This window comes from Bombina bombina, chromosome 1 (genome assembly GCF_027579735.1).
Source record: "Bombina bombina isolate aBomBom1 chromosome 1, aBomBom1.pri, whole genome shotgun sequence".
NCBI lineage: Eukaryota > Metazoa > Chordata > Amphibia > Anura > Bombinatoridae > Bombina > Bombina bombina.
The window spans coordinates 1,581,606,407-1,581,678,495 of NC_069499.1; positions in this window are offsets into that span (position 1 = coordinate 1,581,606,407).

A 72,089-nucleotide genomic window follows, 5' to 3' on the forward strand; every position below is an offset into this window, starting at 1 on the left:
TTATACTTATTAATTCCTAATCTGCCACCCCCTAATGTCGCCGCCACCTACATTATACTTATTAATTCCTAATCTGCCGCCCCCCAATGTCGCCGCCACCCACCTACACTTTCTTAACCCCTAATCTGCCGCACTCAATGTCGCCGCCACCTACCTACATTTATTAATACGGGTAGTGAGGAGAAAGGAGCACCAGTAGGCAGGATGCAGTTAAAAAAACCTTTATTGAAGAGTTTGAAAATTCTTCCTTTAAAAACAGGGAAAACAAACAAGTAGCATGGTGGGTGGTGAGGATAACACTCAAAGGACTGTCCGCTGACGCGTTTCAGCCTAAATGGCCGTAATCGTAGCTATAGCCCATAATCACATAAACATAGTAACATAGTAACATAGTAACATAGTAGATAAGGTTGAAAAAAAGACTGAAGTCCATCGAGTTCAACCTATACAAATCTAAAATACTTACAAAAAGCTCCAATTAAGCTTAAATAACCCCATTAAAATGTGACCCATTTAATACTAGCAATCATATCCATGAATTTTGTTTGAATACAGAATCTTATCCAGACTATTTTTAAATGTATCTATGGTATTGGCATTCACTACCTCCTTTGGTAATGAGTTCCACAATTTTATTGCTCTCACAGTGAAAAAACGTTTCCGTTGCAGGAGATTAAATCTCCTTTCCTCCAACCTTAAATTATGACCTCTTGTCAGAAACAATTTTCTTGGAATAAACAGAGCTTCTGCCATCTCTGTATATGGGCCTTGAATATATTTATATAAAGTAATCATGTCACCTCTCAAGCGACTTTTTTCTGAAGAAAACAGACCCAGTTTGGCTAGCCTCTCCTCATAGGTTAATTTCTCCAATCCCCTTATTAGCTTTGTGGCCCTTCTCTGAACTTTTTCTAGTTCTGCAATATCTTTTTTAGAAATTGGTCCCCAGAACTGCACTCCAAACTCAAGGTGAGGTCTTACCAGGGCTTTATATAATGACAGAATTATGCTTTCCTCCCTTGAATCAATGCCTCTTTTAATACATATGTGTATGTGTATCTCAGCGCCGACTAAACCTTATATGCCCGGAGTGGTGGTACCTAGCTGCCACCTAGGGTAAATCTAGTAAGAATGTTGTATCCAGGCGCCAACAATGGAGGCTAAGGTTAAAATATCAATGTTTATTCTAGACAATGTTAAAAATGATTAAAATGTATTAAAACACTTTAAACAAAAGATACAGGTTAAAATCTAGTTAGAAACGCAAGGATCCTCGCTAAAATATGTTAAAAACAATAAGGTCAAAAACAATAATCTATAATCTTACACTTTACAATCTTACACTTTCTACAGGGTAATTATATAAACAAATTTCAACAACTTCCAACAATAATGTTTGTGAGTGAGAGCTTGCGCTCCATACTGTGGATATGGACTTCGTCCAAGTGATAATAGGTGTGCTTAAAAAATGAGCAAAAAATAAGCAAAAAATAAGCAAAAAATATCTCAGTCTTGTGAAAAATAAAACATCAGTCCTGTGAACAAATTAAATGTCAATCCTGTGAAGAAGAAAATCCTGTGAAGGAATAACTGTGAGATGAGAGTCAATCCTGTTGAAAAACTCCACTCCTGTGTAGATAACAATCAATTCTTGTGTGAAAGATATCCAAAACAACGTGATATGTGTTGCAAACAGAAAAATAATAAAAAATATAAGAAAAATATAAGAAAAAATGTAAGAAAAAATGCTCTTTAGAGACTGAGCTCTAAGCAAAAATAAAAATAGTGATCTAAGCAAAAATAAAGGTAGTGGTCTTTGGGGACTGAGCCCCAAGCAAAAAATGGAGACAGTACACTAAGAGTAACAAACAAATGCTGCCCAACGATAAAAAACCTGTGGAGAAAAAATAATAACAATGTGTAGAAAATTCTTCAAATATACCCTCCTAGTGGAATAGAGCTTACCAGGTCTACGATAAAGGCCTAGGCAAGGCCGAAACGCGTAGACCTGGTAAGCTCTATTCCACTAGGAGGGTATATTTGAAGAATTTTCTACACATTGTTATTATTTTTTCTCCACAGGTTTTTTATCGTTGGGCAGCATTTGTTTGTTACTCTTAGTGTACTGTCTCCATTTTTTGCTTGGGGCTCAGTCCCCAAAGACCACTACCTTTATTTTTGCTTAGATCACTATTTTTATTTTTGCTTAGAGCTCAGTCTCTAAAGAGCATTTTTTCTTACATTTTTTCTTATATTTTTCTTATATTTTTTATTATTTTTCTGTTTGCAACACATATCACGTTGTTTTGGATATCTTTCACACAAGAATTGATTGTTATCTACACAGGAGTGGAGTTTTTCAACAGGATTGACTCTCATTTCACAGTTATTCCTTCACAGGATTTTCTTCTTCACAGGATTTTCTTCTTCACAGGATTTTCTTCTTCACAGGATTTTCTTCTTCACAGGATTGACATTTAATTTGTTCACAGGACTGATGTTTTATTTTTCACAAGACTGAGATATTTTTTGCTTATTTTTTGCTTATTTTTTGCTCATTTTTTAAGCACACCTATTATCACTTGGACAAAGTCCATATCCACAGTGTGGAGCGCAAGCTCTCACTCACAAACATTATTGTTGGAAGTTGTTGAAATTTGTTTATATAATTACCCTGTAGAAAGTGTAAGATTGTAAAGTGTAAGATTATAGATTATTGTTTTTGACCTTATTGTTTTTAACATATTTTAGCGAGGATCCTTGCGTTTCTAACTAGATTTTAACCTGTATCTTTTGTTTAAAGTGTTTTAATACATTTTAATCATTTTTAACATTGTCTAGAATAAACATTGATATTTTAACCTTAGCCTCTTTTAATACATGCTAGTATCTTATTAGCCTTTGAAGCCGCTGCCCTGCATTGTGCACCCATCTTTAGCTTGTTATCTATTACTACTCCCAAATCCCTTTCCTCCTGTGTTTGGCTAAGTCTTGTCCCATTTAAAAAATACGTAGCCTGCTTATTTTTACTTCCAAAATGTAGAACCTTGCATTTTTCCGTATTAAATCTCATTTTCCATTCACTTGCCCATAGTTCTAATTTTAGCAAATCCCTTTGTAAAGACAGTTCGTCCTGCTCTGACCTTATGACCTTACTTAACTTAGTATCATCTGCAAAAATAGAGATGTCGCTATTTAATCCTTGCTCCAAGTCATTTATAAAAATATTAAAAAGAACAGGGCCCAGTACTGATCCCTGGGGGACGCCACTGATTACCTTTGTCCAATCTGAGTATGATCCATTTACTGCTACTCGTTGCTCCCTATCTTTTATCCAGTTATTTATCCATGAGCTAACATTTTCAGCTATTCCCAGTCCCTTAATTTTGTGCATTAATCTCTCATGTGGCACTGTATCAAATGCCTTTGCAAAATCTAAGTATATCACATCCACTGATTCCCCTTTATCTATATTTTCACTTACTTCCTCGTAGAATCTAATTAGATTAGTTTGACATGATCTATTTCTCCTAAAGCCATGCTGATTAGAACTCATAATCTTGTTTACACGAATATGCTCATCAATATAATCCCTTATAATCCCTTCAAATATCTTCCCCACTATTGATGTCAGACTAACTGGTCTATAGCTTCCTGGATCATCCCTGCTTCCCTTTTTGAAGAGTGGCACCACATCAGCTTTACGCCAATCCTGGGGTACTATGCCTGAAGATAATGAGTCTTGAAAAATTAAGAGTAAAGGTTTGTCTATAACAGTGCTAAATTCCCTTAACACCCTTGGGTGTATTCCATCTGTGCCTGGAGTTTTATTTACCTTAATATTTTCCAGTTTTTTCCTGATATCCTCTAAACAAAACCCAGTTAGTGGTATGGACTGGCATGTTCTATTATGTTCAAAAGTATCATTCAATGGTTCTTCTCTTGTGTATACTGAAGAAAAAAACTGGTTTAGTACCTCAGTCTCCCTGTCATTATTTATCATGCTACCCTCCACGCATTTTAATGTACCTATATTATCCTTCTTAGATTTTTTGCTATTTATGTACTTAAAGAACCTTTTAGGGTTAGACTTAGAATCCTTAGCAATTAATTTTTCATTTTCAATTTTGGCTAATTTGATTGCTTTTTTGCATGCTTTGTTACATTCCTTATAAATATTGTATGCTGAGTCTGTACTATTTTCTTTTAATAATTAAATGCCCTACGTTTTTTCCTAATTTCTCTTAACACATTTTTATTTAGCCATAACGGCTTTGTTTTTTTATTTTTACTTTTATAACCATATGGTATGTGTTGATATGTATATTTATTTAACACATTTTTAAATATTATCCATTTATTCTCTGTATTTTTATTAGAAAATACATTGTCCCAATTTATATTATTTAATGATTTCCTTAAATCGTTGAATTTTGCTTTCTTGAAATTAAAAGTCTTAGTTAAGCCTTTAAAACACTGCATTTGAAAATAGATTTCAAATGTGACCATGTTATGATCACTGTTACCCAAATGTTCTTTAACTTCTATGTTTGATATTATATCTGTATTGTTTGATAGCACTAAATCCAATATAGCTTTACTCCTAGTTGGCTCCTCTATTAATTGTGACAAGAAGTTATCCCTGAGAACATTTAAAAATCTATCCCCCTTAGCTGAATTACTAGTTTCATTGGCCCAGTTTATATCAGGGTAGTTAAAATCTCCCATAATTACAGCACTGTTATTAGCAGCCTTACCTATTTGGATAAGTAGTTGAGTTTCCTCCGAGTCACTAATGTTGGGAGGCTTGTAGCATGTTCCTAGTAATATTTTTTTAGGATTTTTCCCCCCACTCTTTATTTCAACCCACAGGGTCTCTACATTGTCACTTGTATCATAAATATCTTCCCTTATTGTAGGTTTAAGGTTAGGTTTAATATACATGCAGATTCCTCCACCCCTTTTATTATTCCTGTCCCTCCTAAATAATGTATACCCCTCTAAGTTAACTGCCCAGTCATGTGAATCATCCCACCAAGTTTCAGTTATACTGATAACATCATAGTCCTCTTCTGCAACTAAGAGCGTCAGCTCCCCCATTTTACCTGTCATGCTTCTTGCATTTGTTGTCATACATTTAATTTTCATGTGCTTTTTGCTGCTACTCAGTGTGCTTTCCTCTATATTTTCTAATGTGACATTTCTTAAGTCATCCCTTCCTTGAGATATTAAGGGATTGTCATATTCACAGACTGATCTCTCTGTTCTATTTTGTTCTAACTGACCCTCCCCCCCCTTTGCCTAGTTTAAAAGGTTCTCTAAACGTGCTACCATCCTTTCCCCCCAACACACCTGCACCCATGTCATTCAGGTGCAATCCATCCTTACTGTACAAATTGTACCCTAGTGAAAAATCAGCCCAGTGTTCTAAAAAGTCAAACCCCTCATTTTTACACCATGTCTTTAGCCATGAATTAACAGACCTTAACTCCTTCTGCCTTACTGAATTAGCACACGGCACTGGTAATATCTCAGAAAATATTACTTTGGAGGTCCTTGCTTTAAGCTTGCTACCTAACTCCCTGAAGTCATTTTTTAGGACTCTCCATCTCCCACCGATTCCTTCATTAGTACCAATATGCACCATGACTGCAGGATCAGACCCACATCCCTCTAACAATCTATCAATACGCTCCACAATATGCCTAACACGAGCCCCTGGAAGACAGCAAACTGTTCTATGTAAAGGGTCTGGATGACAAATTACCCTATCAACCTTCCTAATAATAGAGTCTCCTACCACCAATATCTGCCTCTGGCCCTGACTTGTATGCCCCTCTTCCATGACTGAAGGACTGCCCACCATAGTATGCTCCTCTTCCACAGCTAAAGGACTGTTCACTATACTAGGCAACACAGCCCTCTCTTACACTGCCACCCCTGAACTGATATCCCCAACATCTTCACTTAATCTGGCAAATCTATTGGGGTGTACCAGCTCAGAACTGGCCTGTCTCTTCCGCTTACCTTTACTTCGCCCTCTGACTGTGACCCAGCTACATCCTGGAGTCTCCTCATCTGAATCCTCCCCATTCCCACTGCTGGAACCATTAACAACCAGCTCAGTCCTATCCATTTCCCTTTCAAGTGTCTGAATTTCATGTAGTGTTGCAATTTGTTCCTCCAGATCCCCAATACGAGTTTCTAAAGAGACAATATGCTCACACTTGCCACAAACATATAATCCCAGAAGCGGCTGCTCCAGTGATGCAAACATGTTGCAAGCTGTACACTGAATGAGATTCTCACACATTCTTAATAAAAGGTTTAACTTAAAAGTATAAAATATATTTCCCCTTGGTTACCCCAAAACCTTGTTTGCCTAACTACCTTGGTTAGCTAACTATAATACTTAAACAGACAATCTTACTTTAACAGAGAAAAAATACAGCAACCCTTAAAGAGCAAGCTCCCAGAGTAAATGTGCTAAATTTATAATCTAGCTAGGCCCAAACAGCTGAAAAAAATCACACCCCTAATTACCCACACAGGAAAAAAGGAAAAAAAAAAAATTTAGATACAAACCAAATACTTAAACAGACAATCTTACTTTAACAGAGAATCAATACAGCAACCCTTAAAGAGCAAGCTCCCAGAGTAAATGTGCTAAATTTATAATCTAGCTAGGCCCAAACAGCTGAAAAAAATCCCACCCCTAATTACCCACACAGGAAAAAAGAAAAAAAAAAATTTAGATACAAACCAACAGTTATTTTGTTTTATAAAATGCAACCCTTGCAAAGCAAAATATTTATGAATTAGCTTTGTTAGCTAACTATAATACTTAAACAGACAATCTTACTTTAACAGAGAATCAATACAGCAACCCTTAAAGAGCAAGCTCCCAGAGTAAATGTGCTAAATTTATAATCTAGCTAGGCCCAAACAGCTGAAAAAAATCCCACCCCTAATTACCCACACAGGAAAAAAGAAAAAAAAATTTAGATACAAACCAACAGTTATTTTGTTTTATAAAATGCAACCCTTGCAAAGCAAAATATTTATGAATTAGCTTTGTTAGCTAACTATAATACTTAAACAGACAATCTTACTTTAACAGAGAATCAATACAGCAACCCTTAAAGAGCAAGCTCCCAGAGTAAATGTGCTAAATTTATAATCTAGCTAGGCCCAAACAGCTGAAAAAAATCCCACCCCTAATTACCCACACAGGAAAAAAGAAAAAAAAAAATTTAGATACAAACCAACAGTTATTTTGTTTTATAAAATGCAACCCTTGCAAAGCAAAATATTTATGAATTAGTTTTGTTAGCTAACATCCTGGAGTCTCCTCATCTGAATCCTCCCCATTCCCACTGCTGGAACCATTAACAACCAGCTCAGTCCTATCCATTTCCCTTTCAAGTGTCTGAATTTCATGTAGTGTTGCAATTTGTTCCTCCAGATCCCCAATACGAGTTTCTAAAGAGACAATATGCTCACACTTGCCACAAACATATAATCCCAGAAGCGGCTGCTCCAGTGATGCAAACATGTTGCAAGCTGTACACTGAATGAGATTCTCACACATTCTTAATAAAAGGTTTAACTTAAAAGTATAAAATATATTTCCCCTTGGTTACCCCAAAACCTTGTTTGCCTAACTACCTTGGTTAGCTAACTATAATACTTAAACAGACAATCTTACTTTAACAGAGAAAAAATACAGCAACCCTTAAAGAGCAAGCTCCCAGAGTAAATGTGCTAAATTTATAATCTAGCTAGGCCCAAACAGCTGAAAAAAATCCCACCCCTAATTACCCACACAGGAAAGAAAAAAAAAAAAAAAAATTTAGATACAAACCAACAGTTATTTTGTTTTATAAAATGCAACCCTTGCAAAGCAAAATATCTATGAATTAGCTTTGTTAGCTAACTATAATACTTAAACAGACAATCTTACTTTAACAGAGAATCAATACAGCAACCCTTAAAGAGCAAGCTCCCAGAGTAAATGTGCTAAATTTATAATCTAGCTAGGCCCAAACAGCTGAAAAAAATCCCACCCCTAATTACCCACACAGGAAAAAAGAAAAAAATTTTTTTAGATACAAACCAACAGTTATTTTGTTTTATAAAATGCAACCCTTGCAAAGCAAAATATTTATGAATTAGCTTTGTTAGCTAACTATAATACTTAAACAGACAATCTTACTTTAACAGAGAATCAATACAGCAACCCTTAAAGAGCAAGCTCCCAGAGTAAATGTGCTAAATTTATAATCTAGCTAGGCCCAAACAGCTGAAAAAAATCCCACCCCTAATTACCCACACAGGAAAAAAGAAAAAAAAAAAAAATTTTTAGATACAAACCAACAGTTATTTTGTTTTATAAAATGCAACCCTTGCAAAGCAAAATATTTATGAATTAGCTTTGTTAGCTAACTATAATACTTAAACAGACAATCTTACTTTAACAGAGAATCAATACAGCAACCCTTAACGAGCAAGCTCCCAGAGTAAATGTGCTAAATTTTTAATCTAGCTAGGCCCAAACAGCTGAAAAAAATCCCACCCCTAATTACCCACACAGGAAAAAAAAAAAAAAAAAAAAATTTAGATACAAACCAACAGTTATTTTGTTTTATAACATGCAAACCTTGCAAAGCAAAATATTTATGAATTAGCTTTGTTAGCTAACTATAATACTTAAACAGACAATCTTACTTTAACAGAGAATCAATACAGCAACCCTTAAAGAGCAAGCTCCCAGAGTAAATGTGCTAAATTTATAATCTAGCTAGGCCCAAACAGCTGAAAAAAATCCCACCCCTAATTACCCACACAGGAAAAAAGAAAAAAAATTTTTTAGATACAAACCAACAGTTATTTTGTTTTATAAAATGCAACCCTTGCAAAGCAAAATATTTATGAATTAGTTTTGTTAGCTAACTATAATACTTAAACAGACAATCTTACTTTAACAGAGAATCAATACAGCAACCCTTAAAGAGCAAGCTCCCAGAGTAAATGTGCTAAATTTATAATCTAGCTAGGCCCAAACAGCTGAAAAAAATCCCACCCCTAATTACCCACACAGGAAAGAAAAAAAAAAAAAAAAAATTAGATACAAACCAACAGTTATTTTGTTTTATAAAATGCAACCCTTGCAAAGCAAAATATTTATGAATTAGCTTTGTTAGCTAACTATAATACTTAAACAGACAAACCTTTATATACACCTCTGTGCAAAGCTAAAAATAAAACCCACCCAATAAACCCTTAATAAAACACTAACCCCCGAAGATCCACTTACAGTTTTTGAAGACTCAACATCCATCCTTTTTTTTGTAATTTAGGTAATTGCATCAGCCAATAGGATTTTTTCACCTTTAATTCCGATTGGCTGATAGAATTCTATCAGCCAATCGGAATTCAAGGGACGCCATCTTGGATGACGTCACTTAAAGGAAAATTAATTCGGGTAGAAGACTTCGTTGGATGAGGATGCTCCATGCCAGATGTCTTGAAGATGGACCCGCTCTGTGCCGGATGAATGAAGATAGAAGATGCCGTCTGGATGAAGACTTCTGTCCATCTGGAGGACCACTTCTGCCGGCCTGGATGAAGACTTCTCCCAGCTTTGTTGAGGACTTCTTGCCGCTTCGCTGAGGACTTCTCCCAACTTCGTTGAGGATGGATGTCCGGTCTTCAAAACTGTAAGTGGATCTTCGGGGGTTAGTGTTAGTTTTTTTTAAGAGTTTATTGGGTGGGTTTTAGATTAGGGTTTGGGCAATAGAAAAAGAGCTAAATGCCCTTTTAAGGGCAATTCCCATCCAAATGCCCTTTTCAGGGCAATGGGGAGCTTAGATTTTTTTAGTTAGGGTTTTATTTGGGGGGTTAGTTTTGTGGGTGGTGGGTTTTACTGTTGGGGGGGTGTTTGTATTTTTTTTACAGGTAAAAGAGCTGATTTCTTTGGGGCAATGCCCCGCAAAAGGCCCTTTTAAGCGCTCTTAGTAGTTTATTGTAGGCTAGGGTTTTTTTTTTGGGGGGGGGGCTTTTTTATTTTGATAGGGCTATTAGATTAGGTGTAATTAGTTTAAATATCTGATAATTTCTTTTTTATTTTGTGTAATTTAGTTGTTTTTTTTGTAATTTAGGTATTTGTATTTAATTTAGGTAGTTTATTTAATTGTAGTGTTAGGTGTTAGTGTAACTCCGGTTAGGTTTTATTTTACAGGTAAATTTGTATTTATTTTAGCTAGGTAGCTAGTAAATAGTTAATACATATTTACAAACTAGTCTAGCTAGTTAAAATAAATACAAACTTGCCTGTAAAATAAAAATAAACCCTAAGCTAGCTACAATGTAACTATTAGTTATATTGTAGCTAACTTAGGGTTTATTTTATAGATAAGTATATAGTTTTAAATAGGAATAATTTAGGTAATGATAGGAATTTTTATATAGATTTATTTTAATTATATTTAAGTTTGGGGGTGTTAGGGTTAGACTTAGGTTTAAGGGTTAATAACTTTAGTATAGTGGCGGCGACGTTGGGGGCAGCAGATTAGGAGTTAATAACTGTAATGTAGGTTGCAGCAATGTTAGGGACAGCAGATTAGGGGTTAATAATATTTAACTAGTGTTTGCGAGGCGGGAGTGCGACGGTTTAGGGGTTAATATGTTTATTATAGTGGCGGCAATGTCCGGAGCGGCAGATTAGGGGTAAATCAGTATAATGCAGGTGTCGGCGATGTCAGGGGCAGCAGATTAGGGGTTAATAAGTGTAAGATTAGAGGTGTTTAGACTCGGGGTTCATGTTAGGGTGTTAGGTATAAACATAAATTTCGTTTCCCCATAGGAATCAATAGGGCTGCGTTACGGAGCTTTACGCTGCTTTTTTGCAGGTGTTAGGCTTTTTTTCAGCCGGCTCTCCCCATTGATGTTTATGGGGAAATCGTGCACGAGCACGTAGAACCAGCTCACCGCTGCCTTAAGCAGCGCTGGTATTGAAGTGCAGTATGAAGCTCATTTTTGGTCTACACTCACTTCTTGCCTGTTAACGCCGGGTTTATGAAAACCTGCAATACCAGCGCTGTAGGTAAGTGAGCGGTGACAATAACGTGCAAGTTAATACCGCACCCCTCATACCGCAAAACTTGTAATCTAGCCGTAAGATAGCTACAATGTAACTATTAGTTATATTGTAGCTAGCTTAGGGTTTATTTTACAGGTAAGTATTTAGTTTTAAATAGGAATTATTTAGTTAATGATAGGAATTTTTTATTAGATTTATTTTAATTATATTAAAGTTAGTGGGTGTTAGGGTTAGACTTAGGGTTAGGTTTAGGGGTTTATAACTTTAGTATAGTGGTGGCGACATTGGGGGCGGCAGATTAGGGGTTAATAACAGTAATATTTAACTAGTGTTTAGGATGCAGGAGTGCGGCGGTTTAGGTGTTAATATGTTTAATATAGTGGTGGCGATGTCCAGAGCGGCAGATTAGAGGTTAATAATTTTATTTTAATGTTGGCGATGTGGGAGGGCCTCGGTTTAGTGGTTAATAGGTTGTTTAAGGGTGTTAGTGTACTTTGTGACACTAGTTATGAGTAGTATGGTACAGCTTTGTAGCGTAAAACCCATAACTACTGACTTTCAGTTTACATTATGGATCTTGTAGTTATAGGCTGTACCGCTTACTTTTTGGCCTCCCAGGCAGACTCGTAATACCGGCGCTATGGAAGTCCCATTGAGAAAAGGACTTTTTGAAATCTGCGGTAGTTACGCTGCGTTACGGCCAAAAAAGTGTGCGGTACAGAAATACCTGCAAGAGTAGTAATACCAGCGGTAGTGAAAAAGAGCCATAAAGCTGTCTTTTCACCCATACCGCAAAACTCGTAATCTAGCCGAGTGTTAGTTATACATGAAATACAAAATAACAAATTTAAAAACACTATATATCCTTGCTAAAGTATCTGATCAGTTTAAGATTATATAAACATATTAGGATTAATAAAGTAACAGTTCAAATTTTAATGGATAAATGGAAGACGCAAGGAAAGTAAATGTTGTAGTGTAAATGATTTATAATATATATTAAAATAATATATTGCCTTACTGCTCATCTGTCGCTTCAGGAAAGACTTATGTTCTTGCGACCTCTTAGATTGTTCATTTTATTGATGGTTTCTTTTATTTCAGCTTCCCTAGAAGAGTGTAAGGTCTACAGGTCATCGCATGGTGGTGTTGGCGACTCCGGCACTCCCCTACGCGCCCAAAGGTATATATTACACATCAGAAAAGCGGACACCCCAGACATGCCTTGTCAGGACCCTGCGGTAAGAGAAATAGAACACCACACTTTAGCACAGTACTCGTACACCAGAGACACATATGGCACATAGACCAATACTGATAACCTCCCAAAATGCTAAAGGTTTAAACTCTCCCATGAAGAGGTCAGTCGCCCTACAATGGTTCACCAAGCAAAGAAGCTCTATCGCATTCATACAAGAAACACACTTCTCCAGACTCAAGGAACCCAAATTTCAAAATAGAAACTTCCCTCTTTGCTTTCTTAATTCCAATGATAAGAAAAAGAACGGAGTAGGGATTCTTATACACCACTCTCTCCCTTTCAAATTGCTACACACTAAACAAGACACAGAGGGCAGGATACTCATTCTAGTAGGCCTTATATACAACAGACCTGTTACTCTGGTCAATATATATGCCCCCAGCACAAATAGGACTAGATTCTATAACAAATTAAAAACCATGGTACAAGAGATAAACAGGGGTTGCCTTATCTTAGGAGGAGACTTAAATGCCACCTTAAATCCTGCCATAGACACAACATCAAATAACACCAAAATCTCACCAAGACCCCCACACTCCATCTTTAAGTGCATTAGGCATCTATGCCTGGTCGACACTTGGAGATTGCAACATCCGTTACAGCGGAACTTTTCTTTCTACTCTCACCCGTGGGCAATGTACTCTAGGATAGACCATCTCTACATAGATCAGTCTCACCTCTCCCTACTGCACGACTCAGACATTATCCCGACGACCTGGTCCGATCATTCTCTGATAACAATGGAGTTAAATTGGCCAGACTCACCTACTCTCCCATTTATATGGAGACTAGACACGTATCTCCTGCACCACCCTCCAACCACACAAAAATTAAGGACGACTTTAACGGACTACTTCAACACTAACGCGATACCAGAAACCCACCCTCTTTTCGTGTGGGAGGCTCATAAGACAGTATTCAGGGGCGAGTGTATCAAACATAGAGCATACCTCAAAAAACAGTATGATACTCAACTAAACTCCTTGACAACGGAACTACATACGCTAGAACTCAGACATAAACAGAGACCACAAGATAGAGACACTCTTAGCAAACTGACGAACATCAGGAAAGAGCTTAATGCATTACTTTTCTCTGAAGCCCAGAGGAAAACTTTACGACTCAGAAAGAAATACCTTTATGAAGGAAACCGACCAGGCAGGTTACTAGCCAACTCACTCAAGGACAGAGCTTACATGACACACATTCATAGCCTTAAGACCCCCCAAGGAGAAACTATCCAGGACAGTAAAGAAATAGCTGCACACTTTAGGGATTTTTACAAACAGCTATATAATCTTGAGACCAATACCACCCCAAAGCATACACAACAGATGATAAATTATATCCAATCGACCAACCTTACCAAACTAACACAAGCACAAACATTAGATCTAGAAAAGCCCATTACATTGACAGAAATTCTGAACGTCATCAAGGACCTCCCCACAGGGAAAAGCCCAGGACCAGACGGCTTAACCAACCTATATTACAAGACTTACAGAGAGATCCTAGCTTCACATTTGTTAAATCACTTTACGGCCCTTGACGAAAGAAGTAACCTTACAAAAGACTCTTTAGCAGCACACATCACAGTAATTTTGAAGCCAGACAAATCAAGCGATGAACCGGCTAACTACAGACCAATCTCACTTTTAAACGTCGACATAAAGATTCTAGGGAAAATTATAGCAAACCGCCTAAACTCAGTTCTCACCGACATTATTCACACTGACCAAGTAGGCTTCGTACCTGGCCGAGAGGCTAGAGATAATACCCTTAGAGCCTTAACACTAATAGAATTCTCAAAATATCAAACATCGAATCAGTACTTATAGCTATAGACGCTGAAAAAGCATTCGACCGAACTAATTGGCAATTTTTAAAATTACTCTTAAAAAATGTATGATTCGGCCCCAAAATCATAAATAGAATATTCAGCCTATACTCCCACCCAAATGCTAAAGTAAAAGTCAACAAAATTCTATCAGATGCCTTTCCAATTCAGAATGGCACACGTCAGGGATGTCCACTATCCCCGATCCTCTTCATCTTAATGATGGAAGTGTTTGCATCGCGAGTACGCATGAACCAACACATTAAAGGAATAGAGATTGACCAACAAAATTACAAAATAGCATTGTACGCAGACGACGTGTTATTCACAGTCTCATCCCCATCCTCGTCCATACCAGCAATCATGTCTGAGTTGGACGAGTTTGGAACATACACCAGCTTTCTGGTCAATAAACAGAAATCTGAGATCCTGAACATTAACTTGTCTGACACCAAATTTAAAGCCCTATCATCGGTCTGCCCACTACAACTTAAATCAGACACAATCAAATATTTAGGGATCCATCTCTCACCGAATCAGACAACCCTATTTGACAAAAATTATAACACACTCTTACTTAACACACAGCGGGACCTTAAAACATGGACGAACAAACCAATTTCCTGGTGGGGCAGGATCCAAGCCATAAAAATGACGACACTGCCTAGGATCCTCTATATGTTACAAGCTCTCCCGCTACACCTCCCGCTCTCATACCTAAATAAGGTCCAGAAAACCCTTAACACATTTGTGTGGAATAAGTGTAGACCAAGAATCAATAAAAACACGATGTACAGATCCAACCTAAATGGTGGGCTAGGCCTACCTAAGATTGAGGAATATTACCAAGCAGTTACGCTACAAAGGATCCTGGACTGGCACAAAACGCATGAACACAAAGCATGGGTTACAATAGACTCGCATATCCTAAAAGCCCCCCAGGTCCACGCTCTCTGTTGGGTATCTAAAGACCTTAGACCCCCCCAATGCACTTACCTTGAAATTCATAAACAGCTCTTCAGATGCTGGGATCATATAATAGCCACTAAACATCACATATCCACATACAGATCACCCTTATTCCCAGTTGTCCTAAATGCAGAAATGGTAGGGGGCCTAGACAAGGGATTCCAAAGACTAATTGAGTGGGACTACACCATCCCCCTATTCAAATTTACGGAAGCAGGGAAATTATTAGAAAGAGATAAACTAACGGATATAGCTGAAGGGAGATTTTCCAAATGGCTAAAATACGCCCAATTACACCATTATATACACACATCTCCTTACAAAACGGATCTTCTGAGGAGACCCACAGCCTTTGAACATCTCTGCCTCACTGGGATAATCCCAAGAGGGACACTCTCCTTATCACGTAGGATCCTCATAAGCACCACTTCAGACACATTACCATCATTCACTGCCAAGTGGACCACAGATCTTGCAATAAACCTAGACATAGAAGATTGGAATAAAATATTCCGATCAGTTAAAAAATCCTCCTCTTCTACATCGATACTAGAATTAAACTTTAAAATACTCCTTCGATGGTACCTCACCCCATCGAGGATAGCTAATATATACCCCGGCACCTCAGGCTTATGCTGGAGAGGCTGTGGAGCACTTGGCAGTGTCGTACATATGTGGTGGCATTGCCCTAAAATACGTCCTCTGTGGGATGCAGTTGAAACCTACTATAAACAATGCATCACAGCCAACTTTAAATTAACACCGAGGCTAGCCCTGTTGAATGATTTACCAAAGATACCATGTCGCCTGAAGACGCTGGTCCTACAAATAGGCCTTAACAGTGCTAGAAAACTGATAGCTAAACATTGGAAAAAAACCTAACACACTAAGCAAACCTATGTGGGCAGAGGAGGTTGAGGAACAGAAACCAAACACAAACCATCCTAGACGCCAGTTTCTTATGGCAAGAATACCTTTGAGACAATTCATCATTATCCCTTAAACTACAAACCTTACTATCAGCTACCGGATAATCTTGCCAGGGAATGACAAACACACTAGAGGTCGGGGAGTGCCGGACCGCCAGGACGGCCCATGACATTTGCCTCAGGTGAGCGATGTGTTTCTCTCTTCTTTATCAATGTTGATGAGGGAACGGCAGGAAACTTTCTTAAGTTATATTTTTGTTATTATATTTGTTTTTACTTGTTAGATTGTTATTTTTGTTATGATCAACTCACATACTCAAGCACTATGCAGCAAGAGCCTAATATGCCTTTCACCTACAGACTTTACCAGATATTTGAACTATTTCTCAGACTATGAACGCCTTAAAAGAAAAGACAAATCCAACCCACAACATATCTGTTTGTAACACTGCATTGCCTTTTGGATGTTGAATTTTGCTTGATGTACAATTTGTAAAAATAACAAATAAAAAAATAAATAAAAAAAAAATAAAAAAAATAATATATTGCCAGGTATTGTACTACCTCTGAAAGAGGTACAAATCCACTTTATTTACGTCAGTCCAGTTACCAACTGATACTTTAAGGTTTAATTAGTATAAACATTTACGTTATAGTTAAACTGATACAGGCAAGATAAGCACATAGAGCAAATCCTGATCAAACAGAATAGCTAATAAATGTGTATATAAGCTTGCCATTTTAATCATAATATATATCATAACCCCGAGGGGGGAGGGAATATTGTATGCTTTCTAATATGAGTAGAAATAAATATAATCAAATATACCTTGCTGTAAGGATAAATTAAACAACCATCAAGGGGACAAAACCAAGTAAATACATTTTAAAATTATAATAATAAACCCCAAATGGATATTGGCAACTGGATTAGCAATGTATTTATATTCCACTAGATGTACAAGAAAAAATTTTGTATTTCTCAGAAATAAAATAGTATACGTATGTAGTTTGCTCAATATTGCAAATCTAGCCCCAATATCCAATGGGATTAGGAGGATGAGGAATATCTGGATGGAGAAATAAGCTCTCAAGGTAAATATTGAAAGGGCTCTCATTTGCCCTGGTAGAGATCTTCCTCTCTCCCATTGTGTGTGTCTTTAGCTTGTAGGTGAGAGAATCTATTATTACCATGGTAATATTTCTCCCTCCAATTGTCTCCCTCATTGGTGTGGTATGAGTTCCCTTGGTTACAGTGATCAGATTGTCTATTTGGTCTCCATGGGCTATATGTATTTTTCTCCTGGCCATTGGAGTATCATCTATTTTCTTTGTGTCTATAGTGAGGGAAAGGTGCCCTTCTCCTCTGAGGACAGTACATATGAGATGAGCTGTTATTCCACTGGGAGTAATGGAAATATTGTCTGCTCTGGGGTGTGTACTGAGAGTATCCCTTATTATTCTGGTACCTATTATTAGGTGTATTGAATGAATGGTATTGGGGTCTCTCATCCCACATCTCCCCTGAACTATCAAAGTGTTCCGCCCTATATGGGACATTGTTTCTACCTCTATTTTCGTCTCTTTAGTTTATATTGCTCTGATTAGAGTCATACCTTGTCTGGTAATTAGAGCTATATTCTCTGTTGTAATGTATGTGTCTCTTATAACCTCTCCTAGGTGAAAATCTAGGGTTATGTTGTTTATAGGTGACCTTTGTCCAATTGTCATCATTATCCAATTGTCTGTCTACATTCGGACAATGTGTAGTGACCATGTTTTCATTTTGTTGATGATCGTCATTCAAAAAAGGCTCCCACAATAGGTAGTAGAATTATTCACTATGAACATGGTTTGAAAAGAAAGGCTTTTTTGATGTGGAAAACATCTCTGTAATGTGTGTCAACACTGTATAGTGGGAGCTTTTAATTCCACTACCACAGGCAATAATTATAAAATAAATTACAGGTTAGATTGCTGTTCCCGATATGTCATCTATTTGATTACATGCCAAATCTGCAACCAACAATACACAGGGTGTACTAGTAGGTTTTTAAAAGATAGAATTTGTGAACACCTAACTTCTCTTGAATGGGATCCGCCAAAAAAAACCCATAGCAAAACATTTCTTTAAACATGGGGATACAGTCAATAATAAAAAAGTACTTACATTTTGGGCAATCAATTTTGTACCCCAAAACACTAGAGGAGGTGACAGATTTAGAAGTCTACAGGACAGAGAAGCCCAGTGAATATTCAAACTTAGCACAAAAGAACCTAAAGGCATTGTAACTTATCCCAGCCTGATATCACTGTCCCTTTAAGACTGCCTTCCCTGCTTCTGACAATCATGCTGGTTTGGGCAGTATTTGCATTCAACTTTCCTGCCTAATTAATCATTCATGCACCTGATTCCCTCAGCCTCTTTTTAAGTCTTCTCAGGCCTAATGTGCATTGCATTAGCTTTAAAGTTGTGTTCCAGAACAACAGAGGTTTGTGACTGTTCCTGCATGGATTTTACCAACTTATTCAAGCTACAGCCTTTCCTTTTACCTATGCTTAAAATCATCTAATTGCAAGTATCCATATAAATCCATTTTGTTTCCTGGACACTGCTACTTAACAAACTCTGAACTTTATTATAAATTACAAGTATGCATTTGGTTATCATCACTCTCTAATTACTACAACAGCATCTTACTCAGAACTTTATAACTATTCTCTGCTACAAGTTGTCATAGCTGAAATATCCTCCTCCATATATGTTAATATATTCAGAACTCTGCATCTATTTGTTCAGTTAAAAGCTTTCATGTGATTCTACATTATATGCACAAACATTAATTAATGCCTTAAACTTGAAACTTGTCTATCACCTGTGCTGCTCTGCTTAATTCTGACATACAGCTCTATATAACTTTATGTACTGTGAACCTGCAACAAACCTTAGTTTGCATCTATGAGTCAATCTTCTTCCAGTTTACTCTGAAGCCTGAACATTCCACATTGCTATATTTTTCTCTCATTGAATCCTGCAGCTACTCCTATTAACTAACTATAAGTCACAGTGAAGCCAGAATATATTGTATACAAATGTTGCACTCTCCATGAATTCTACAATAACTTCTAGCAACTATGAATCACAGAATATCATCTATCCACGTCCAGGATACTCTTCCCTGGGTCAGGGGTCGTTGTCTCCAAATCCCTACCACTGCCCCGAGGGTCTGTGTCCTGAGCGCATGTACACTGGAACATGACAGAAAGTTAATGTCTAAAAAAGGGTTCCGCAGTGGTAGCGGATGTACAGACCCATGAAGGAAAATAAAAAATTACAACCTATCTGACACCCAAGCTATTCCTAAAGGAAAAACAGAAGATTTTCATACTTTTAAAAATTTAATGACACAGTACTCCCATTCTAGACTATCCTCTACTCATGTTCATGGTTACCATTTTGGTGAAATTGATCCTGAATCTGACTATGAAAATGAAGAGAATGTATCCATAGATTCAGCAGAAAAAAATCAGATTTTTAAAGATTTAAAGAGACAGAACCACTTTTCTAGAATTTCATCTATTCTTCATGTTTGTGATTTCTATTTTGGTGAAACTGATTCTGAGTCTGACTATGTAACTGAAGAGAATGTATTCATAGATTCAGCAGACAAAATTCAGATCTTTAAAGATTTAAAGAGACAGGACTACTGTTCCAGAATACCATCTACTCCTCCTGTTTGTGATTCCCATCCTGGTGATACTGACTCTGAGTCTGAATATGTCAACGAGGAGGATGACTTCACAGATCCAGCTGAACTTGCATTAGACTGGTATGTGCGCAACTTTAATTCGCCACAAACTCAGACAAAACCTCAACCTATTGGCTATAATGACATCCTTGGTAGCTATATTTACTATATAGATGATACACAGCTCCCATCATGAAACCTCTCATGAAAATACTGATCTTCCTATTTCTAATATTACCATGGATTCTGTAGATTGGACAGATTCAGAGCTGGAAGAAGAGACATCTGGTTTACAGACTGCTGTTTGGAGAAATGGTCCCTTTAACTACTATGCTGATTTATTACTTCAGAATTATGCATCCAGTGATGAAGAGGATTTCTGTTCTCAACCTGATATAAGGTACTCCAGGCCACAGTGGCACCACCCTAAGAAGAAGAACATTTTTCTGCCTACAGAAAATCAGAACTATAAAGAGGAAACTCAGCCTGAATCTCCTGTTTCAGTTTCTGTTGTGCCAGATCCTCTCTTGCCTCATGATACTCTCAACACCAAGCTGGATGTTGTCTCTAGTCGCCATCAGACTGTTTTTAAAGCATTCTCAGACTTTACAATTACAAACACTGCTTTCAGCTACTGTTTCCTTATAGCCCTCTCATGCTGCCTGAATGTCTGTAAACCCTATGCTAGAAACAAAAGATAATTTTGTTCCAGATAAACAACCTTTCAATTTACCAGAGATAATACCTGGAGAATTTAGCTCTGATATTTAAACTCAAATAAGTATGCCTGCTGAACCCCAGACAACTTCTCAGTCAGAATTTTGTGTCACAATTCCTCCGCATCTACCTGAGTGGCATATTTCAGTACACTTCACCTTCTCAAAATTCTTCTGTTACTGCATCTAAGAAATTTTTTTCCTTAGGAGATACTTCGCATCAACCTACATTTTCTACTACATCTGTTTCCTGTACAGGAATTCCTGATACTGAACCCTGTGAGGATAACATTGAACCTAGTGGACATTCTTGACCCTGAAACTTGTACTAAAGTTCTTCAAGAAGATTCCCCAGTGGCCATTCCTGTCCCTGTTTTCCATGATGATACTACTAAACCTGGCATCAAGGTGGACTCTCTTGTTTTTGACCCTGGTATGGGTATTCCTTTGTTTAACCAAGAAATGGGTGTAATAATACTTGATCCTGAAGATAGCCATGCCCTCTGCTCAGAAGCCAGTATGGTTCTTGGCTCTAAAGTGGGTCATGTAAATTCTTCATTTGTGAACCCTGAAGAAAGCCTTGCCCTCTGCTCAGAAGGGAACATGGTTCCTGGCTCTAAAGTGGGTTATTTTTCTATAGTTGAACCTTGCCCTGACATGGGCATTCCTTCACCCGATCCTACTGAGGATATTCCTGAACCTTGCCCTGATGTGGGTATTCCTGAACCTTGCCCTGGTGAGGGCATTCATTCACTTGATACTATTGAGGATATTCCTGTACCTTACCCTGATGTGGGTATTCCTGAACCTTGCCCTGGTGTGGGCATTCATATACCTGTTCCCAGTGAGGAAACTCTTGATTCTGAATCCAGTAAGGAGACATTTCATATTGAATCAGAAGATGGCAAGAACTGGACAAATCTTGCACTCTACACTCCTATCTCCTACTTTGAAGAAAGCCCTGCTGTTGGGTTAGAAGTGGCTATAGCTTTTTCTTTTGGAGTATATCTAATCCTCAGCCAAGAGGTTAATTCTGAGGATACTCAAATCTCTGATCCAAAGGTGGATTATCTGGTTATTAATCCAGAATGCTGCATCTCTATTTATGAAGTTGAGGAAAGCCTATTCATATGTCTAGGATTGGGTGCCTTTTCTTTGGCTGTGTACATGGTCATCTATCATGAAGAACATCTGCCTATCAATCCTCAAGATGATTCTGTGGTTGGAAGCTCATTGTATGTTATGTTCATGCATTCTCACGATGACTACAAGAAAGATGACTTCAAGTTTCGCTCTCATCATTTTCAAGATCTTTTGATACCTGAATTTCATGGCCTTTGCTTTGTCATTTTACTTTTTCAAGAGATCTCCAACCCTCCTTTCTTGATTTCCGATTGGACTCCATACACCTACTACCAGGTCTGCATATCAATTTTGTTCTCTCTCCATTTGGATTGCGTTTGGTGCCCTGGATTGCTGTGGGACATCTATTCCTTAAAGGGATGCATTTACTTACCTCATAGGATTGAGGTTACCTGCTGTAAGTAGGCACTTATCTCCATTTTTTTGATTGCATAAGAATAAGACTGCATATCAAGCAACTTTGGGAACTAAAGTGTTTTTGTTTTTAAATATATGGATATATCATTATAAATATTGACTTATTCATTTTTATCAACCTTTAAGAAGAAGGGGGATTCAAATCAACCTGGGACTTGATTTATTTGTGGCAATTGACAAAACTAACAAAGTTTTTACACACATGCCTATTTTTTGGATCTCAGCATCTAATCTATCTCTATATATTGTATTAATTTTTTTGGTGTGTTTCACAATGTTTTGAAATACTCTAGGAAGTGCATTTATTTATCTATTTTGTTTCCTATATTCAACTTTTCTACGGTGCCACTTTCAGATGTACAACTTAGAGTTTTAAGCTATGGAATGTCCTTTGCACCATAGATCTTTTCAGAACTATGTTGGATGTGAACAAAGTAATCAGGAATTTAACCTTGATAAAACATTTCCAAGGAGAAATGACAACTGCAGATGATTATCCTGATGTTTGCATCCAGCAAGGCTCAGAAAATATGAGGTTTGTAGATTTTTCAGAGGCATGTGATGTCATTACACTGCAACATTTGGGAGGACAAGGAGATGTTTCTGATCCATCCAAGAACATAACAAGCTTTAGTGGTTTTAAAAAGCCATCAGTGTTTTATCCTATACAGTCTAGAGGTTCTATACTTGAAACTTCTCTCCTCTAGAACTGGCACCAGTGGAGAATTCAAAACCAAGTCCAACCTAACAGGCACCGAAGGAAAAGCCATTTTTGATTTGCAGAAAAATAAGAACATAGTGATACGCACAGCGGATAAGGGAGGTGCGGTAGTTGTTCTAGATAGAGGTGCTTACATTAACGAAGCACACAGGCAGCTACATGATACTAACAATTACATAGAGTTGGACAGGGATCCCACATTAAGTTTTCAAAGAGACCTTAGGAGACTTTTGAATGATGGTTTGGAAGATGGGCACTTTGATTTTGCCACCTTTGAATATCTGTATATCGAATGTCCGGTAGTGCCCACTTTCTACCATCTTCCGAAAGTACACAAAACTTTGACAGAAGTCAAGGGACGACCAATTATAAGCGGTATTGGGTCCATTTTTGAACATCTGTCCCAATGGTTAGATGCGCTCCTTTTCCCCTTTGTGAAGAGTTTACAGAGCCACCTCAGGGACACTAAGGACCTTTTGAATCTTCTAGAAGATTTCACGTGGGATGTAGGGGTACACAGTTGGCTGACTGTGGATGTAGTGGCCCTTTACTCCTCAATCCCACATGAGAAGGGTATGTATGCCATCAGACACTTTTTGGAGAATTTTTCCTCCTTAGATACGGCCTTCATTGAATACATATTGAGGGTCACTCATTTCATGCTCACACACAACTACTTTCGCTTTGAGGATTCGTTTTATCTCCAAAGATGTGGGACAGCTATGGGGACAAAGTTTGCGCCCTCATATGCCAACCTTTTTATGGGTTGGTGGGAGCTGTCCCACATCTTTGGAGATTCCAATCCCTACAGGGGTCGGATAGCCTTTTATAGGTGGTATATTGACGATATCTTCTTTGTGTGGTGTGGACCGCCCTCAGACCTAACAGATTTTGTTAATGGGCTGAATAATAATGATGTACGCCTCAAGTTCACATTTGAACAACACCATACAGAGATTAACTTTTTAGATCTCACCCTTACAGCAGATAGGTCAGGCAAGATTCTCAGTAGTACGTTTAGAAAACCTATCACGAGAAATACCCTGCTCCATGCTAGGAGTTGTCACCCTAAACATGTACCACTAGCAGTAGCTAAAGGGGAAATGATCAGGTTAAAACGTAATTGTACTGAAGAGTCAGTGTTTCACAAACAAAGAAAAGATCTAGAAACGAGACTTGGAGAGAGGGGATACCCCAAACATGTCATTAAGCAGGCCCATGCACAAGTTGATAAAATGGATAGGAAGACACTGCTCAAAGGACCAAAAACCCCTAACAAGGTACAGGTTTCACGGACAGAGGATAGGGTTACCTTTGTTACAGACTACAGTACTGAATATAGAGACATTTGTAGTATAGTCAACAAACATTTCAAAATTTTAACAGCTGATGATAAGCTTGTGAGCACAGTTGAGAAGGGCTTACGCTGTTCCTTTAGAAGGAGCAAGACTTTGGGGAATATCCTTTCCCCTTCAGAGTTACCTCCTTGCTCTGAAAAACCACAAGGATCATGGTTGAGACATAGGGGGATGTATAGATGCGGCAAATCCAGGTGTAAACCATGCGACTCTACCATCGTTTCGGATGAGTTCCATTCAGCAGTCACAGGAGAAGTGTTTAAAATCTCTGCTTGCCTCAAATGTACATCCTCCTACGTTATTTATTTACTCACATGCATCGAATGTCATTTACAGTATGTGGGGCTCACCAGTACTGAGGTAAATACCAGAATTCGCAACCACTATCAAAATTGGAGAAGCCCCCCTAGTTAAACACTTCAAATTTGTGCATAACAAGAGTAGTGCCACACTCAGGTGGCAGGCCATTGAAAGGGTCACTACTCCCTTACGAGGAGGGTACAGAGCTCAAATCTTAGGAAAGAGAGAGATGTTCTGGATTTTTAAGCTGCAGACCCGTGTCCCCAAGGGTCTCAACTCGGAATACGATCTGATTAATTACTGGCAATAGCAGTTTGCCGAGTGGAGGCCTTAGGTCCTTACTCTAGACCACTTTCCGAGTGACGCTCTGGATGGAAACATTTCCTATTAGGGGCACATAGTGAGATCTTTATTTGATGATTCTGTGGTTGGAAGCTCATTGTATGTTATGTTCATGCATTCTTACGATGACTACAAGAAAAATGACTTCAAGTTTCGCTCTCATCATTTTCAAGATCTTTTGATACCTGAATTTCATGGCCTTTTCTTTGTCATTTTACTTTTTCAAGAGATCTCCAACCCTCCTTTCTTGATTTCCGATTGGACTCCATACACCTACTACCAGGTCTGCATATCAATTTTGTTCTCTCTCCATTTGGATTGCGTTTGGCGCCCTGGATTGCTGTGGGACATCTATTCCTTAAAGGGATGCATTTACTTACCTCATAGGATTGAGGTTACCTGCTGTAAATAGGCACTTATCTCCATTTTTTTTATTGCATAAGAATAAGACTGCATATCAAGCAACTTTGGGAACTAAAGTGTTTTTGTTTTTAAATATATGGATATATCATTATAAATATTGACTTATTCATTTTTATCAACCTTTAAGAAGAAGGGGGATTCAAATCAACCTGGGACTTGATTTATTTGTGGCAATTGACAAAACTAACAAAGTTTTTACACATATGCCTATTTTTTGGATCTCAGCATCTAATCTATCTCTATATATTGTATTAATTTTTTTGGTGTGTTTCACAATGTTTTGAAATACTCTAGGAAGTGCATTTATTTATCTATTTTGTTTCCTATATTCAACTTTTCTACGGTGCCACTTTCAGATGTACAACTTAGAGTTTTAAGCTATGGAATGTCCTTTGCACCATAGATCTTTTCAGAACTATGTTGGATGTGAACAAAGTAATCAGGAATTTAACCTTGAAAAAACATTTCCAAGGAGAAATGACAACTGCAGATGATTATCCTGATGTTTGCATCCAGCAAGGCTCAGAAAATATGAGGTTTGTAGATTTTTCAGAGGCATGTGATGTCATTACACTGCAACATTTGGGAGGACAAGGAGATGTTTCTGATCCATCCAAGAACATAACAAGCTTTAGTGGTTTTAAAAAGCCATCAGTGTTTTATCCTATACAGTCTAGAGGTTCTATACTTGAAACTTCTCTCCTCTAGAACTGGCACCAGTGGAGAATTCAAAACCAAGTCCAACCTAACAGGCACCGAAGGAAAAGCCATTTTTGATTTGCAGAAAAATAAGAACATAGTGATACGCACAGCGGATAAGGGAGGTGCGGTAGTTGTTCTAGATAGAGGTGCTTACATTAACGAAGCACACAGGCAGCTACATGATACTAACAATTACATAGAGTTGGACAGGGATCCCACATTAAGTTTTCAATGAGACCATAGGAGACTTTTGAATGATGGTTTGGAAGATGGGCACTTTGATTTTGCCACCTTTGAATATCTGTATATCGAATGTCCGGTAGTGCCCACTTTCTACCATCTTCCGAAAGTACACAAAACTTTGACAGAAGTCAAGGGACGACCAATTATAAGCGGTATTGGGTCCATTTTTGAACATCTGTCCCAATGGTTAGATGCGCTCCTTTTCCCCTTTGTGAAGAGTTTACAGAGCCACCTCAGGGACACTAAGGACCTTTTGAATCTTCTAGAAGATTTCACGTGGGATGTAGGGGTACACAGTTGGCTGACTGTGGATGTAGTGGCCCTTTACTCCTCAATCCCACATGAGAAGGGTATTTATGCCATCAGACACTTTTTGGAGAATTTTTCCTCCTTAGATACGGCCTTCATTGAATACATATTGAGGGTCACTCATTTCATGCTCACACACAACTACTTTCGCTTTGAGGAATCGTTTTATCTCCAAAGATGTGGGACAGCTATGGGGACCAAGTTTGCGCCCTCATATGCCAACCTTTTTATGGGTTGGTGGGAGCTGTCCCACATCTTTGGAGATTCCAATCCCTACAGGGGTCGGATATCCTTTTATAGGCGGTATATTGACGATCTCTTCTTTGTGTGGTGTGGACCGCCCTCAGACCTAACAGATTTTGTTAATGGGCTGAATAATAATGATGTACCCCTCAAGTTCACATTTGAACAACACCATACAGAGATTAACTTTTTAGATCTCACCCTTACAGCAGATAGGTCAGGCAAGATTCTCAGTAGTACGTTTAGAAAACCTATCACGAGAAATACCCTGCTCCATGCTAGGAGTTGTCACCCTAAACATGTACCACTAGCAGTAGCTAAAGGGGAAATGATCAGGTTAAAACGTAATTGTACTGAAGAGTCAGTGTTTCACAAACAAAGAAAAGATCTAGAAATGAGACTTGGAGAGAGGGGATACCCCAAACATGTCATTAAGCAGGCCCATGCACAAGTTGATAAAATGGATAGGAAGACACTGCTCAAAGGACCAAAAACCCCTAACAAGGTACAGGTTTCACGGACAGAGGATAGGGTTACCTTTGTTACAGACTACAGTACTGAATATAGAGACATTTGTAGTATAGTCAACAAACATTTCAAAATTTTAACAGCTGATGATAAGCTTGTGAGCACAGTTGAGAAGGGCTTACGCTGTTCCTTTAGAAGGAGCAAGACTTTGGGGAATATCCTTTCCCCTTCAGAGTTACCTCCTTGCTCTGAAAAACCACAAGGATCATAGTTGAGTCATAGGGGGATGTACAGATGCGGCAAATCCAGGTGTAAACCATGCGACTCTACCATCGTTTCGGATGAGTTCCATTCAGGAGTCACAGGAGAAGTGTTTAAAATCTCTGCTTGCCTCAAATGTACATCCTCCTACGTTATTTATTTACTCACATGCATCGAATGTCATTTACAGTACGTGGGGCTCACCAGTACTGAGGTAAATACCAGAATTCGCAACCACTATCAAAATTGGAGAAGCCACTACCCCCCTAGTTAAACACTTCAAATTTGTGCATAACAAGAGTAGTGCCACACTCAGGTGGCAGGCCATTGAAAGGGTCACTACTCCCTTACAAGGAGGGGACAGAGCTCAAATCTTAGGAAAGAGAGAGATGTTCTGGATTTTTAAGCTGCAGACCCGTGTCCCCAAGGGTCTCAACTCGGAATACGATCTGATTAATTACTGGCAATAGCAGTTTGCCGAGTGGAGGCCTTAGGTCCTTACTCTAGACCACTTTCCGAGTGACGCTCTGGATGGAAACATTTCCTATTAGGGGCACATAGTGAGATCTTTATTTGATCCCCACCATGGATTCTACTATTTTTTGGTTCTCAATGGTGGATTGCCCGTATAGTTATGTTTTATTCCATCTCTTGCATCTTTTTGAACTTGTTCTCTCAGGAGATTAGATCTTCTTATTCCTTTCCATACATTAACTCTTCTTAGTTATCAGTTTGCTTGTGTTGTCTATTCAACATTAATATAGTAGATGCATATATTTGCACAATGTTCTCACATTTCATTTTATCAGTTAGCTTTACACACTGATTTTTACCCTATCCAATGATGCTGGATTGTAACTATATGTGTTGCAAACTGTTTATGTATCAAAGTGAATATATATAGAACTATTAATGATGACTCCTTAAACAAGCTTTAGATTAGTGCATTACACATCCATTGTCTATTTTGTATTCTAGCATTAGTTACACATGTGCAGATCAATAATGATGTTTTATGCCTAATTTACTTATGCACAGTTCTTACTTATCTTTTAGTTATTAGAATTATATATGTTTTATTAGAGACTCCTGCTTCTATCTTTTGACTTAGTCATTCCAGGCAATATAACTTTAAGTACATGTATGCCTTTGAATTTGCAGGTTCATACTCTGATTAGGTCCCAGCATTAAGCTGTAAACATTTATCTGGATTCTTTTAATATATGGTTTTCAGTGACAGGTATGTAAATGGTTAATGAATTAATGAACTATCAGCTTGCACACTCACACACAAGTTTGTATTTTTCAACCAATCAGGTTGTTCTTTTGTTTTTAATTGAAGCAGCACTTGTGCATTCCATCAGCTATGATTACGTTCTTACACCGAAACATGTCAGCTGGAAGCAACAAGTGCTGAGTGTTGTTACTCTTTCTGACCCCCATGGGTTTTTTATCCGTTTGTGGTATTCAATACATTTTTGGATTTTATTTTTTGACCCCAGATTATCTCTGTGTTTATTCTTGTTTCCTATATTGATTAAGCCGTTTTTGGAATTTGATAACAAATAGTCTGGGTTTTCACACTTGATTTAATTGTTCTATTTGGTGTAAACCAAACAGTACATATCCTCTGTCATACATATATATTTACTCACATTTGTATACGGTTATATAAACTAAGCGCCTGGATACCAATCTTTTCACCTATATATATATATATATATATATATATATATATATATATATATATATATATATATATATATACATATACACAGTGTGTGTGTGTGTGTGTGTGTGTGTATATATATATATATATATATATATAGTATATACACACACTCACATACACAGGTATACATATTTACAACTGTATACACACTAACATATACCTACAAATATACACAAATGTATACCTACACATATATACACATACACATATATACACATGTATACATACACACACGTATACATACACATATACACACGTATACATACACATATACACACATGTACACATACACACATATACACATGTATACATTCACATATAAACATATATTCACCTGCATACACACGCACATACACATACACATACTCACTGGCCACTTTATTAGGTACACCTTGCTAGTACCAGGTTGGACCCTCTTTTACCTTCAGAACTTCCTTAATACTTTGTGGCATAGATACAACAATGTCTTGGAAACATTCCTCAGAGATTTTTGTCCATATTGACATGATAGCATCACGCAGTTGCTGCAGATTTGTTGGCTGCACATCCATGATGCAAATCTCATGTTCCACCACATCCCAAAGGTGCTCTATTGGATTGAGATCTGGTGACTGTGGAGGCCATTGGAGTACAGTGAACTCATTGTCATGTTCAAGAAACCAGTTTAAGATGATTTGAGCTTTGTGACATGGTGCATTATCCTGCTGGAAGTAGCCATCAGAAGATGGGTATACTGTAGTCATAAAGGGATGGACATGGTCAGCAACAATACTCAGGTAGGCCATGGCGTTTAAACGATTCTCAATTGGTACTAAGAGGCCCAAAGTGTGTCAAGAAAATATCCCCCACACCATTACACCACCAGCCTGAATCGTTGATACAAGGCAGGATGGATCCATGCTTTCATGTTATTTACGCCAAATTCTGGCCATACATCTGAATGTCGCAGCTGAAATCGAGACTCATCAGACCAGGCAATGTTTTTCCAATCTTCTATTGTCTGATTTTGGTGAGCCTGTGCATATTGTAGCCTCAGTTTCCTGTTCTTAGCTGACAGGAGTGGCACCCGGTGTGGTCTTCTGCTGCTGTAGCCCATCTGCTTCAAGGTTTGACGTGTTGTGCATTCAGAGATGGTATTCTGCATACCTTGGTTGTAACGAGTGGTTATTTGAGTTACTGTTGCCTTTCTATCATCTCAAACCAGTCTACCCATTCTCCTCTGAACAGGGCCGGCCCTAGCCATTGTGGGGCCCAAGGCAGGATGACAAAATGAAGCCCCCTTTCTCCCCGCCTCCAACCCAGCCCAATCTCCATCTCCAACCCTGCCCCATCTTCGCCTCCAACCCCGCCCCCACAGTTTTTAAAATGAAAAAAAATATCGGAGCAAAATAATTTAAGGTAATGCACAACATTTTATAAAAAAACAAACAAACATTCAAATCCACTAATGTGGAGCACTATAACATTTTATGTATTGCAATATACCATTTGTACTATTGGAACAACTGTTTGTGTATATAATGAAGAATTATGCTGATAATTAGGGACAGTTGAGTTGAACTGGGGCTTATTTTTATGTGTTTTCTTATGATAACAAGAACATTATAGAGGAGACGCCAGGGCTGGCCCTAGCAAGTGCAGGTCCTTAGGCAGAATGACAGCGCGGTGGCCTCTAGACTACCCAGAACAAAAAATATTTAAAGAAATGGGGCAATGCACTGTACCACACAGATATAATACACACATAGAGATACATATATACAGGGAGTGCAGAATTATTAGGCAAGTTGTATTTTTGAGGATTAATTTTATTATTGAACAACAACCATGTTCTCAATGAACCCAAAAAACTCATTAATATCAAAGCTGAATAGTTTTGGAAGTAGTTTTTAGTTTGTTTTTAGTTATAGCTATTTTAGAGGGATATCTGTGTGTGCAGGTGACTATTACTGTGCATAATTATTAGGCAACTTAACAAAAAACAAATATATACCCATTTCAATTATTTATTTTTACCAGTGAAACCAATATAACATCTCAACATTCACAAATATACATTTCTGACATTCAAAAACAAAACAAAAACAAATCAGTGACCAATATAGCCACCTTTCTTTGCAAGGACACTCAAAAGCCTGCCATCCATGGATTCTGTCAGTGTTTTGATCTGTTCACCATCAACATTGCGTGCAGCAGCAACCACAGCCTCCCAGACACTGTTCAGAGAGGTGTACTGTTTTCCCTCCTTGTAAATCTCACATTTGATGATGGACCACAGGTTCTCAATGGGGTTCAGATCAGGTGAACAAGGAGGCCATGTCATTAGATTTTCTTCTTTTATACCCTTTCTTGCCAGCCACGCTGTGGAGTACTTAGACGCGTGTGATGGAGCATTGTCTTGCATGAAAATCATGTTTTTCTTGAAGGATGCAGACTTCTTCCTGTACCACTGCTCGAAGAAGGTGTCTTCCAGAAACTGGCAGTAGGACTGGGAGTTGAGCTTGACTCCATCCTCAACCCGAAAAGGCCCCACAAGCTCATCTTTGATGATACCAGCCCAAACCAGTACTCCACCTCCACCTTGCTGGCGTCTGAGTCGGACTGGAGCTCTCTGCCCTTTACCAATCCAGCCACGGGCCCATCCATCTGGCCCATCAAGACTCACTCTCATTTCATCAGTCCATAAAACCTTAGAAAAATCAGTCTTGAGATATTTCTTGGCCCAGTCTTGACGTTTCAAATTGTGTGTCTTGTTCAGTGGTGGTCGTCTTTCAGCCTTTCTTACCTTGGCCATGTCTCTGAGTATTGCACACCTTGTTCTTTTGGGCACTCCAGTGATGTTGCAGCTCTGAAATTTGGCCAAACTGGTGGCAAGTGGCATCTTGGCAGCTGCACGCTTGACTTTTCTCAGTTCATGGGCAGTTATTTTGCGCCTTGGTTTTTCCACACGCTTCTTGCGACCCTGTTGACTATTTTGAATGAAACGCTTGATTGTTCGATGATCACGCTTCAGAAGCTTTGCAATTTTAAGAGTGCTGCATCCCTCTGCAAGATATCTCACTATTTTTGACTTTTCTGAGCCTGTCAAGTCCTTCTTTTGACCCATTTTGCCAAAGGAAAGGAAGTTGCCTAATAATTATGCACACCTGATATAGGGTGTTGATGTCATTAGACCACACCCCTTCTCATTACAGAGATGCACATCACCTAATATGCTTAATTGGTAGTAGGCTTTCGAGCCTATACAGCTTGGAGTAAGACAACATGCATAAAGAGGATGATGTGGTCAAAATACTCATTTGTCTAATAATTCTGCACACAGTGTACACATACATCCACACTTAGACACATACACAGGTACACAGATGATATATTATATACACACACAGACAGCCCACACACCCAGACAGCCCTCACACACACACACACACACACACAGCCCCCACACACACACACACACACACAGACACAGCTCACACACACAGCGCACACACACACAGCCCACCGCAAGATCATCAACATCTACGACAGCCTTGAGCTCCAGAACTCACCGCCGACCCACCCACCACCACCTCACCCAAACCCACCACTTGCCACCTTCTACGCACTGTTAGAAAATACAAATAACGTTTCATCAATGTAATTGTATGCTGAAAGGTAATGCGCTTACCATAATCTGTGGCACGTTTACGGCTACAGCTGAAGGTGCTCACAGAGCCTTTACCAAAAGGGGAAATCCTCAGGAGGCATATCAATCTGCAGTGTACTAGCCACTGAGTAAGTGCTAGCAGGCGAAATTGCACTGGTCATAGCACAGTGCCACAGATTATGGTAAGCGCATTACCTTTCAGCATACAATTACATTGATGAAACGTTATCACGCTATGTGGCGCCCTCTTTCTATTTGTATTTTCTAACAGTGTTATCCCCGCTCTCTGGGACAAGGAGGAGCTGCCTTTGCCAAAGAACTATTGGCCGTGATTACATCATATGAACATTAGCTGTTATGGCTACATCTTGAAAGCCGAATACGGTAGATCCGTCTTATGATACAACCAAAAGCTACACATTGTGGTTCACAAATATACTTTCTTTAACAGCGCACCTTTATATATCCCCCTCTGGGATATCACAAACCTTCTACGCACTACCTGGAGCCCCCTCACCACGGAGGACACACTCAGAATCATGAAATCTATCCACTCCGGAGCACCCTCAGACCCATGCCCGCACCACATATTCAACAAAGCAGGTTTTACCCTCGCCCACAAACTCTGCCTCACCATAAACTGCTTCATCAAAACTGGCACCTTCCCAGAAGACTGGAAGCATACAGAGCTGAAACCCCTGCTGAAGAAACCCACAGCTGACCCCATAGATCCTAAAAACTACCGCCCCATCTCTCTTCTCCCCTTTCCAGCCAAAGTAATCGAGAAGGCCATCAATGCACAACTTGTTGACCACATTGAGACCAACCACATCTTGGACCCCTCCCAATCCGGTTTCAGGAGCAATCACAGCACCGAGACCGCCCTCCTCGCTGCCACAGACGACATCCACACCCTGCTCGACCAAGGAGAGACTGCAGCGCTCATTCTTCTAGACCTCTCAGCCGCATTCGACACTGTAGCCCACAGCACCCTCCTGACGCGCCTACACGATGCTGGTATCCGCAATAAGGCCCTGGAATGGATCACCTCCTTCCTCAGCGGCAGAACCCAGAAAGTCAGACTCCCACCCTTCTCCTCCAATCCCACAGCAATCAGCTGCAGTGTACCCCAAGGCTCTTCTCTTAGCCCCACCCTCTTCAACATCTACATGGCCCCCCTCGCCGCCATCGTCCGACAACACAACCTCAACATCGTTTCCTACGCCGACGATACCCAGTTAATCATCTTACTCACCTGAGACCCCGCCACCGCCAAGAAAAATGCCCACGAAGTACTTACAGCAATCGCCACCTGGATGAACAACAACCGTCTCAAACTCAACACTGACAAGACCAAAATCCTCCTCCTCGGACCCACCAAATCTGCATGGGATGACTCCTGGTGGCCCACAGCCCTCGGACACCCTCCAACTCCAACACACCACGCACGAAATCTAGGCGTCATCCTCGACTCATCACATTCCATGGAACGCCAAGTCAACACCGTCTCTTCGACTTGTTTTCACATACTCCACCTACTGCAAAAAATCTTCAAGTGGATCCCCACCGAAACTAGAAAATCTGTCACCCACGTCCTCGTCAGTAGTCGACTGGACTACGGCAATGCACTCTACGCCGGGTCCACCATCAAGCTCCAGAAACGACTCCAACGCATCCAGAACACCTCGGCCAGACTTATCCTCGACATCCCTTGCCAAAACCACATCACCGAACACCTAAGGAACCTACATTGGCTCCCCGTCAACAAGAGAATCACCTTCAAGCTCCTAACCCATGCATTCAAGGCCCTCCACAACATCGGTCCTGAATACATCAACCACCGTGTCAATTTCTTTTTTTTTTTTTTTTCAATAAATTTTTATTGATCTCCAAGAGACATAATATTATAATGAAAACAAACAGCGGCAGAACATTTCATAAAGATATATACAAATAGAAATCAAAAAATTATAAATACAAATATTTTGCCGTAATCTTCTTTGTCTTACTGGATTTTTCTACTCTGCATAAAACACAGCAAATGTAAATAAAAAAAAACAAAAAAAAACAAACAAAACAAAACAAAAACAAAAATTCCCCCCTGTCCGTCCCCCACCCCCCACCGTCACCGCCCAAATCTCAATCAAACACCCTTGAATAGTGTCGGATACTCTATGGCCCACTACTGATCCACGAGGCCGGAAATTTCCCCAAAAGTACCATTTCTGCAAAACTAATAGATGAACTGAACGGGAAAAGTATCTGTCTTTGGATTGGGACAGAGTAAGACTTAATGATTGGAAACCACCCCCAGAGAAAATCATCTATTCTCTTCTCAGAGGCATCCAATAAATGGAATGATTCAAAAACTACTTGTTCTTGAATTTCTTTAAGGAGCAGTCCGAAACTCGGAGCTCTATTTGCTTTCCAGTTCTTGAGAATGAGATGACGCACCGCCAAAATAATCGTATTCAAGATACGGGTCAAACGGGGATATCTACTATCCATAGCGCTAAACAATAAAACCACCTCTTGTATGGTCACAGACACATTAATATCGTAAAGAGCATTAAACCAAAAACAAACTTTGAGCCATAACTGATTGATTTTGGGGCAGTACCAAAACATGTGAAATAAATCTGCTTTATGATTAGCACAGCGAGGACAGTTACTTATACTAGAAATAGAAATTTTTTGAATTTTGAGCGGGTGTAGGTAAAAATTATTCAAGAGCTTCATATGCGATTCTTTCCAGCTCATAGATATCCTACATTTGTATAACATATTAAAACTTTGAACAATCTTTTCATTATCTATCTCAGAAATAACTGGATATAACCAATTACTGATCTTATCTAGATAATTTTCACTTTGTTTGGACAGCATAATTTCGTACATCAACGAGATGGATGAGACCCCGCCAATGAATTTTTTAATTAGAGTTCTGATATCCGACCAAGCTGTCACCTGCCTGCCCACATAATTTTGCTCATGTATATAGTGTTGAATTTGAAAATAAGCGAATAAATCTGATCTAGGTAGATCATAAGTCTGAAAAATAAGTTCTGCTGTGAGTATCAGATGGTTTTCATCCAACAATTGCTTGACCAACAATAAACCTTTATTTGCCCAAGATTTGAATACCTTATGATAAATGCCTGGTATAAACTTAGGGTTACCTTGAATAGGAAGGAAATCAGAAAAGGAAGGATCTATTCCTATCGTACGGCAAAACTTATGCCATGCTATGACGATATTTTTAAAAGATATCATTCTGCAGATATTGGACGGAAGCTGTTTGGCGTTACAATGCAGAATAGCTTTTAGCGAAAAAGGGCGAATATAAAATGCTTCCTCTTGACTGTCAGTTATCAGGTTATTTTCGGCAACCCAATCAAAAGCGAATTTTACCAGAGCCGCTACATTATATAGTTAAAAAATAACTATATAACTTTTTTACGTCTCAATTAGATATAAAAAGAGGTAAATTTTGAAGAACATAAAGAAGACGAGGAAAAATAATCATTTTTATTAAGTTAACCTTCGCTGAAATCAACAGGGGATAAGATACCCAAAGCTGAAGATCCTCTTTAATTTTTACGAATAATGGAGAATAATTTGCCCCATACCATAATTTTGGATTTTTGTGTAGCTCTAGTCCCAAGTATTTAATTGACTTCACAATTTTGAATGGTATATCCCCCACACAAGAGAGACTATTACCTGTACACATCAGTTCACTTTTCTCCAAATTGACCGCATAGCCCGAAAAGGAACTGAACTCGGCAAGAGTCTGCATGATTACTGGAATACAATTATGAACATTATTTACAAAGAGTAAAATATCATCTGCATAAAGCAGAGTCTTCAGACTATATAAACCGAGTGGGATACCAGTTAAGACATCGCAAAATCTAACCGCTAAGGGTTCTACTGCTACATTAAATAAGAGAGGAGATAATGGACAACCCTGCCTGGTGCCTCTGTGTAAAATTATCTCCGGGGACCTAATACCGTTTACCAGTAGATAAGAAATAGGGTTTGAATAAATTTTATGAATATATCGAATGAAATTACCTGAAAACCCAAAGTTTTCCAGCGAATGAAATAGATGTTCCCAGGTGATGGAGTCAAAAGCCTTGACCGCGTCTAAAGTCAAGACTGCTGAATCTGCTATTACCATATTATTTGACTCCTGATCTAGACTAAATGCATAATCCAAAAAGGCGGTAAGCTTTTGTATGTTCTTAGATGAATTTCTTGATGACATAAACCCTGTCTGATCTGGATGGATCAATTTCTGTAAGCAAGAATTCAACCTAGCTGAGATGATCCCCGCCATTATTTTATAATCAGTATTGAGGACTGAAATAGGCCTATAAGAGGCCGGATCTTCCGGATTTTTGCCTTTTTTCAATATAAGTGAAATGTTTGCAGCAGCAAAACATTTCGAAGCATCATATTCGGAAAGATAATAATTATTATATAATTCCTCCAGAACCGATAATAACTCATCCTTAAATGATTTGTAAAATCATCGCTAATTTCCTCTTGAGTTATCGGTTGATTTAACATTACCAACTCGTCTTCTTGAATCTTAGGAGTTATAATTCTAGACCAGAACATATTCTGGGAATATTGATTAATATCAATCTCAGTATATAGTTGTTGATAGTACTTGTAAAATACTTGGCTGATTTCAACTGATTTGAAAAACCTATCATCACCACTTTTGATAACAGCAATAAAATTCTTCTTTTTTCTATTTCTGGTGAGACGCGCCAAATGCTTTGCGGAGCACCCATGAAAGCTCTTGTACTTTAAATTCAGTCTAGCCTCCTCCTCTTGTGATTTTTGTTTTAAAAAAACATCTCTTACCTTCCTACACTCCAAATATGCTGACCAATTCAAAGAGGAAGGATCAAGATGAACTTTCCTATACGCCGTCTTAATATTATTAGCCAACTGAAGGCCCTGCTCCTTCATTTTTTTAGAGCGTTTGCTCATAAAAGCAATAATTTCTCCACGTATCACTGCTTTAGAAGCCTCCCAAAAAATCTCTACTTTACACTGTGTGCAGAATTATTAGGCAAATTAGTATTTTGACCACATCATCCTCTTTATGCATGTTGTCTTACTCCAAGCTGTATAGGCTCGAAAGCCTACTACCAATTAAGCATATTAGGTGATGTGCATCTCTTTAATGAGAAGGGGTGTGGTCTAATGACATCAACACCCTATATCAGGTGTGCATAATTATTAGGCAACTTCCTTTCCTTTGGCAAAATGGGTCAAAAGAAGGACTTGACAGGCTCAGAAAAGTAAAAAATAGTGAGAAATCTTGCAGAGGGATGCAGCACTCTTAAAATTGCAAAGCTTCTGAAGCGTGATCATCGAACAATCAAGCGTTTCATTCAAAATAGTCAACAGGGTCGCAAGAAGCGTGTGGAAAAACCAAGGCGCAAAATAACTGCCCATGAACTGAGAAAAGTCAAGCGTGCAGCTGCCAAGATGCCACTTGCCACCAGTTTGGCCATATTTCAGAGCTGCAACATCACTGGAGTGCCCAAAAGCACAAGGTGTTCAATACTCAGAGACATGGCCAAGGTAAGAAAGGCTGAAAGACGACCACCACTGAACAAGACACACAAGCTGAAACGTCAAGACTGGGCCAAGAAATATCTCAAGACTGATTTTTCTAAGGTTTTATGGACTGATGAAATGAGAGTGAGTCTTGATGGGCCAGATGGATGGGCCCGTGGCTGGATTGGTAAAGGGCAGAGAGCTCCAGTCCGACTCAGACGCCAGCAAGGTGGAGGTGGAGTACTGGTTTGGGCTGGTATCATCAAAGATGAGCTTGTGGGGCCTTTTCAGGTTGAGGATGGAGTCAAGCTCAACTCCCAGTCCTACTGCCAGTTTCTGGAAGACACCTTCTTCAAGCAGTGGTACAGGAAGAAGTCTGCATCCTTCAAGAAAAACATGATTTTCATGCAGGACAATGCTCCATCACACGCGTCCAAGTACTCCACAGCGTGGCTGGCAAGAAAAGGTATAAAAGAAGAAAATCTAATGACATGGCCTCCTTGTTCACCTGATCTGAACCCCATTGAGAACCTGTGGTCCATCATCAAATGTGAGATTTACAAGGAGGGAAAACAGTACACCTCTCTGAACAGTGTCTGGGAGGCTGTGGTTGCTGCTGCACGCAATGTTGATGGTGAACAGATCAAAACACTGACAGAATCCATGGATGGCAGGCTTTTGAGTGTCCTTGCAAAGAAAGGTGGCTATATTGGTCACTGATTTGTTTTTGTTTTGTTTTTGAATGTCAGAAATGTATATTTGTGAATGTTGAGATGTTATATTGGTTTCACTGGTAAAAATAAATAATTGAAATGGGTATATATTTGTTTTTTGTTAAGTTGCCTAATAATTATGCACAGTAATAGTCACCTGCACACACAGATATCCCCCTAAAATAGCTATAACTAAAAACAAACTAAAAACTACTTCCAAAACTATTCAGCTTTGATATTAATGAGTTTTTTGGGTTCATTGAGAACATGGTAGTTGTTCAATAATAAAATTAATCCTCAAAAATACAACTTGCCTAATAATTCTGCACTCCCTGTATATCTATATTCAAAGTTCAAAGTTACATATTCGCGCCACATCTTTTTAATCCATGACGTAAACCGAGCATTAGTATATAAAAAACGAGGAAAGCAAAAAGCGGATCCAGGGGACTTTATCTCCTCTGATCTAATAAAGCATAAAGAAGTGACAGCGTGATCAGATATCATAAACTCACCAATGCCAGCTTTGACTTGTTGTATTACTAATGATTCTGAGATAAAAAAAGATCTATTCTAGAGAAGGTCCTATGAGCTTTAGACTCACATGTATAAGCACGAACCCGCGGGTTTTGAACTCGCCAAATATCAGTCAAACCAAATTTAACACAGAATCTCTTAAAATACTTGGCGTGTTTTCCATATTCTGCAACATTTTTTTTTGAAAAGCGATCTAACTCCGGACATATAGTCATATTGAAATCTCCACATAAGATTAAATTTTCTCTTTGAAAAGGAAATATTTTGTTTTGGATATGCCCCCAAAATATAGTTGAAAATTTATTTGGAGCATAAATGTAACAGAAAATATATTTCACTGAATTAATCATAACTTGCAGTAATATAAATCTGGCCGCGGGGTCAATTTCAACATGTATAATTTTATAGTTCAGATCCTTGTGAAATAACACAGCAACCCCCCGTTTTTTACAAGTACTAGAAGAGGAAATTACTTTACCGACCCAGTTAAATTTGAGTTTAGCAGCTTCGGCCCCGTCCAGATGGGTTTCCTGCAGAAACACTAAATCTGGCTTCTCTTTAGCGAGCATCTTAATAATTAACTTACGTTTCACGGAGAAGAAATCCCTCCCACATTCCATGATAGTATTTTCAAGCAATTTTCCATCACCTTGGTTGCATTACTGCAACCCCGCTACACATGACCTTACTAGACAACTAAATATCCAGCGGAGATTGATGGAAGGGAAGGAAGGAGAGAGGGCAAGAGAGGCAACGGGGGGGAGGAGAGGAAAAAAAAAAAGAAAAAGAAAAAAAGACAGAAAACATTAATAAACATCAGATGTCTAATAACTTGCAGTTGCTCTTTCTTAGCCACAAAATTCAAAAACGTGGAGCAATAGAATACTAGTATTACATATATCTGTACATAAAAACAAATAAGCAAATTTATCTTGGAGAAAAGGAAACATGTTAACTCTATTTTGCCAATTAGACCCAGATTCCCAGACCATCTTGTACTCGCTATCCTACTCATAAGTTTGGATTTCATTAGGGATCTAGAGTCTGGATAAACTCTTTAACTTCTGTGACTTCATTAAAAATAAATTTAGCCCCCTTACTTTCAACTATAATTTTAGCTGGATAAAATAAATTGGCTTTTATGCCTCTACTAATCAGCTGAGAGCAGAAAGGTGCCATTATTCTTCTCCGTGCTGATGTCTCTGCAGAGAAATCTTGGAAAAGCAATATCTTGCTGTTCCCGAATGTCAAAGTGGGTGCTTTCTTTGCTAGTTTTAATACCTCAAGTTTGTCCTGAAATTTGAGCAATTTTACTATACACATCCTAGGTTTAACTAACCCAGAAGCTGTATCTCTCCTAGGACCAACTCTATGTGCCCTCTCAATTGCTAGGGGGAGCAGATGGGACGCTACACCAATGGCCTGAGGGAGAGTGATAGAAGTAAATTTAATAAGATCCTCAAATTCTGAGGACTCCGGTAGGCCGATGATTCTAATATTATTACGCCTGGAGCGATCCTCAAGATCCTCCAGACGTAATTGCATGTTATTTAGTTTAGCCTCATGGGCTTGGATAATACCATCTTATATCGACACCTTATCCTCTACTGTAGAAATTCTATTTTCTGCTTCCCCTATTCTGGCAGAAAATTGTTTAACCTCAGCGGAAAGTGTTGCTATCTCCGTAGAGATCGCTCCAAGTTCCTTTTTGATTCCCTCAAATTGGGGAGAAAAAATAGCTGTGAGTTGACCTATTAATACCTGGGTATCAATAATAGCTGATACATTTTCAGATGGTAAGTCCACACTAATATCACCCAACTTGGTATTCTTCTTTTCTCCAGATTTCACGGGCATTTTAGGTGAATTATTTTTCCCTGTGTGTTACAAACTTTTCCATCAAGTGTAAAATTTAAAAAAACAAAACACACCCTGAGGAGATATAAAAAAGAAAAAAAAACAATCCCCTAAGGCAAATAATTGTGATATGTGCGTGGTTCAGGCTTCTCTGATCCGTCTCCTACCCTGTTGCTGCTGCTTCCTTTCTGTGGGGACCGCCTAAACTGAACAGACAATGACTACGTCTGTTCGTGGTTCCCTTCCTTGTTTGACTAATCTAAATCGTGATCTAACTAATATCCCTGGTTGGAAGTGTAATCTGTGAAATAACTTGATTCAAACTATCTATACAATAAACAAACTCGTGAATTTATGTGAGCAAATAATATCGTGATTACCCCTCTTTTAACATTTAGTGCACAGAAACAAACCCGGAAAAATAAATGGAAAAAAGACAAAGAAAAAAACAAGTTGGGCTGAGGCTTAGGACAGCTTATCACACCATATCATTCTAATACTGCAGTTTACACATTTATGTGCCCTAGCAATATTATTTATAAATATAAATCTTTCTGCTTGATACTCTGAAAAATGCCGGGCAAAACAGAAAAGTCCCTCAGACCGTTGGTCAGAGACTTATTCAGCGACCTCCCAGCCTTATACTTTGCAAAGGTAACAATTCAAGTCCACCTTGGATTGGAAAAAAGAAAAAAAAAGGATCTTGTATTTCAAAAAAACAGTCTAGAGACCCAAGTCCAGATATTCACAACAGTAACTCTTTAACTCCTTATATATGTCCAGTTCCTGAATTTAAAGTACCAAGGGTTCCTGTATCATCAGAGTACTAGGCTGTTTCTCCCTTCTTCTTTTTTTTTCCCTCTTTTCTTCCTTCTCCTTCCTCCCCACTTCTCCCTCCTCTTATAAGAACACTATATCAGCAACACAATGACCTCTTCAGCACTTTGAGAATGCGGGGGATATCAACATTACTTATTCACAGTCCCAATATAATATAGCTTGCCGACCTTATCGATAGCCAACAGATACTAAGCCTGACTGACCTGGGCAGACCAGAGAAATGTCAATTTTAATACAGAAATAGTACTGAGAATACTTGCGATAACTAGTCACAGAGCGGGGTCAGGAAACTTCAGCTGGGGTGTTTCTATAAGCTGCTCCTTGCGTTCACATCCAGTTTCCTCCAGGGGACTTCAGAATATCCAGCACGGAGGCTGTAGCCGGGACTTCGGCGTTGCTGCCCTGCGTGAGCGTGACGCCCGGATCCCTCCGCACGCCTACCGCTCTCCCGGACAGCTGTACACCCGCCCTCCAGATAGCACACATCGCTACCTCCTCCGTCCGCTTAGGAGCACACCAGCTCAACACTGCCCTCCAGTGAAAAGAGTCACTCCGCACCACCAGCACAGAACATGAACAGCTCTCAATCCAGCACTGACTCGACCGCTCTCCACAGTAGCACCCGTCAGTCAGGCAACATCAGCGCGGTAGGTCAAACTTCTTTTAACTTTACTGTAGGTCTGTGTAGAGAGTTTTTTTTTTTATAGTTAAACTTTCTCCAGTATACAACTTAGCAGCGGTATCTTCCGCGGCCCACACGGCCTTAGGGTTTCCTATTCCTGCTGGCGTGATTTACGCCTCGCTAAGCGCCCCAAACATCAGCGGCAATAGGGGGCAAGGAATGAAGGCTCGGGTAACAACCATCGGCCCATACGCCGACCTGGAGCAGCATGCATCAAAGCTCCGCCTTCTCACCGGAAACCACATCTCCGTCAATTTCTACACCCCCTCCAGACAACTCCGCTCTGCCGACCAAGCACTCACAGTCATCCCCCGCATCAAGAAAAAAACAGCTTCAGGAAAATCCTTCTCCTATATGGCAGCAAGGTCATGGAACTCCCTCCCACTGCACCTCAGACAATCCACCTCCCTTGCAAACTTCAGGAAGGACCTCAAGACCTGGCTCTTCGACTGAATCGTCTTCCCCCTCTCCCCCCCTCCCATAGCGCCTTGAGACCCTCACGGGTGATTAGTTTGCGCTTTACAAGTACCCAATAGAAAGAATAGATAGAACACCCAACTGAACCTTGAGAATAATTTTGTATTCACTAACTTTCATCACTTAGACTTATATTGCACCTACAAATGTATTTATCCTACCTTCAACACATTTTTTCATCTTTTTTCATTAATGGCATCTTTTGGCAATTTCTGCTAAAAAAATTTTTTTTGTATTTTTATCCTTTGTTGAAGGATTGTCTTTTTTTTCTCTCACTATTTTGCACTATTTTTGAGCTTTCAGTCACATCCCCTTTTTTCTCCTACACCATCACTGAGGGATCATCTATAACATAACTATATTGGACTCTACCTAAGTATACGCTTGGAAATTCTACATCATATTTTTACTAAACCTGGGATTACAAATCACACTCAACTGATAGGAACAATTTGTGACTACTCACTAAACCACGGCCAAGACCCCGCTGGACGCTTAGTGCCCCATTTGTGTACCAAGGTGGTGTAGTACTGCTTTAGTGGTACTTTATTTAGTGGTACTTTCTTTAGTGGTCAAATTAATATCCCCCCCCATACGACAAAAGTCAAATTAATATCCCCCCCATACGACAAAAGTCAAATTAATATCCCCCCCATACGACAAAAGTCAAATTAATATCCCCCCATACGACAAAAGTCAAATTCAAAGTGGTGATACAGCAGTGAGTGTCTCTGGTGCACGTGAAGACCTGGGTATCTGCCAATCCCCAAGTAGTAAAGCAAATCACAAGGATGGTGCACAGCACCTTAAAAAGTGATGCTTATTTTATTGGCAACAGATTAAAAACTAAAGTGACGTTTCAGGGTCTCCCCCTTAATCATACATGTTATGCCTACACTTTCAATACACTTTTAAAGGCATTTGTGGCACTAATCCCTTCATTCTGTTTATCTCCTGCCACCTAGTGGACAAAACCAGACATTGCGGTCATACATACATTTCTTATGACAGCAACCATTTTATACATAAATCACCAACACCGAGATTACGAGTTTTGCGGTAACAGGGGTGCGTTGCTAACAAGCATTTTTTTCTCCAACGCTCCCTTAAGACAACGCTGGTATTACGGGTTTTTTTAAACCCGGTGTTAGCCGCAAAAAGGTGAGCATAGAGCAAAATTTAGCTCCACATCTCACCTCAATACCAGCGTTGCTTACGGTAGCGGTGAGCTGGCAAAACGTGCTTGTGCATGATTTCCCCATAGGGATCAATGGGGCAGATCGGGCTGCAAAAAAGCAGCGTTCAGCTCCTAACGCAGCCCCATTGATTCCTATGGGGAAACAAAAGTTATGTCTACACCTAACACCCTAACATGAACCCGAGTCTAAACACCCCTAATCTTACACTTATTAACCCCTAATCTGCCGCTCTGGACACCGCCGCCACCTACATTATACTTATTAACCCCTAATCTGCCGCTCCGGACACCGCCGCCACCTACATTACTTGTGAACCCCTAATCTGCTGCCCCCAACATCGCCGAAACCTACATTATATTTATTAACCCCTAATCTGCCCCCCCAACTTCTACTCAACCTACCTACAATTATTAAACCCTAATCTGCCGCCCCCATCGTCGCCGCTACTATATTAAATTTATTAACCCCTAAACCTAAGTCTAACCCTAACCCTAACACCCCTAACTTAAATATAATTTAAATAAATCTAAAGAAAATAACTACAATTAAATAAATTAATCCTATTTAAAACTAAATATTTACCTATAAAATAAACCCTAAGCTAGCTACAATATAACTAATAGTTACATTGTAGCTAGTTTAGGATTTATATTTATTTTACAGGCAACTTTGTATTTATTTTAACTAGGTAGAATACTTACTAAATAGTTATTAACTATTTAATAACTTCCTAGTTAAAATGAAGAGAAATATACCTGTAAAATAAATCCTAACCTAAATTACAATTACACCTAACACTACACTATCATTAAATGAATTACCTAAACTAACTACAATGAAATACAATTAAATTAAATAAACTAAAGTACAAAAAAAAACAAAACTAAATTACAGAAAATAAAAAATAATTACAAGTTTTGTAAACTAATTACACCTAATCTAATCCCCCTAATAAAATAAAAAAGCCCCCCAAAATAATAAAATTCCCTACCCTATACTAAATTACAAATAGCCCTTAAAAGGGCTTTTTGCGGGGCATTGCCCCAAAGTAATCAGCTCATTTACCAGTAAAAAAGAAATTCAATACCCCCCCAAAATTACAATCCACCACCCACACACCCAACCCTACTCTAAAACCCACCCAATCCCCCCTTAATAAAACCTAACACTACCCCCTTGAAGATCACCCTACCTTGAGCCGTCTTCACCCAGCCGAGCACAAGTGGTCCTCCAGAGGGGCATAAGTCTTCATCCGATCCGAGCAGAAGAGGACCTCCAGGCGAGCAGAAGTCTTCATCCAAGCGGCATCTTCTATCTTCATCCGGAGTGGAACGGGTCCATCTTGAAGCCAGCCAACGCGGAGCATCCTCTTCTTCCGATGACTCCCGACGAATGAAGGTTCCTTTAAATGACGTCATCCAAGATGGCGTCCCTTGAATTCCGATTGGCTGATAGGATTCTATCAGCCAATCGGAATTAAGGTAGAAAAAATCCTATTGGCTGATGCAATCAGCCAATAGGATTGAAGTTCAATCCTATTGGCTGATCCAATCAGCCAATAGGATTTAGCTTGCATTCTATTGGCTGTTCCAATCAGCCAATAGAATGCAAGCTCAATTTTATTGGCTGATTGGATCAGCCAATAGGATTTTTTCTACCTTAATTCTGATTGGCTGATAGAATCCTATCAGCCAATCGGAATTCAAGGGACGTTATCTTGGATGACGTCATTTAAAGGAACCTTAATTTATCGGGAGTCGTCTGAAGAAGAGGATGCTCTGCGTCGGCTGGCTTCACAATGGACCCGCTCCGCTCCAGATGGATGAAGATAGAAGATGCCGCCTGGATGAAGACTTCTGCCCGTCTGGAGGTCCTCTTCTGGCCCGATCGGATGAAGACTTCTGCCCCTCTGTGCCCGGCTGGGTGAAGACGGCTCAAGGTATTGTGATCTTCAAGGGGGTAGTGTTAGGTTTTATTAAGGGGGGATTGGGTGGGTTTTAGAGTAGGGTTGGGTGTTTTGGTGGTGGGTTGTAATGTTGGGGGGTATTGTATTTTATTTTATTTTACAGGTAAAAGAGCTGATTACTTTGGGGCAATGCCCCGCAAAAAGCCCTTTTAAGGGCTATTTGTAATTTAGTATAGGGTAGGGAATTTTATTATTTTGGGGGGCTTTTTTATTTTATTAGGGGGATTAGATTAGGTTAATTAGTTTAAAATTCTTGTAATATCCTTGTATATATCCAAGATGGCATCCCTTGAATTCCGATTGGCTGATAGGATTCTATCAGCCAATAGGATTGAGCTTGCATTCTATTGGCTGTTCCAATCAGCCAATAGAATGCAAGCTCAATTCTATTGAGAGATGTCTCCCAATATGTAAACAATTAGTGGGATATTTATCAAGCCGTCAACCGCAAATACCCTGGAATTCCGCAGCATAATTTTTGCGAGCTTGATCCGACCTAGTTATCAAAGCCTACAGACCGGCAAAAGTTAACATTTGTGACGTAACATACGATCCGCCGGTCTCAATCCGACGCAGATCGATGCTTACGTCATTACAGATGTTCCGAATACACATTCAGCTCTATTTGACACCTTTTCCCATTTATCAAATTTCTAACAGGTATGCTCGCGGCTATTCCAGCCCAGCGTACCTGGTTTTCAATTCGCCATCCTGGAGGCCGCGGATACCATAGAAATCAATGGGAGTCTGAAAGCACGAAAAGCTTATGTTCGATGCTGCCAGATATCCCATTGATTTATGTGGTTGAAAGCAAGTTACGTTTACACCTAACCCCCTAACATAAGCCCCGAGTCTAAACACCCCTAATCTGCCACCCCGTCATCACCGCCACCTACATAATGTTATTAACCCCTATTCCGCCGCTCCCGGACCCCACCGCAACCTAAATAAAGTTATTAACCCCTATCCCGCCTCTCCCGGACCCCACTGCAACCTAAATAAAGTTATTAACCCCTATCCCGCCTCTCCCGGACCCCGCCGCAACCTAAATAAATGTATTAACCCCTAAACCTCTGGCCTCCCACATCACTACCACTAACTAAACCTATTAACCGCTAAACAGCCAGCTCCCCACATCGCCATAAACTAAATTCAGCTATTAACCCCTAAACCTAACAACCCACCAACTTTAAATTAAAATTACAACATCCCTATCTTAAAATAAATTTAAACTTACCTGTAGAATTAAAATAAACTATTTTTAAACTATTAATTAACCTACCCTAACTATTATACTACAATTAAATTAAACTACCAATTAAATTAACTAAATTACATATTAAAAAACCCTAACCCTACTCAAATCTACTATTAAAGGGACACTCAATCAAAAAAAGTCATTATTCATATAGAACAGCCATTTTAAAAAACTTTCCAATTGACTTCCATTAACTAAATGTGCACAGTCTTTTTATATTTATACTTTTTGAATCACCAGCTCCTACTGAGCATGTGCAAGAATAAGTGTGTATGCATTTGTGAATGGCTGATGGCTGTCACATGGTACGTGTATGTATGCATTTGTGATTGGCTGATGGCTGTCACATGGTACAGGGGGAGTGGAAAAAGACATAACTTTTAAAATTGTCAGAAAAAAAATCTACTACTCATTTGAAGTTCAGACTAAGTGCTATTGCATTGTCTTGTTATCTTGCATTTGTTGTTTATGTAAATCGACTGTGTTGACTGGTCCTTTAAACATTATTAAAAATGACTAAATTACCAAAAAAATAAACGCTAAGTTACAAAAAAAAAAAAACTAAATTACGGGAAAAAAACACATTATAAAAAAGAATTACACCTAATCTAATAGCCCCTATCAAAATAAAAAGCCCCCCCTGTAAAAAAAAAATACAAACACCCCCCGATAATAAAACCCACCACCCAACCAACCAACCCCCCCAAATAAAAACCTAAGTTGCCCATTGCCCTGAAAAGAGCATTTGTATAAGCAATTTAGCTCTTTTACCTGCCCAGACCCTAATCTAAAAATAAAACCCACCCAAAAAAACCTTAAATAAACCTAACACTAACCCCCGACGATACACTTACAGTTATTGAATTCCCTCTTGAAGGATCCATCCAGCTGGCAAGAAGTCTTCATCTGGGCGGCCTCTTCCATCTTCATCCAGCCAGCAAAGTCCTCATCCAGGCGGCAAGAAGTCTTCATCCAGATGGAATCTTCTATCTTCATCCATCCGGCGCAGAGCGGGTCCATCCTGAAGACATCCGGCGCGGAGCTCCTCTTCATATGTTCGCCGCCGTAAACTGGAACTTCAATGCAAGTGACGTCATCCGAAAGATGGAGTCCCTTGCATTCCTATTGGCTGAAAGGTTCCAATCAGCCAATAGGATTAGAGCTGCTAAAATCCTATTGGCTGTTCCAATTAGCCAATAGCATGAGAGCTCAATCCTATTGGCAGATTGGAACAGCCAATAGGATGAGAGCTGCTCAAATCCTATTGGCTGATTGGAACCTTTCAGCCAATAGGAATGCAAGGGATGCCTTCTTGGATGACCTCACTTGCTCTGAAGTTCCAGTTTATGGCGGCGACCGTATGAAGAGGAGCTCCGCGCCAGATGTCTTCAGGATGGATCCGCACCGGATGGATGAAGATAGAAGATGCCGTCTGCATGAAGACTTCTTGCCGCCTGGATGAGGACTTTGCCGGCTGGATGAAGATGGAAGAGGCCGTCCGGATGAAGACTTCTTGCCGGTTGGATGGATCCTTCAAGCTGGACTTCAATAACTGTAAGTGGATCGTTGGGGGTTAGTGTTTAGTGCCCTTTTAAGGGCAATGCCCATACAAATGTCCTTTTCAGGGCAATGGGGAGCTTAGGTTACTTTAGTTTTTTTTTTTCTTTGGGGGGGTTGGGTGGTGGGTTTTATTGTTGGGGGTTTGTTTGTATTTTTTTTTTTACAGGTAAAAGAGCTGATTTCTTTGGGGCTCTTTTAAGGGCCATTGGTAGTTTATTGTAGGCTAGGGTTTTTTACTTTGGGGGGCCTTTTTTATTTTGATAGGGCTATTAGATTAGGTGTAATTCTTTTTTATTTTTGATAATGTGTTTGTTTTTTCGTAATTTAGTGTTTTTTATTTTTGTAATTTAGCGTTTATATTTTTTGGTAATTTAGTAATTTTTAATAATGTTTAATAGTAGATTTAAATAATTTGAGTAGGGTTAGGGTTTTTTAATTTGTAATTTAGTTTATTTATTGCTAGTTTAATTTAATTGTAGTATAATAGTTAGGGTAGGTTAATTAATAGTTTAAAAATAGTTTATTTTAATTCTACAGGTAAGTTTGAATTTATTTGAAGATAGGGATGTTGTAATTTAAATTTAAAGTTAGCGACTCATTAGGTTTAGGGGTTAATAGCTTAGTTTAGTTTATGGCGATGTGGGGTGGTGGTTTAGGGGTTAATAGGTTTAGTTAGTGGTAATGATGAGGGAGGCCAGAGGTTTAGGGGTTAATACATTTATTTAGGTTGCGACGGGGTCCGGGAGTGGCTGGGCAGGGGTTAATATCTTTATTTAGGTTGCGGCGGCGTCCGGGAGCGGCGGGATAAGGGTTAATAACTTTTTTAGGTTGCGTCAGGGTCCGGGAGCGGCGGGATAGGGGTTAATAACTTTATTTTGGTTGTGGCAGGGTTCTGGGGCGGCGGGATAGGGATTAATAACTTTATTTAGGTTGCGGCGGAAACATTTTAGTATAGTGGCAGCGTTTAGTGAAAGGGTATAAATAAAGTTGGTAAAAAGCCGAATAGACGCGAGATCGATGACTGCTAGTTAACAACAGTCCGATACTCATCGCCTCGTACTTGGTGCGCGTCTTTTTGCCGGCTTTTTTTCTAAATATGGAGATCGTATTCAGGTCTGCGGCCGCGATGTTAGGCAATGTTAGGCGAGCGTATTGGTGCCGGCGACTGCAGCATAGTTGAGGCTTTGATTAATATCCCCCTTAGGCTTAGATGGTACACTTTTGGCCTATATGTACATAGCCGTGTACTGCAGACAAAATAACTAAGACTAATAAGGAATATTTTGTCTACAGTACACAGCTAAGTACATATAGGCCAAAAGTGTACATCTAAGCCTAATTGTTTACATATTGGGAGACATCCCAGGACTATATTATTCACCTTTACCATTTGGGTAGCCTCAAAGAGCGAATTTCATGTGTTTTTATATAAATGCTGGAGGTCTTTTATTGAAAAAATGTTTTGCTTAACAGCTAATAGATTGAATTCTATACATCTGCAAATAGTTATTGCTGTTGTTCTTATGCTAAAATGAGTTTTACTATATATAGAAATACAGGTATACCCCGCTCATACAGCGGGTTAGGGACCGGAGCCCCGCTGTAAAGTGAAAACCGCCTTAAAGTGAAACAAGGCAGTTTTAGCTTTCTTTTCACTTGCCAGTAAGTTTAAAAACTTGAAAACATGTTTGAACTAACATATATTAGGGGTGCAATAGTGCTAAGTTTAGTTTAACACTAGCACAGTATTCATTTAGTATTCAATAAATTCTGTACCTGTAAAATAGTGACAATTACTGTAGTAAAATTTGCCAAACTATAGCACTGAGACACAGATTGCAGTGTAATGCTGCAAACGGAGTGAACTGCGCATAACAAAATGGTGCCAGTCACTTTTCTCGCGATCTCACAATGATTACAGCACTATTTCATAATCCTTGGAGGTTGAACTTCAGCTCCACAAAGCGCTGTATTAGCGAATCGCTGTAAAGTGAAGCGCTTTAAAGTGAGGTATACCTGTATATTTCTTACAACTGTTTTTTTGTTTTTTGATTTTACTTTTAATTAAATTGTAATTGTAAGTTAACATTTTGAGTGAAAGTGTTTAATTATTTGACTGGTTTGATTCCGCTTTTAGCGCCCATCCGCACTTTGTTTGACATAAAAAGTTTTCAGTTATTGGACTATTTGATTAACAAAAACCTTAGAACCCCAATTTTTTACACAGTACCCAAGATTCACAAGAGTATTCAGAAGCCGCAGGTAGACCAATCATTTCTAGTGTGCATTCCATCTACACCAACACCAATATCTCAAAATTTTTAGACAAAATTCTACAAAGTGAGGTAGTAAAAATGTCTTCGTATTTAAAAGACACTGGAGACTTTTTAAATAAAGCCCGCAACCTTGAGTTACAATCTGACAAATTTATCCTGTATACAATGGATGTGAAAAGCCTATATACAGCGATTAAACATGAAACCGGTATAGGGGTGATCACTAAAAATCTTAAAGAGATGGTAAACTATGCCGACTTCAAACATGCAATCGTATGTAAAATAAAAAAAGAAGGTTACTTTCATTCATGAAAATCTCCTAATCGCTTGTTATTTTAAAATATTTGATATTAAAAAGCTTACATTTCACATACCTTCCTCCTCCCGTACAACAGCCGCCATTAATTTATTCAGGTCACTTTTTTTAACTACCAATGACAGCCCAGGCCAGTCGGGAACACTGATATAAGCAAACATGCCCTACGTTATTTATACGCATGCGCTACATGTTGGATCGTTGACTGACAGTGCTATAGATTCCAATACAATGACGTAGCGAGGGGTGGTTCATCTCTCTCGCCGGCTAAAGAAAAAAACAGGAAGTAATGGCGGGGGCAGAGCAAGGAGCAATATCACTCTGTAAGTAAAATATACATTTTTATATAAAGGAATAAGAGAAATGTAAAAAAAAAAAATAGCGATTTATCTGGGACATACTTGAGGATTAAGAATGTATTTGCCAATTGCTCTAAATTTAACATCACTTTAAGATTAATAAGGGGTACTCGTCTTCTCAATGTGAATTCTTGGAAGAATTGTTAAGACTAAGGGGCCTATTTAACAATGAGGTCTGTCGGACCTCATCTGACAGTGCGGAACATGTCCGCCAGATCTCGCTGAATGCGGAGAGCAATACACTCTCCATATTCAGCATTGCACCAGCAGCTCTTGTGAGCTGCTGGTGCAACGCCGCCCCTGCTGACTCACGGCCAATCGGATGCTAGCAGGGCGGTGTCAATCAACCCGATCGTACTCGATCGGGTTGAATTGCGGCGATGTCTGTCTGCCTGCTCAGATCAGGCAGACAGGGTTATGGAGCAGTGGTCTTTAGACCCCTGCTTCATAACTGGTGTTTCTGGCGAGTCTGAAGACTCGCCAGAAACACGGGGCTTCAAGCTCCATACAGAGCTTGATAGATAGGCCCCTAGTTCTCTATTGGAATTATTTTTTATTGCAAGATTCTTGGTATGTGCAGATAAGAGGTACAGCCATGGGATCCAATGTCGCACCATCGTACACCAATCTATTCATGGGTGAATTTGAGGAGAAAGTCGTCTATGAAAATACCTAATTTAAAGAATTTTATTTCCCCCATGGACATCAATGGGGCTGCATTATGGAGCTTTTCTTTTCGCGATCGCAGGTGTTAGGTTTTTTTCTGACACCTTCTTCCCATTGATGTCTATGGGGGAAGCGTGCACAAGCACGTCAAAACAGCACTTGTAGTTTGGTGCGGTATGGAGCTTAAAAACCCCATATCGCCCGCACAAGCCGGGTTTTTTAAAACTTGTAATGGTAGCACTATAGGTGATTAAATAATGCAACTTTTGTTGCGTTTGTTACTTTCCCTATAGCGCTCAAAACTCCTAATCTAGCTGATTGTAAATAAAGATTGGCACATACTGCGAGACTGTAATGAGGGTATACAGGCCTTCAAGGAACTTCCTATTATAGCCAATAGATGGGTAACAAACCTATGTGATCATTTGGTTCATACTGACACAGGTCCAGCTAAAACCCCTATACAAAAACACATAGGAAAGAAAGTGACAGACAGCTACTCATGTGTTGCAGCTCTATTATTAAAGGGGATTCCTTTTATCACCCACAGAATGGGAGAAAGTTCACTATCAATGAGTTTTTCACTTGTGAGTCTAATTTACTTTATCAAGTGTCCGTGTTCATTCATTTACTTAGGTGAGCGCTCTAGAAAGGTGTGCGACAGAATGAGCCAACACAGGTCAAACAGCAGGTGTAGAAATACTGAGGCTCCTCTGTCTGCACATTTTCTAAAAAAAATCACCAAGTTAGTCAGTTAAGATGACAAGTAATTCACAGCGTAGGGCCACAAAGAAATGTTATGGACAGGGAGAGACTTTTAAAACACAGAGAGGCTTGCGACTCTCAGACCTAAGGGTCTTAATAAAGATTATGATTTAACAGTGTTTCATTAATTTAGCGATTTTGGATCCTCTGTGAACTTAATCTTTGTTTTAATATATATATAATATGTACCATTAGATGGTATTTCTGCATCTGTTTTCTCTGTATTCGCATTTTTCTTCATGCTTTATATTTTATGATACAATGTATTCATTACACCGTGTTAAGATACTTGCACCTAGATTACGAGTTTTGAGCACTATAGGGAAAGTAAAGAACGCAACAAACATTGTGTTATTTCCCCCCCTTTAGCGCTGCCATTACAAGTTTAAAAAAAACGGGATTGTGCGGGCGGTATGGCTGCGTTGAGCTCCATAACGCGTGCTTGTGCGCGCTTCCCCAATAGACATAAAAAAAAAAGTCTAACACCTTCGATCGCAGAAAGAAAAGCTCTGTAACGCAGCCCCATTGATTTCTATGGGGAAAGAATATTAATGTTTAATACTAACACCCTAATATAAACCCTGAGTCTAAACACTCCTAATCTGCCCCCCACCGACATCGCCGGCACCTACATTATACTTATTAACCCATAATCTTCCGCTCCCGATATTTCCGCCACTATACTAAAGTTATTAACCTCTATTCTCTCGCACCCCAACATCACCGCCACTATATTAAAGTTATTAACCCCTATTCCGCTGCTCCCCGACATCGCTGCAACTAAATAAAGTTATTAAAACCTAAACCTCTGGCATCCCACATCACTACCACTAAATAAATCTATAAACCCCTAAACCGCCAGCCCCCCACATTGCAAAAATCTAAATTAAACTATATTAACCCCTAAACCTTACCCTAACGTAACCCTAACACCCCCTAACTTTAACATAATTAAAATAGAGCTAAACTAAAGTTACAATTATTAACTAAATAATACCTAGTTAAAACTAAATACCTGTGAAATAAAACCTAAGTTAGCTACAATATAACTAATAATAATAATAATAATAATAGTTACATTGTAGCTAGCTTAGGTTTTATTTCACAGGTAAGTTTGTATTTATTTTAACTAGGTAGACTAGTTAGTAAATAGTTATTAGCTATTTACTAACTAGTTAAAATAAATACAAACTTACCTGTGAAATAAAACCTAACCTGCCTTACACTAAAACCTAAAATAACAACAACAAAACCCCCACTAAATTACAAAAAATAAAAAACGAAATTATCCAAAATAAAAAAGAATTACACCTTAATAACTTTAGTAGAGTGGGGGCGATGTGGGCGGACGGCAGATTAGGGGTTAATAATATTTAAGTAGTGTAATAAAAGTCTTGTGGTACAGATATACCGACAAGACTCGTAATGGCTCCATTAGGGAAAATGATGCGTTATGGGCCACAACGCTGCTATTTGACTCATAAAGCTCAACTCGTAATCTAGCTGTTGGTTATTTATGTATAAAATGATTGCTGTCATAAGAAATTAATTATGGGGGGGCGTGTCAGAGCGGCGGCCATGTCGTTTTGAGTGAAGCTCCTAATGAAACTAGCATTATTTTACTATTTCTGAGATATTTCATCAGTATGGGACAGAAAGCAACAGACTACTAGACAGAGGAAGCAACACTGAAGAGATTGATACCCATATCATAGAATTTACGTCTGTTAAGCCCAAACCCCGACCATCATTAACTTAGGCGACGGCCTTGTGTCGAGATCTCAAGCTCCCAACCACGTGAGCCACCTTTCATAATTTGACGGAGCCGTGTAAAACTAACCAAACTCTACTACTACAATTTGAAGCTAAACTAGATGAGAGTATGACTGATCTCACTCTTTCTATAAGACGTGCAAGTATGTCGGTGCAGTCTGACTATTGGTTTACCCCAGACATAAAAGTGATCCCAATGCGGAGATGTGGGAGCTCCAGTCCTGATATTGTACCCACGGGTGTACCATCTGTCAGTAATGGGCTGGATATTTCCGTGACATTGCACCACTGCACTAATCCACCCGCTAGCGGTAACGCCACCTGGAATTTTAGCCACTCCTACTTTATCCTGTAATCCTCGGAGGAGCCACAAGTGACTTATCCAGATATAGGGTCTCAACATGGTCCTGTCTCAGGGGAGATACTAATAGTCAACACTCATCTCTGACCCCAGGCCGGGGGGGAGCGGTCGGTCCCCGTGATTCGGCTCAGAGATCTATGGAGCTAAGGGGCTTGCTCAAAGTTTGGGGGACTATATGGCTGCGATTTCTGCCTACTTCTCCTACCCATCGCCAGCTGTGGATGATCAAGATTACCATCCGAGATTCCGCACCTCTAGGACTCAGGAGGACACTAATCCATAGAAAAGGCATTGGGTGAGCCAAGACTTAATTTCAGACCACATCTTGGGAACTGCTTAATATGCTCTCATACCCGGCTCAGTTGCTTCTGAGAGCCGGTGCAGCAATTTAAGTTTGAATTAACCATACTAAACGGTTCACAAGCATCATGGAACTTGGCTACTATCATACATGCCATTCTGAGGTTAAAAAGCTAAGAACAATTGTATGTCTGTTGATTACTGTTGGACTTGTGGGACAGCCTTCTCTAGTATTTTCATGATAATTACTAGCCTCTTCTATTGCTCCATCACAGGTGTGATAACTACAGCCACAGACATTGTTTGCCCCTATGAAAAATAGCACAAGCATTTTTGTGAATCCCTTCCACATAAGAGTTCTTCAGTTAGACAGTGTTCCACTACATAGTAAATTAGTCATGACACATGCATAGACAGCCATCTATATGATGTTATTGCACTGTCTAAGGAGATAAGCTTAGTCTATATTGAGCTTTGGCCTTCCAGTGGGGGGTTGTACCTGTTCTACAGGCCTACATTTGTATCTTCACATTTCTAGTACTAGTTCACACAATGCTGAAACATCAGCAGCCTACATTACCTTATATTATATGAAATTAGAATGTTGTTTTCCTTGTTTATTGGCTCTCTCAGCTGATATAAACCCAAGTTACTTATTAGTTATTATGTGATGAGGGCAGTTAATAGTTGTTAGAGAATAAAGATTTCTGGTGGTATGCTTTACTTGTGTGCTGTACAGTCCCATTAAGTTCTGCACAGCCTCACAGCTAACATCCCTAATGCACTGTCTTCCTAGGTATAGGGCCCATACTTGGGGGCTTAGGCCTAATGTTATGAGATCATAGACAACAAACGCCGTTCTTACTACCATATCCCTACATCTTCACCCCGAGACTGCATACGCTCTTATATATTTGATATTGAATGTATATGGTCTTCTTTGTCCTATGTGTAAAGTGTAGAAAAATATTATAGATCTCTGGCAATTCTTTTCTAGAGGCAAAAAATCCTTATCTTATAGCACAATGTTTTACTATTAATCCTGGTATATCTGATAAAATAAGTCGCTTATTTTGAGGATAGCCTTTCGCTATTATGTCATTTTATCTACTTATATGAGTTTATAGTTACTGTCTTGCTCTCACGCCCACATCTCTCTTATGTACATTATGGGATGCTGATATATTTCACTGCTTATTATCTTCATCCTTCCGACGCGGAGCGGCTCCATCTTCAAGACATCCGGCGCAGAGCATCCTCTTCAATCGACGTATTCTTGCTGAATGAAGGTACCTTTAAATGAAGTCATCCAAGATGGCGTCCCTTAGATTCCGATTGGCTGATAGAATTCAAGGCAATGGGGAGCTTAGGTTTTTTTAGTTAGGGTTTTATTTAGGGGGTTGGTTGTGTGGGTGGTGGGCTTTACTGTTGGGGGGGTTGTTTGTATTTCTTTTTCAGGTAAAAGAGCTGGCTTATTTGGGGCATTGCCCCGCAAAAGGCCCTTTTAAGGGCTATTGATAGTTTAGTTTAGGCTAGGGTTTTTTTTTATTTTGTGGGGGCTTTTTTATTTTGATAGGGCTATTAGATTAGATGTAATTAGTTTAAATATCTTGTAATTTGTTTTTTATTTACTGTAATTTAGTGTTTGTTTGTTTTTGTAATTTAGCTAATTGTATTTAATTTATTTAATTGTATTTAATTTAGGTAAGTTATTTAATTATAGTGTAGTGTTAGGTGTTAGTGTAATTTAGGTTAGGTTTTATTTTACAGGTAAATTTGTATTTATTTTAGCTAGGTAGTTAGTAAATAGTTAATAACTATTTAGTAACTGTTTTACCTAGTTAAAATAAATACAAAGTTGCCTGTAAAATAAAAATAAACCCATAGGCCTAGATTTGGAGTTTGGCGGTAGCCGTGAAAACCAGCGTTAGAGGCTCCTAACGCTGGTTTTAGGCTACCTCCGGTATTTGGAGTCATTAAAAAAAGGGTCTAACGCTCACTTTTCAGCCGCGACTTTTCCATACCGCAGATCCCCTTACGTCAATTGCGTATCCTATCTTTTCAATGGGATTTTTCTAACTCCGGTATTTAGAGTCGTGTCTGAAGTGAGCGTTAGAAATCTAACGACAAAACTCCAGCCGCAGAAAAAAGTCAGTAGTTAAGAGCTTTCTGGGCTAACGCCGGTTCATAAAGCTCTTAACTACTGTACTCTAAAGTACACTAACACCCATAAACTACCTATGAACCCCTAAACCGAGGTCCCCCCACATCGCCGCCACTCGATTTAATTTTTTTAACTCCTAATCTGCCGACCGCCACCTACGTTATACTTATGTACCCCTAATCTGCTGCCCCTAACACCGCCGACCCCTATATTATATTTATTAACCCCTAACCTGCCCCCCACAACGTCGCAGCCAGCTACCTACAATAATTAACCCCTAATCTGCCGACCGCAAAGCGCCGCCACCTACGTTATACTTATGTACCCCTAATCTGCTGCCCCTAACACCGCCGACCCCTATATTATATTTATTAACCCCTAATCTGCCCCCCTCAACGTCGCCTCCACCTGCCTACACTTATTAACCCCTAATCTGCCGAGCGGACCGCACCGCTATTATTATAAAGTTATTAACCCCTAATCCGCCTCACTAACCCTATAATAAATAGTATTAACCCCTAATCTGCCCTCCCTAACATTGCCGACACCTAACTTCAATTATTAACCCCTAATCTGCCGACTGGAGCTCACCGCTATTCTAATAAATGTATTAACCCCTAAAGCTAAGTCTAACCCTAACACTAACACCCCCCTAAATTAAATATAATTTTAATCTAACGAAATTAATTAACTCTTATTAAATAAATTATTCCTATTTAAAGATAAATACTTACCTGTAAAATAAATCCTAATATAGCTACAATATAAATTATAATTATATTATAGCTATTTTAGGATTAATATTTATTTTACAGGTAACTTTGATTTTATTTTAACCAGGTACAATAGCTATTAAATAGTTAAGAACTATTTAATAGCTAAAATAGTTAAAATAATTACAAATTTACCTGTAAAATAAATCCTAACCTAAGTTACAATTAAACCTAACACTACACTATCAATAAATTAATTAAATAAAATACCTACAATTGCCTACAATTAAACCTAACACTACACTATCAATACATTAATTAAATACAATACCTACAAATAACTACAATGAAATAAACTAACTAAAGTACAAAAAATAAAAAAGAACTAAGTTACAAAAAATAAAAAAATATTTACAAACATAAGAAAAATATTACAACAATTTTAAACTAATTACACCTACTCTAAGCCCCCTAAGAAAATAACAAAGCACCCCAAAATAAAAAAAAACGTACCCTATTCTAGATTACTAAAGTTCAAAGCTCTTTTACCTTACCAGCCCTGAACAGGGCCCTTTGCGGGGCATGCCCCAAGAAGTTCAGCTCTTTTGCCTGTAAAAAAAAAATACAATACCCCCCCAACATTACAATCCACCACCCACATACCCCTAATCTAACCCAAACCCCCCTTAAATAAACCTAACACTAAGCCCCTGAAGATCTCCCTACCTTGAGTCGTCTTCACCCAGCCGAGCCAAATACTTCATCCAAGCGGAGCAAGAAGAGGTCCTCCATCCGGTAGAAGTCTTCATCCAAGCGGGGCAGAAGAGCTCTTCCATCCGATTGAAGTCTTCATCCAAGCGGGATCTTCTATCGTCATCCATCCGGAGCGGAGCGGCAGGATCCTGAAGACCTCCGACGCGGAACATCCATCCTGGCCGACGACTGAACGACGAATGACGGTTCCTTTAAATGACGTCATCCAAGATGGCGTCCCTCGAATTCCGATTGGCTGATAGGATTCTATCAGCCAATCGGAATTAAGGTAGGAATATTCTGATTGGCTGATGGAATCAGCCAATCAGAATCAAGTTCAATCCGATTGGCTGATTGGATCAGCCAATCGGATTGAACTTGATTCTGATTGGCTGATGGAATCAGCCAATCAGAATATTCCTACCTTAATTCCGATTGGCTGATAGAATCCTATCAGCCAATCGGAATTCGAGGGACGCCATCTTGGATGACGTCATTTAAAGGAACCGTCATTCGGCTAGTAGGCGTCGGGAGAAGAGGATGTTCCGCGTCGGATGGAAGATGATGGCTCCCGAAGAAAGAAGATTGAAGATGCCGTTGATAGAAGACTTCATCCGGATCATGGACCTCTTCATCTCCCGCTTGGATGAAGACTTCAGCCGGATCATGGACCTCTTCAGCTCCCGCTTGGATGATGACTTCAGCCGGATCATGGACCTCTTCAGCCCCCCGCTTGGGCTTGGATCAGGACATCGGAGGAGCTCTTCTGGATCGATCAGTGAACCTGGTATGGTGAAGATAAGGTAGGAAGATCTTCAGGGGCTTAGTGTTAGGTTTATTTAAGGGGGGTTTGGGTTAGATTAGGGGTATGTGGGTGGTGGGTTGTAATGTTGGGGGGGGGTATTGTATGTTTTTTTTTACAGGCAAAAGAGCTGAACTTCTTGGGGCATGCCCCGCAAAGGGCCCTGTTCAGGGCTGGTAAGGTAAAAGAGCTTTGAACTTTAGTAATTTAGAATAGGGTAGGGCATTTTTTTATTTTGGGGGGCTTTGTTATTTTATTAGGGGGCTTAGAGTAGGTGTAATTAGTTTAAAATTGTTGTAATATTTTTCTTATGTTTGTAAATATTTTTTTATTTTTTGTAACTTAGTTTTTTTTTATTTTTTGTACTTTAGATAGTTTATTTCATTGTAGTTATTTGTAGATATTGTATTTAATTTATTTATTGATAGTGTAGTGTTAGGTTTAATTGTAGATAATTATAGGTATTTTATTTAATTAATTTATTGATAGTGTAGTGTTAGTTTTAATTGTAACTTAGGTTAGGATTTATTTTACAGGTAATTTTGTAATTTTTTTAACTATTTTAGCTATTAAATAGTTCTTAACTATTTAATAGCTATTGTACCTGGTTAAAATAAATAAAAAGTTACCTGTAAAATAAATATTAATCCTAAAATAGCTATAATATAAATATAATTTATATTGTAGCTATATTAGGATTTATTTTACAGGTAAGTATTTATCTTTAAATAGGAATAATTTATTTAATAAGAGTTAATTAATTTCGTTAGATTAAAATTATATTTAACTTAGGGGGGTGTTAGTGTTAGGGTTAGACTTAGCTTTAGGGGTTAATACATTTATTAGAATAGCGGTGAGCTCCAGTCGGCAGATTAGGGGTTAATAATTGAAGTTAGGTGTTGGCGATGTTAGGGAGGGCAGATTAGGGGTTAATACTATTTATTATAGGGTTAGTGAGGCGCATTAGGGGTTAATAACTTTATAATAATAGCGGTGCGGTCCGGTCGGCATATTAGGGGTTAATAAGTGTAGGCAGGTGGAGGCGACGTTGTGGGGGGCAGATTAGGGGTTAATAAATATAATATAGGGGTCGGCGATGTTAGGGCAGCAGATTAGGGGTACATAGGGATAATGTAAGTAGCGGCGGTTTACGGAGCGGCAGATTAGGGGTTAAAAGAGATATGCAGGGGTCAGCGATAGCGGGGGCAGCAGATTAGGAGTTAATAAGTGTAAGGTTAGGGGTGTTTAGACTCGGGGTACATGTTAGAGTGTTAGGTGCAGACGTAGGAAGTGTTTCCGCATAGCAAACAATGGGGCTGCGTTAGGAGCTGAACGCGGCTTTTTTGCAGGTGTTAGTTTTTTTTTCAGCTCAAACAGCCCCATTGTTTTCTATGGGGGAATCGTGCACAAGCACGTTTTTGAGGCTGGCCGCGTCCGTAAGCAACTCTGGTATCGAGAGTTGAAGTTGCGTTAAATATGCTCTACGCTCCTTTTTTGGAGCCTAACGCAGCCATTCTGTGGACTCTCAATACCAGAGTTATTTTTATGGTGCGGCCAGAAAAAAGCCAGCGTTAGCTACGCGGGTCCTTACCGACAAAACTCTAAATCTAGCCGTAAGTTAGCTACAATGTAACTATTAGTTATATTGTAGCTAGCTTAGGTTTTATTTTATAGGTAAGTATTTAGTTTTAAATAGGAATAATTTAGGTAATGATAGGAATTTTATTTAGATTTATTTAAATTATATTTAAGTTAGGGGGTGTTAGGGTTAGGGTTAGACTTAGTTTTAAAGGGTTAATTCATTTAGAATAGTGGCGGCGACATTGGGGACGGCAGATTATGGGTTAATAAAATGTAGGTAGGTGGGGCGATGTTGGGGGCAGCAGATTAGGGGTTCATAGGTATAATGTAGGTGGCGGCGATGTCCGGAGTGGCAGATTAGGGGTTAATAAGTATAATGTAGGTGGCGATGATGTTAGGGGCGGCAGATTAGGAGTTAATAGTATCTAACTACAGGGAGTGCAGAATTATTAGGCAAGTTGTATTTTTGAGGATTAATTTTATTATTGAACAACAACCATGTTCTCAATGAACCCAAAAAACTCATTAATATCAAAGCTGAATAGTTTTGGAAGTAGTTTTTAGTTTGTTTTTATTTATAGCTATTTTAGGGGGATATCTGTGTGTGCAGGTGACTATTACTGTGCATAATTATTAGGCAACTTAACAAAAAACAAATATATACCCATTTCAATTATTTATTTTTACCAGTGAAACCAATATAACATCTCAACATTCACAAATATACATTTCTGACATTCAAAAACAAAACAAAAACAAATCAGTGACCAATATAGCCACCTTTCTTTGCAAGGACACTCAAAAGCCTGCCATCCATGGATTCTGTCAGTGTTTTGATCTGTTCACCATCAACATTGCGTGCAGCAGCAACCACAGCCTCCCAGACACTGTTCAGAGAGGTGTACTGTTTTCCCTCCTTGTAAATCTCACATTTGATGATGGACCACAGGTTCTCAATGGGGTTCAGATCAGGTGAACAAGGAGGCCATGTCATTAGATTTTCTTCTTTTATACCCTTTCTTGCCAGCCACGCTGTGGAGTACTTGGACGCGTGTGATGGAGCATTGTCCTGCATGAAAATCATGTTTTTCTTGAAGGATGCAGACTTCTTCCTGTACCACTGCTTGAAGAAGGTGTCTTCCAGAAACTGGCAGTAGGACTGGGAGTTGAGCTTGACTCCATCCTCAACCCTAAAAGGCCCCACAAGCTCATCTTTGATGATACCAGCCCATACCAGTACTCCACCTCCACCTTTCTGGCATCTGAGTCGGACTGGAGCTCTCTGCCCTTTACCAATCCAGCCACGGGCCCATCCATCTGACCCATCAAGACTCACTCTCATTTCATCAGTCCATAAAACCTTAGAAAAATCAGTCTTGAGATATTTCTTGGCCCAGTCTTGACGTTTCAGCTTGTGTGTCTTGTTCAGTGGTGGTCGTCTTTCAGCCTTTCTTACCTTGGCCATGTCTCTGAGTATTGCACACCTTGTGCTTTTGGGCACTCCAGTGATGTTGCAGCTCTGAAATATGGCCAAACTGGTGGCAAGTGGCATCTTGGCAGCTGCACGCTTGACTTTTCTCAGTTCATGGGCAGTTATTTTGCGCCTTGGTTTTTCCACACGCTTCTTGCGACCCTGTTGACTATTTTGACTGAAACGCTTGATTGTTCGATGATCACGCTTCAGAAGCTTTGCAATTTTAAGAGTGATGCATCCCTCTGCAAGATATCTCACTATTTTTGACTTTTCTGAGCCTGTCAAGTCCTTCTTTTGACCCATTTTGCCAAAGGAAAGGAAGTTGCCTAATAATTATGCACACCTGATATAGGGTGTTGATGTCATTAGACCACACCCCTTCTCATTACAGAGATGCACATCACCTAATATGCTTAATTGGTAGTAGGCTTTCGAGCCTATACAGCTTGGAGTAAGACAACATGCATAAAGAGGATGATGTGGTCAAAATACTCATTTGCCTAATAATTCTGCACTCCCTGTAGTGTTTGCGAGGCGAGAGTGCGACGGTTCAGGGGTTAATATGTTTATTCTAGTGGCGACGATGTCGGGAGCGGCAGATTAGGGGTTAATAATTTTATTTTAGTGTTTGCGATGCGGGAGGGTAGTTTATGGGTGTTAGTGTACTTTTTAGCACTTTAGTTATGAGTTTTATGCTACAGCTTTGTAGTGTAAAACTCATAACTACTGACTTGGCGGTAGAGGGTGTACCGCTCACTTTTTGGCCTCCCAGGACAAAAAATACCGGCCCTATGCAAGTCCCATTACAAAATTTACGTAAGTTGCTTTGCGTTCAGGCCAAAAAAGTGTGCGGTGCCCCTAAACCTGCAAGACTCCTAATAACAGCGGTCGTAAAAAAGCAGTTAGGACCTGATAACTTTTTCACCTTAACGCAAAACTCGTAATTTAGCCGTAAGTGACTGTAATGCAGACACTTCTTTAAATCTCCTGGACACGTTCCCCCCCCCCTCTTTTAACTGGGAGCAGTGTTTACCCGCTGTAATACTTGTAACCCCTTGGTGTAATTAGACACCATAGGGTCTTTGATTTGACTAACACAATATACCAGTTTGAAATACTGCTAACGGCCCATACGTGGTCGGCTACTTAGTCAATTAGGGAAGATATTAATGATATAACACACACCTATATCATTGTTTATGTTTGTTTTGGGTTCATAAGTGACCTCTCATGATCTCTGAAGAATATATTATTGTAAAATGGAGGATTCATAAACTTATGCTATGTTACTTTCTTTAGTATTTATTAATAGCGGTACATTCTGTTAATGCATTTCTATGATAATATGTATATGATTTTGTGCCATTTATAACTTGGCAATTAATCACCGAGATTACGAGTTTGAGAGGTCTCAACGCTGCTTTTTACCTAACGCTGGTATTACGAGTCTGACAGGTACAGGCTCACCACACACTTTTCTTCCGTGACTCGAGGCTACCGCAAATCCCCTTATGTCACTTGCGTATCCTTTCTTTTTAATGGGATTTGCCTAACGATGGTATTACGAGTCTTGGAAGAAGTGAGTGGTAGACCCTCTCCTGTCAAGACTTCGACTGCATTTAAAAGTCAGTAGTTAAGAGTTTTATGGGCTAACGCCGGAACATAAAACTCTTAACTAAAGTGCTAAAAAGTACACTAACACCCATAAACTACCTATTAACCCCTAAACCGAGCCCCCCCCCACATCACAAACACTAAAATAAAAATGTTTAACCCCTAATCTGATGACCGGACATTGCCACCACCTACATTACAGGGAGTGCAGAATTATTAGGCAAATGAGTATTTTGACCACATCATCCTCTTTATGCATGTTGTCTTACTCCAAGCTGTATAGGCTCGAAAGCCTACTACCAATTAAGCATATTAGGTGATGTACATCTCTGTAATGAGAAGGGGTGTGGTCTAATGACATCAACACCCTATATCAGGTGTGCATAATTATTAGGCAACTTCTTTTCCTTTGGCAAAATGGGTCAAAAGAAGGACTTGACAGGCTCAGAAAAGTCAAAAATAGTGAGATATCTTGCAGAGGGATGCAGCACTCTTAAAATTACAAAGCTTCTGAAGCGTGATCATCGAACAATCAAGCGTTTCATTCAAAATAGTCAACAGGGTCGCAAGAAGCGTGTGGAAAAACCAAGGCGCAAAATAACTGCCCCTGAACTGAGAAAAGTCAAGCGTGCAGCTGCCAAGATGCCACTTGCCACCAGTTTGGCCATATTTCAGAGCTGCAACATCACTGGAGTGCCCAAAAGCACAAGGTGTGCAATACTCAGAGACATAGCCAAGGTAAGAAAGGCTGAAAGACGACCACCACTGAACAAGACACACAAGCTGAAACGTCAAGACTGGGCCAAGAAATATCTCAAGACTGATTTTTCTAAGGTTTTATGGACTGATGAAATGAGAGTGAGTCTTGATGGGCCAGATGGATGGGCCCGTGGCTGGATTGGTAAAGGGCAGAGAGCTCCAGTCCGACTCAGACGCCAGCAAGGTGGAGGTGGAGTACTGGTTTGGGCTGGTATCATCAAAGATGAGCTTGTGGGGCCTTTTCGGGTTGAGGATGGAGTAAAGCTCAACTCCCAGTTCTACTGCCAGTTTCTGGAAGACACCTTCTTCAAGCAGTGGTACAGGAAGAAGTCTGCATCCTTCAAGAAAAACATGATTTTCATGCAGGACAATGCTCAATCACACGCGTCCAAGTACTCCACAGCGTGGCTGGCAAGAAAGGGTATAAAAGAAGAAAATCTAATGACATGGCCTCCTTGTTCACCTGATCTGAACCCCATTGAGAACCTGTGGTCCATCATCAAATGTGAGATTTACAAGGAGGGAAAACAGTACACCTCTCTGAACAGTGTCTGGGAGGCTGTGGTTGCTGCTGCACGCAATGTTGATGGTGAACAGATCAAAACACTGACAGAATCCATGGATGGCAGGCTTTTGAGTGTCCTTGAAAAGAAAGGTGGCTATATTGGTCACTGATTTGTTTTTGTTTTGTTTTTGAATGTCAGAAATGTATATTTGTGAATGTTGAGATGTTATATTGGTTTCACTGGTAAAAATAAATAATTGAAATGGGTATATATTTGTTTTTTGTTAAGTTGCCTAATAATTATGCACAGTAATAGTCACCTGCACACACAGATATCCCCCTAAAATAGCTATAACTAAAAACAAACTAAAAACTACTTCCAAAACTATTCAGCTTTGATATTAATGAGTTTTTTGGGTTCATTGAGAACATGGTTGTTGTTCAATAATAAAATTAATCCTCAAAAATACAACTTGCCTAATAATTCTGCACTCCCTGTATGCCTATGAACCCCTAATCTGCTGCCCCTAACATCGCCGAAACCTACATTATATTTATTAACCCCTAATCTGCCGCCCCCAACATCGCCGCCACCTACCTACAATTATTAACCCCTAATCTGCCGACCGGACATCGCCGCCACTTTAATAAATGTATTAACCCCTAAACCGCAGCACTCCCGCCTCGCAAACACTAGTTAAATTTTATTAACCCCTAATCTGCCCCCCCCAACGTCGCCGACACCTACTTACATTTATTAAGCCCTAATCTGCCACCCCCAACGTCGCCGCTACTATATTAAAGTTATTAACCCCTAAACCTAAGTCTAAACCTAACCCCCCCTAACTTAAATATAATTTAAATTAAACTAAATACATTTAACATAATTAAATAAATTATTCCTATTTAAAACTAAATACTTACCGATAAAATAAACCCTAAACTAGCTACAATATAACTAATAGTTACATTGTAGCTAGCTTAGGATTTATATTTATTTTACAGGCAACTTTGTATTTATTTTAACTAGGTAGAATAGTTAGTAAATAGTTATTAACTATTCAATAACTACCTAGCTAAAATAAGTATAAAATTACCTGTAAAATAAATCCTAACCTAAGTTACAATTACACCTAACACAACACTATCATTAAACTAATTACCTAAACTACCTACAATTATTTACAATTAAAAAAAACCCACTAACAACAACACTAAATTACAGGAAAATAAAAAAATTACACCTAACACTAACCCCCTGAACATCACCCTACCTTGAGCCGTCTTCACCCAGCCGGGCACAAGTGGTCCTCCATACAGCAGAAGTCTTCATCCGATCGGGGCAGAAGAGGTCCTCCAGACGGCATAAGGCTTCATCCAAGCGGCATCTTCTATCTTCATCCTTCCGGAGCGGAGCGGAGCCATCTTCAATCCAGCCGGCGCGGAGCCATCCTCTTCAAACGACGTCCTAACGAAGAATGAAGGTTCCTTCAAATGACGTCATCCAAGATGGCGTCCCTTGAATTCCGATTGGCTGATAGGATTCTATCAGCCAATCGGAATTAAGGAAGGAAAAATCCTATTGGCTGATTGGATCAGCCAATAGGATTGAGCTTGCATTCTATTGGCTGATTGGAACAGCCAATAGAATTCAAGCTCAATCCTATTGGCTACATCAGCCAATCAGATTTTTCCTACCTTAATTCCGATTGGCTGATAGAATCCTATCAGCCAATCGGAATTCGAGGGACGCCATCTTGGATGATGTCATTTAAAGACCTCTTCATTCTTTGTTAGGAAGTCGTTTGAAGAGGATGGCTCCGCGTCAGCTGGATTGAAGATGGCTTCGACTCCGCTCCGGAAGGATGAAGATAGAAGATGCCGCTTGGATGAAGCCTTCTGCCGTCTGGAGGACCTCTTCTGCCCCGATCGGATGAAGACTTCTGCCGTATGGAGGACCACTTGTGCCCGGCTGGGTGAAGACGGCTCAAGGTAGGGTGATCTTCAGGGGGTTAGTGTTAGGTTTTTTTAAGGGGGGATTGGGTGGGTTTTAGAGTAGGGGTGTGTGGGTGGTGGGTTTTAATGTTGGGGGGTTATTGTATTTTTCTTTTACAGGTAAAAGAGCTGATTACTTTGGGGCAATGCCCCGCAAAAGGCCCTTTTAAGGGCTATTTGTAATTTAGTATAAGGTAGGGATTTTTTTTTATTTTGGGGGGCATTTTTATTTTATTAGGGGGATTAAATTAGGTGTAATTAGTTTAAAATTCTTGAAATTCTTTTTTTTCCCCTGTAATTTAGTGTTTGCTTTTTTTTGTAATTTAGTTTATTTAATTTAATTGTAAATAATTGTAGGTAGTTTAGGTAATTAGTTTAATGATAGTGTAGTGTTAGGTGTAATTGTAACTTAGGTTAGGATTTATTTTACAGGTAATTTTGTATTTATTTTAGCTAGGTAGTTATTAAATAGTTAATAACTATTTAGTAACTATTCTACCTAGTTAAAATAAATACAAAGTTGCCTGTAAAATAAATATAAATCCTGAGCTAGCTACAATGTAACTACAAGTTATATTGTAGCTAGCTTAGGGTTTATTTAATCGGTAAGTATTTAGCTTTAAATAGGAATAATTTATTTAATTATGTTCAATGTATTTCGTTTAATTTAAATTATATTTAAGTTAGGGGGTTTAGGGTTAGGTTTAGACTTAGGTTTAAGGGTTAATAACTTTAATATAGTAGCAGCGACGTTGGGGCCGTGTCATAATACTACTCCCTTTAAGAGATCATATGTGGTAAATAATGTCCCTTTAAGAAATACTCAGTCTCAGACTGGAACTCCTATTTAAGGAGGGACTCAAGCACTTTGCCAATTGCTTGATAATTGCAAGTGTATGGTGAAAGAGTTTCATCAGAATTCTTATCCAGCTCCTAAGTATAACTGAATATAATCCAAATACTATACAGGGATCTAACAATCTTAACTTACTTATCAAGACAGAACTTACCATCTAAGAACTAGGAATCCTAATTTAAAGCTATTCTGTACACATTTTCTCATCTCATCAGAGCCGCTCCACTAGATCTAACAGTTGCGTTTTCACAGCACGCTGACGTCACCAGCCGCTCAGCGTGTGAATCAGGATACCGGAACAGCGTCTCTGCATCAGCTACACTCTCAGCTTGTGACCGCTCCCCAAACACTCTTACCTGAGGAATAAACCCAGCGCAATAAGGCTTAATCTTCCAACCAATCCAGGGGATTAATCGCAAGTATTTGGTTTATTGATGTATGCACTTAATAACGTTACAACAACTGTGAACTTATCTCCTATGTGAAAGATTATATATGAACTGCCAGTAACAAAGTATCATCTGTTGTTATGCTAATTAACAAAGTATACACTTCACCTCTGCTTGTTACATAACGAACTCTATGATCCTATTATAAATAATCCTCTGAGCCTAAAACTCTGCAATATTTCTGAAACCACCATTAACTCAAAAGACTTTGTTAACTAATCAACTCTACAAAACTACCAGCACTATGGTTATCTAATTAACTGACATACTAAGTTATATATCTCACTTAGTGTTTACTACAAAAAGCTCAAGTCTGATAAATTAGATCCTTAAACTCTGAACAGAGTTATACTTGTCCAAGTGTATATTACTTTTACTCTTGTGACATTAAACTCTACTCTCTAATCCACTATACACAACTGTTATTCCTAAAAGGTATCAGTTCTCACTCCTCATTGGGAACTGCATAAATAGGAATACCTACAAACATATATATATTCAGTACTTAAGACTTAGGGTTATTGCAGGCCGGAAGATTATGGGTAATAAATGTAGGTAGGTGTCGGCGACATTTTGGCGGGGGCAGATTAGGGGTTAATAAAATGTAACTAGTGTTTGCGTGGCGGGAGTGCGGCGGTTTAGGGGTTAATACATTTATTAAAGTGGCGGCGATGTCCGGTCAGAAGATTAGGGGTTAATAATTGTAGGTAGGTGGCAGCGACGTTGGGGGGGGGCAGATTAGGGGTTTATAAGTATAATGTAGGTGGCGGCGATGTTGGGGGCAGTAGATTAGGGGTTCATAGGGATAATGTAGGTGGCGGCGGTGTCCGGAGCGGCAGATTAGGGGTTAATAAGTGTAACATTAGGGGTGTTTAGACTCGGGGTTCGTGTTAGGTGTAGACATAGATTTATTTTCCCCATAGGAAACAATGGGGCTGCGTTAGAAGCTGGACGCTGCTTTTTTGCAGGTGTTAGGTTTTTTTCAAGCCAGCTCAGCCCCATTGTTTCCTATGGGGAAATCGTGCACGAGCACGTTTAGCCAGCTTACCACTAGCATGAGCAACGCTGGTATTGAGGTGAGATGTGGAACTAAATTTTGCTCTACGCTCACCTTTTTGCGGCTAACGCCAGGTTTAAAAAAACCTGTAATGCCAGCGTTGGCTTAAGGTAGCGTTAGAAAAAAAGCCTCGTTAGCAACGCACCCCTGTTAACGCCAAACTCGTAATCTCGCTGAATGTTTTGTTATGCCTTTCTAAAAATCTTCAATAAAAGAATTATAAATAATAAAAAAAAGACATGAATTATGTATGACCGCAATGTCTGGTTTTGTCCACTAGGTGGGAGGAGATAACCAGAAATGAAGGAATTAGCGCCAAAAATGCCTTTAAAAGTGTATTCAAAGTGTATGCATACCATGTATGATTAAGGGGGAGACCCTGAAACGTCACTTTAGTTTTTTAATCTGTTGCCAATAAAATAAGCATTACTTTTTAAGGTGCTGTGGACCATCTTTGTGATTTGACAAAAGTCAAATTAATATCCCCCCACACAAAAGAAAAGTCAACTTTATACCTCCATACACAAGAAAAGTCAACTTAATACCACCCCACACACACACACAATAAATGTTAACTTAATACCCCCCACACACACACACACATAATAAATGTTAACTTAATATCCCCACACACACACAATAAATGTTAACTTAATATCCCCACACACACACAATAAATGTTAACTTAATATCCCCACACACACACAATAAATGTTAACTTAATATCCCCACACACACACATATAAGAAAATGTTACTTAAAATCCCCACACACACAAGAAAAATCAATTTAATATCCTCCCCTTACAAAAGGAAAGTCAACTTAATATTCCCCCAAAAACAAGAAAAGTCAAGTTCATACCCCCCCCACACACACACACACACACACACACACAGGAAACTTCAACTAAATATCCCCACATGCAGGTAAAGTAAACTTAATATCCCCCACACACAAAGAAAGTCAGCTTAAAATCCCAACAAAAATAACTGTAATAGAGCTAAAT